This window comes from Vombatus ursinus, unplaced genomic scaffold, assembly GCF_900497805.2.
Source record: "Vombatus ursinus unplaced genomic scaffold, bare-nosed wombat genome assembly UNPS02014784.1, whole genome shotgun sequence".
NCBI lineage: Eukaryota > Metazoa > Chordata > Mammalia > Diprotodontia > Vombatidae > Vombatus > Vombatus ursinus.
In genome coordinates, this window is record NW_020954562.1 from 8,164,914 (window position 1) to 8,237,002 (window position 72,089).

The following is a 72,089-nucleotide window of genomic DNA, read 5'->3' on the forward strand; positions in this document are numbered from 1 at the left end:
TGAGAAAACTGAGGCTCAGAAATAAAGGCACTTGTCCATGGTCCCATGGTCCTCCTGACTCCAAGTACTCTTTCCATTACACAATGCTGTCATAGCAATGTTACCATTTCTTTTCCATTTCTGATGTTTGTTGACCTTCCTTCCAGTTTCATTTATAAATTTTCCTAGGAAGACCAGGCATAGTTGGGTCTCGGGCCAAAATTTCTGTAGAAATTTTTACCACTTTTCATTCTTTTATGAAGTATACTACTGATAACCTTACACCATCCAACTCTGAAAGGTTTTGCCAATGAGCCTACATTCTAAAAAGGCTGTGCTGAGGGGGAGGCCCATTAACTGGGGAATGCCTGAACAAGTTTTAGTATTTGAATGTGATGGAATATTACTGTGCTATAAGAAATGATGAAGGGGATGGTTGCACAAAACCTGGGAAGACTTATATGAGGTAATGCAAAGTGAAATGATAGAATCAGGAGAAAAATGTATGCAGTAACAATAATACTGTAATGATGATCAACTGCAAGACTTAGCTACTCTGATCCATACAATGGTCCATGACAATTCCAAAGGATTCATGATAAAAAATGCTATCCATCTCCAGAGAACTGTTAAACTCCTGAGTACTGATTGAAGCATATTTTTTTTCACTTTATTTTTCTTGCTCCACCCCCCCACACACACATCATGGTTTAATACTGAAATGTTTTGCATGACTTCACACGTAAAATGGGTATCATATTGCTTGCCTTCTCGATGGGTGATGGAGAGGCTAAAGAGAGAGAGAGAATTTGGAACTGAAATTTTAAAAAAATTAATGTTAAAATTTTAAAAATGGCAAGGGGATGGTTTCAGAGAAACCTGGGAAGACTTGTATGAACTGATACAAAGTTAAGTGAGCAGAACCAGGAGAACCATTTATACAACATGATAAAGATAATTTTTAAAGACTTAATTGAAATCAATACAATGAATTACATTATGCAATGAAACATGCTATCCACCTCCAGAGAGCAAATCAAAGCATGTTTTCTTTGTTTTTGTTTCTTTTGGGTTTTCTGGATATGGCTAATGAGGGAATTTGTTTTTCATTACTGTACATATTTGTGAGGGCTTTGTTTTGCTTGCCTTCTCTATGGGTGAGTGAGGGGGAAAAGAATTTGGAACTGAAATAGCATTAAAATTTTTTTAAAAAATTAAACTTGTATTACTTTTGGCTCTCATGCCTTTCATCAAGAAGAATAAATTTGTTTGACGGCTGTGGTGGTTTGTTGGTAAACTGTTTTGAACTCATTATAAAAATTGCTCTCTACTACTTATACTCATGTAGCAAATGTTAATAAATAGAGTAAATGTCTTTCTACTTCCTATTTTTCATCCTCAGTAGCTTATCTGAATAGGTCAAGTTGTAACTGCTATAATGACACACCTAATCTTTGCATCTTTATCATTTCTTCTAATTTGGTATTGATTTTGACCTTCATTCTAACAGGTTTGACTATACAGAGACAGTTAAGAAAGCGATTTCCACATGAGTAAACTAGTTGCTTTTTGCCTGCTAAAACACAGTAAATTTCATTTTTGATGTTTGGGGTTTACCATGTCCAGCCTTCTGCATTATGGGTCTCCTTTTGAGATAATCATGTTATATAGACATGAGCTTTATGAATAGCTTACAAGTCTTTGGCATCTTTCATTTCTTAATGCTAAGCCATATTTTCCAACTTTCTATTATCCTCTACCATATACAACTTTGCATCAAGGTAAACAAGTACTATAATAAACTTTAGCTTGAAGTTCTCAAGTTGTCGAAGTACTTCTCTACTTCTACTTTGTAGAATTTTTATACTTCATCCTCTGCAGCACATGCAATTATCTTTATGGTTATCTTTTTGCTTATGCTCATCTTTGAGCATTGCAAGGTAACATGACCTAATGTTCCATGAAATGATGCTTCTCTTTACTAGGGGCATTATCAAGCTAATTTCATCTGCCTAAGAAGGATCTGTAAGTCACACTTCCATCAAACTACAACTTCCTCCTATATTCTGGTTTAGTGAATTGTAAAAAATATCAATATTGATAAAGTTCATTTCCTTTACACATATGTCCATTTGCTGGCTGTTGGACAAGGATTTTATATGTAAAGTTCCTAGTGTTAAAATGACTACAGACTGTTTTAAGACTGCTTTTTAGCCTTCTTTTCCTTTTTCTACCACTGCCACCATCACTACAGAAATGAAAAATGAACATGTGCACAATAACTGAACAAACTGTAATATATCAATTTAACAGACCACAGCACTGTGAGGAATTACAATATAAGGAAACGAGAGAAACATAAGATCTACATGGTGTGATTCAGAATAAAGGAACAAAATACGTGACTATTAATGATATAAATAACTTAAAAGGCAGTAAAACTGGTCAAATACAGCAGATGATACTGGAACTATTCTACCAAAGCCAAAGCACACATATATAACTGGAAAATTAAAGTGAAATATACTATGAGTTGTTATCATATCATTTGAATTTTGCTTAACATGTTTATGGGAAATCAGCTTTGTAAGAGTACTTCAGTAAAGATGCTTTGTAAGAAGCATCAGGGTAGGTTGAATTAAAACCATTTTTTTAAGAAGCAGACCAGACAAGACTGAAGGCCATTTTGCATTTTATTTTGTTTCATAGGTTGCCAGACCAAGAAATAGATCATCCAGTGGCCAACCTCTTGAGTGATGCAAGCCATATTTCAACGGACTGGTCCTCAAATAATAGACAATAGACATTGCTGGGACCACCTTCACAGCCTTCATTGCCTAAAAAGCCATCTCCAAAACATGAGACACCGAGGTAGAACTTTTGTGGCAGTATCTTACCAGAAATCTGTGGATGGTTTAACTCCCCCAGAGCCAACAGAGAACATTGTAACTCCCAACCCATATTCGTAATTTCTCATGCAATCCATATGAAGATAATCTACACATATGTCAAGGATTACCTTTGTTGAAAATTGAAGAGTCAGGTCTGTACAAATTTCTATAGCAGCCACAAAGGTGACTGAAAGTTATCAAGACTGTAAGATCCTCAGAAGACCTGAGCTCAAAGCTTACCTCCAACACTTTCTAGCTGTGGGACCCAGGAGGAGCCACTTAATCTCTGTCTGCTTCAGTTTCCTCATCTATAAAAATGGGGATAATGTAAACATTTACTTCACAGGAGTGACTCAAGTGAGATAACACATGCAGTGCTGTGGAAAACCTTAAAATGCTATATAAATGCTATCTATTATTATAAAAAAAAAGAATGTAAGATCCGGTGTGCTTACTATATAAGTTTATGTAAGAATCCTTGGTAAACAATACCACAGTTAACTTTGTTCAACAATCATCTCTAGTGTTGCCAAGTAAAGTACAAAACAGGAAAATAAGCTGGCCAAACCTGTTACTATTACAGAAGATGACCAACACAGACTCCAAATGGACAACAACATCCTTAGAGATGATGAGGTCTTCCAGATGTTTCATTTTGCAGGTGAAATTTTAGAATTCTTGGTCTTGATGTGATAAACAATAGATATGCCTCAGTGACATTTACAGTAACTCAAAAGAGACTGGCAGAAATCATACAGGAAAAGCCAAGCACATGAAGAATGCCTCTTGTCCAGACTGAAATGCAGTTACGGGATAGTCCATCAATACATATGTCTTGGATGTGGAATACAGCTGGATGATGAGTTAGGACCCAAATTGAAGGGAGCAGATTGGATCGCCTTTGAGAAATTGCACAATGTTTTTGACCCTAAGTTGCTCCCTGCAACAAAAACCCATCTTCGTAACACCAATATTTTCCTGGGATGCTAAATATTAAGATTGTGCTGACCTCACTGTTGTATGGAAATCTGGAGAGCATACCAGCACCATGCCAGAAAATTGGACCACTTCCATTCGAATTGTCTTAGGAAGGTTCTGAAGATTACATGGCAAGATAAGGTACTGGACACCAGGGTCCTTTCTTGAGCTCAATTGCCACGCATTCAAACTCTACTACAGAGAGCGCAACTCTGATAGGCTGGCCACATAGCTCAAATGTCAAACACACATCTTCCTAAAAGATTATTTTATAGAGAACTCACACAAGGCAGCACTCAGAGAGGTCAGAAGAAGCAGTACAAGGACACTTTCCAGTTCTCTCTGAAGAACTTTTGTATCAGTTATGAGACATTGGAGATGGTTGGCAAAGGACCACCCAACATGGCATGCCCGCATCAAAGAAGGCTCTGTGTTCTATAAGCAAAGCAGAATTGCAGTAGCACAAAAGAAATGTGAGATGCACAAAGTGACAGACATTTCCAACCCAAACATTCAAATAGACTATTTGTTCCTGACCTGTGGTAGAGCTTTCCAAGCTCATATTGAACTGATCAGCCAGTGGAAGACACTGTACCTTGACCCCCAACATCATGATATCATCAGTCTTCTTCGAGTGTGAAAGACGAACAAGAACACATTCATGTTAAACCATCCACTTCAAGCAATGGCTCTATCTTTTTATCATTCTTGCTTCGAACCTACATAAATCCTTTTCCCACATGTCAATCATGTCTGAATCGATTTTTTTTTCAGACCAATATACCCCAGTTCCTTCCATTGCTTTTTAGGTATCTGTTTTTCAGGAGTTCATAGACTCATTCAAGTCTATGATTAAATTATGTTCAGTACATTCTTATGTATTTTTGACATTGATTTACTGTAAGTTTTAGGAGAAAGAAAGTGGCTAAATGTATAATGCCTTCTCTAGAAGTCAGAGATTTTAAAATTAAATCCTTCTATCAACTTGCTTGGTATTTTACCTCTTCCTTTATAAACTGAAAAATGCAGAAACAATTCCAATTGAGTGCTTTTCATTTACTTGGGACCTGGTTTCCCCTCAAAGATTTACTTCCCCAAATGGATCTGGCTTGAATTATAATAATTAAAATTACTTTGACTCTTCTCACACACCAACTTTCAGAAATAGGTTGAAAGACAGTAAGGAAACCAATGGGAGAGTTATAAATTGCTACAGATACTTAGAGCTTCAAAGAGAAGATGGCAATTGAACTTGACTTGCAATGATTCACTTTACTTGTTTAGAAAAGCTCTTTATTAAAAAAGATAAATGATAACCTAAGTCTCCTTGATGTCTAATAGATTTAAAAATCATAAAGGATAAAGATGCTTCAAAATGTTAATGGTTTTGTTGTTGTTGTTTATAAATAGAGATAAATGATGATGTTTTATACGTCTTTGTAGGTTTTAGATAAAATCAATCTTAGGAGAAAAATGCTGATAAATGTGATTCACACAAATTGATCTCTAGTAAAACTGAACAGTAAAAATGAAGAAATAATTTCCTTTGATCCTAACAAGGTTTACTAATTAGGCAAGACCATAATAAGACCCAATTGCCAGAAAGCAAGGCAGTAGCAATACCTTATAATAATGTTACCCTATAATCCAAGAGCTTTTACATAAAAAGTTTTATTTCTGTGTATTTTCTAAAAACATATTAGATGGGCCATTACAATGAATGATTTTTTAAATCAGTTTTATGAAATACAAACCCACTATTGATTAAAGCTATAACAATCTAATTGCCTGACTGCAGGCCTTTTACTGTTTCACTGTGATGCTAATGTTGCTTTTGTGGTGCTGAATGTTGAGGACAACCTCTTGTCCAATTTCAACTGGGATGGGATTATCTAATACAACTGCAGCTTGTTTCCAGTGTGAGGTTTCACTTGATGTATCCAGACTAATCTCTTCATCAAGATACACATGATACCAGAATGGAATGGCAGTCACTTGTCCAGATTTACAAATCTGCACCTAAAAATATAAAATTTTTAAAAAATATATAATAGTTTAAGAAATGAAAAGTCCTAATATATAATTCTCAGGATATCAAAAAATAATTTTGAATTGGTACACTTTGATTTTTTGTTAGTTATCAACCTAAAAATACAAAAGTCACTGAAGTGCTTACAGTTTTAATGCAAGTTAAAAGAATGAAAAATGAACTAAGCCAGGGTTATGGCTAGCTAAGAAAGGCAATCAACTAGAGGGAACCAGAGAGTGACTGCAATAAAGGCAAAGTTTTTGCACATTTTTTAAAATTAATACACATTTTTAATGCAAGAAAATCCTCTCTTCATGGCATACTAAGAATTTATTTTGTATAATTCTCACAGGTCACAATGAAATTTCAAAGCCTCCAGTGGACAAGTGAACAATAAACATACTACGGAGCCACTTCCAAAATTAATTAGGATGGGGTAGGGCTGGGAGAAGGGAGTATAATTTTCAGACCTTACCTAATGTGTACAAATGTCTCTAACAAAGAAATAAATATGCAGAATCATTCATTAAGATTAATATCAATGTAAATTTGCTATGTTCATAATTATATTTTCTATTAGGCTTTTAACAGAAGAAGGGAAGATGATAAGGGGGGCTGAATTTCCCTCTCTCACCTGGGCCAGAAGTGTGGTAGCTCTTCACAGGCCCAATCCCAATGCTGATCAGTAAGGATGCTTTAATCTGCTCCATTTTTCTGACCTGGCTAGGTTTGCCCCTCCCTAAACAGCCTGGTGGCCCTCCATGCCTGGAGCATCAGTGGTCTTAGCAAGGATATCTAATTAGCCCAACTCCAGCTCAAGAACTGAGTTCAAGTGACCCACCAGCCTCAGCCTCCTCTAGTAGCAAAGATTAGAGTTATATGCCACCATACTCAGCAAAACGTACATCTTTTTTTTCCCCCCACAGAAAACAATACTACCTGATAGAGATGTTTTTCAAGAAATTATTCTGCAAAGCAACCAAACCTGGAAAATGAATTCAAGTTTCTGAACAAAACAAGCAATGACTACTTAGTTATTTTGTCCTTACCTTCACTTCTCTGTTAGAATTGTTCAAATATGGATTCATCAAATCTAATCTTAGCAGTTCAGCTGGCTTGCTTAAAGGAATACAGGGCAAAGTGGAAAGGTCCAAAAATACTCGTACAGGAACCTATAGAAAGAATATTGAAATTACAAGAAATGAACATAATTACTTTCAATTATGAGGAAGATTCACGATTACCTTAAAGAAACTTAAACACCTGGATAAAAGCAAGGGGTATAACTTTGGCAATTAACAGCACCAAAACTTGGTATCCATAAACTGCTTGTTTAGTATACATATTTTAGAGAATGCCAACTTCGTAATTAGAAGGCCAAGCGTATAATTTTATGTCAGCAAGAGATATTGCCAAATGTTCATTTATCAATTAAACATCCTTTAGGAGGTAAAAATCAATAGGTGGCTGTGACTATTCTAAGCCTATTCCTTTAAAAAAAATTTAGTAGCCTTGGAAATCTGCTTTTTATTGTCCCAGGTTTCCTTTTCAATCCAAACAGTTTCCTAAGTCCGCTAAGAGAATGAAGAAAAGGAACAGAAGGGTCAAAAAGGACATTTCCTATCAATTTACCCCCTATGTAACCCTTAGTCAAGTAACTTACATTTATTTCCCAAAGGGAATATTAATATTAACCTATTGCAAAATTAAGTATCAGACTGTAAATTTCTGGTGCCTTTTTAAGTAGTATTAAGATTGGGAGGTGGGACTTACTAGTTTGGCTTGAAGAAATAGTTTATCATTTCTCTAGAAGTACTTTAGCTACCATAACCTCCTCCCTTTTCACTCACCTGTGGAGCCCCATCAACAACAATGTAGCAAACATTTATTAGGAATCCACTATAGTAAGTGTTCCATGAGATGCAAAGATAAGGAATACACTGGTCCTGCCTCCATGGAGCTTAGAATGTAGTATGAAGAGTACAAAGTATGTCAAATAACTACATACCATCAGAACTAATCCTCAGATTCAAATGAAGAGCCAAGTTCTGACCCAAAGACCTCCCTAACCTAACCTCCTTCCTTCTCCTTCAGGGAGACTCATAAAGAAAGCATCCTGGCCCTTCCTTCTCAACTACACTTTTCCAAGTTCACTTAGTTGTACCACAAGGAATCCTCCCTCCTCCCACGGAGCAGCAGCCTCTTTCACCATTCTCCCCTTTCCTGTTAACCCTTGCTCAGTTATCCCAAGGGAATCATTTAACTTCCTTCACTTTATTCTTTTTTATAAAGCTGGAAAAGATGGTGGTTAACGAAGGTTAAGAGTGATGCTAGTGATAGACACCTATAACAAGAAAAAGGAAAGCCAGGCATTTTGCAGTGGGCATTAGATAACAGTAAAGAACAAGAATGCCATCAATTTAAAAAAAAAAACAAAAACAAAAAACAAAAAAAAACCCTTGAGTGTCCTGAACAGGTTCTTGGAGTCAAAGTCTGCATCTTCTTTTTTCTCATATTCCTGATTAAGCATGTTTTTTCCTCAATTATTAATAATGTGATAGCATTATCTTCTATAATTTTTCACTGTAGATATATATATACATATATACATATTTTAGCTAAAATATTACTTTTAGTGGCTGATATGGAACTCTTATGATCTTTTTTAAAAAATAGTTATTTTTTTCCAATTACATGTAAAGACAATTATTAACATTCATCTGTAACAAATTGTGAGTTCTAAATTTTCTCCCTTCCTTCCCTCTGCCCTTCCTAAAAAGGGGGTAAGAATTTTAAATAGCTTATATATGTGCAACCATGTAAAACATATTTCCATTTTAGTCATACTGTGAAAGGAGATCAAAAGGAAAAAAAATGAAAAAGATAAAGTAAATGAAAATAGTGTGCTTCGATCTGCATTCAGACTCCATACTTTCTCTAGATGTGAACTTCATGAATCCTTTGGAATTGTCTTGGATCGTTGTATTGCTGAGAATAGCTAAGTTATCCACAGCTGATCATCACACAATGTTGCTATTAGTATGTACAATGTTCTGATTCTGCTCACTTCACTCAGCATCAGTTCATGTAAGTCTTTCCAGGTTTTTCTGAAATCCTCCTGCTCATCATTTTTTATATTACAATAAGTATTCCATTATATTCATATACCACAATTTGTTCAGTCATTCCTCAATTGATGGCATCCCCTCACTTTTCAATTCTTTGCCACCACAAAAAGAGCTGCTATAAATATTTTTTAAGCATATAGGTCCTTTTCCCATTTTTATGAACTCTTTGGAATACAGACCTAGTAGTGGTATTGATGGATTAAAACGTATGCACAATTTGATTGTCCTTTGGGCATAGTTCCAAATTGCTCTCCAGAATGGTTGCATCAGTTCATATCTCCAGCAACAGTGCATTACTGTCCCAATTTTCCCACATCCTCTCCAATATTTATCATTTCCCTTTCCTGTCATATTAGATAATCTGATAGGTGGGAGGTGAGCTGTTTTAATTTGCATTTCTCTGATCAATAAGGATTTAGAGCATTTTTCCATATGACTAGAGATAGCTTTGATTTCTTTGTCTGAAAACTGTCCGTTCATATCCATTGACCATTTATCATTTGGGGAATGACTTATATTCTTACAATTTTGACTCAATTCTCTATATATCTGAGATATGAAGCCTTTATCAGAGAAACTTGCTGTAAAAATTATTTCTCAGCTTTGTTTGCCTTCTAATTTTGGTTACATTAGTTTTGTTTGTGTAAAACTTTTTAAATTTAATATAATCAAAATTATCCATTTTAAATCCTGTAATGCTCTCGATCTCTTGTTTAGTCATACATTCTTCCCTAATCCATTGATCTCACAGGCAAACTATTCCTTGTTCTCCTAATGTGCTTATGTTATCACCCTTTATGTCTAAATCATGTACCCATTTTAACTTTATCTTGGTATACAGTGTAATATTCTGGTCTATACCCAGCTTCTGCCATATTGTTTTCCAGTTTTCCCAGCAGTTCTTGTCACATGGTAAATTCTTCTCCCAGAAGCTGGAGTCTTTGGATTTAGCATTTACTACTTTGTCTTGTATACCTAATCTATTCCACTGATACACTACTTTGCTTCTTAATCAGTACCAGTTTTGATGACAGCTGCTTTATAATATATTTTGAGATCTGGTACAGCTAGGCCACTTTTCTTGGCGTTTTTTTTTTCATTAATTCTCTTGATATTCTTTACCTTTTTGTTCTTTCAGATGAATTTTGTTATGATTTTTTCTAGTTCTACAAAACAGTTTTTTGGTAGTTTGACTAGTATGGCACTGAATAAATTAATTTAGGTAGGATTGTAATTTTTATTATATTGGCTTGGCCTACCCATGAGCAACTGATATTTTTCCAATTGTTTAGATCTGACTTTGTGTGAAAAGTGTTTTGTAATTGTGTTCATATAGTTCCTGGGTTTGTCTTGGCACATAGACTCCGAAGTATTTTATGTTGTCTACAGTTATTTTAAGTGGAATTTCTCTTTCTATCTCTTGTTGCTGGGCTTTGTTGGTAACATATAGAAATACTGATGATTTATGTAGGTCTATTTTATATCCTGCAATTTTGCTGAAGTTGTTAATCATTTCAAGTAGTTTTCTAGTTGACTCCCTAGGATTCTCTAAGTATAGCATAATATCATCTTTAAAGATTGATAGTTTTGTTTCCTCATTACCTCTTCTAATTCTTTCCATTTCTTTTTCTTCTTTTATTGCTACAGGTAACATTTCTGGTACAATATCGAATAACAGTGGTGATGTTCCTTTCTTTCTTTTTTTTTTTTAAGGCAATTGGGGTTAAGTGACTTGCCCAGGGTCACACAGCTAGTACGTGTCAAGTGTTTGGTCTGAGGCCGGACTTGAACTCAGGTCCTCCTGACTCCAGACCTGGTGCTCTATCCACTATGCCACCTAGCTGCCCCTTGAATGACAGTGGTGATGAAGAGCATCGTTGCTTCACTCCTGATCTCACAAGGAAGGCTCTAGCTTGTCCCCATTACACATAATGCTTCCTGATGGTTCAAAATAGATACTACTTATCATTTTAAGGAAAGCTCCATTTATTTCTAAGCTCTCCATTGTTTTTAAGAATGGGTGTCAAAAGCCTTTTCTTTTTTCTTTTCTTTTTTTTTTTTTAAAGGCAATTGGGGTTAAGTGACTTGCCCAGGGTCACACAGCTAGTAAGTGTCAAGTGTTTGGTCTGAGGCCGGATTTGGACTCAGGTCCTCCTGACTTCAGGGCCAGTGCTCTATCCACTGCGCCACCTAGCTGCCCCCAAAAGTCTTTTCTGCATCTACTGAGATAATCATATGATTTCTATAGATTTTGTTATGGATGTGGTCAATTATGCTGACAGTTTTCCTACTACTGAACCAACCCTGCATTCCTGGTATAAATCCCACCTGATCAAAGTGTATGATCCTGGTTATATATTTCTATGATCTCCTTGCTAGTATTTTATTTCAAATTTTTGCATCAACATTCATTAGGGAAATTGGTCTATAGTTTTCTTTCTTTGTTTCGGCTCTTCCTGATTTGGTATCAGCATCATATTTGTGTTGTAAAAGGAATTTGGTAGGACTGCACATATTTTCCTAAATAGTTTATATAGTACTGGAATTAATTGTTCGTTAAATGTTTGGTAGCATTCACCTGTGAATCCATCTGGCTTTGGGAATTTTTTCTTTAGAGAGTTCATTGATAGCTTGTTCAATTTCTTTTTCTAAAATGCAGTTAAGTATTCTATTTCCTCTTCTGTTAATCTGGGCAACTTATATTTTTGTAAATAATCGTCTATTTTACTTAGACTGTCAGATTTATTGGCATACAATTGGGCAAAATAGCTTTTAATTATTGTTTTAATTTCCTCTTCATTGGTGGTGAATTCTCTCTTAATTTCTGATACTGGTAATTTGGTTTTCTTTTTTAAAATCAAATTAACCGTGGTTCATCTGTTTTATTGTTTTGTTTTGTTTTCATAAAATCAGCTCTTAGTTTCATTTTATTTTCTTTCAATTTTATTAATCTCTCCTTTGATTCTTTAGGATTTCCAATATGGTATTTAATTCGGGATTTTTAATTTGTTCTTTTTCTAGCTTTCTTAGTTGCATGCTTAATTCACTGATCTGCTCTTTCTGTATTTTACTGAGGTAAATGTTTAGAGATACACATTTTCCCATAAGTACTGCTTTGGCTGCATCTCATAAATTTTGATATGTTGTCTCATTATTGCCATTCTCTGATGAAAATACTGTTTCTATGATTTGTGGTTTGAGCCACTCATTCTTCAGGATTACATTATTTAGTTTCCAATTAATTTTTAATCTATCTCTCCATGGCCCTTTACTAAATGTAATTTTTACTACATCATGATCTGAAATGGAAGCATTTAATATTTCTGCCTTTCAGCATTTGATTGTGAGATTTTTATGCCCTAATACATGGTCAATTTTTGTGTAGGTGCCAAGTACCGCTAAAGAAAAGGTATATTCCTTTCTATCCCCATTAAATTTTCTCCAAAGGTCTATCTTATCTAACTTTTCTAAAATTCTATTCCTCTCCTTAACTTCTTCCTTGTTTCTTTTGTGTTAGATTTATCTAGTTCTGAGAAGGTGAAGTTGAGGTCCCCCACGAGTATAGTTTTACTGTCTATTTCCTCCTGTAACTCCATTTAACTTCTCCTTTAGAAATCTGGATGCTACACCATTTAGTGCATACATGTTTAGTATTGCTATTACTTCATTGTCTATGGTACATTTTAGCAAGATGTAGTTTCCTTCCTTGTCTCTTTTAATTAGATCTGTTTTTGCTTTTGCTTTGTCTGAGATCATGATTGCTACCCCTGCTCTTTTTACTTCAGCCGAAGCATAATATATTCTGCTCCAGCCTTTTACCTTTACTCTGTGTGTGTCTCTCTGCCTCAAATGTGTTTCTTGTAAACAACATACTGCAGGATTCTGGTTTTAAATCTACTCTGCTACGCGCTTCCATTTTATAGGTGAGTTCATGCCATTCACACTCACAGTTACGATTACTCTATCTTTCCCTCCATCCTATTTTTCCCATTTATACATTTCTCTCTGTCTCCTTTCACCCTGTCCCTCCTCACCAATGTTTTGCTTCTGACCACCACCTTCACTCAATGTGCCCTCCCTTCCATTAGTGCCCTTTCCTCTTTTCTTGTCCCTTGCCTCTCCTACTTCCCTATATGGTAAGATAAATTTCTATAACCACCTGTGTATGTTATTTCCTCTTTGAGCCAAATCTGATGAGAGTAAGATTCAGGCAATGTTTCTTTGTTTCGGCTCTTCCCTTTTCCCCCTCCTCTGTCACAGGTCTTTCACGCCTCTTCCTGTGATATAATTTACCCCATTCGGCCTATTCCTTCCTTCTTCTCCCAGTGCAATCCTCTTTCTCACCCTTTAACTTTTTTAATATCCTATCAAAGTCAACTTATACCTACACCCTCTATATATACTCCTACCTGCTCTAATAAAGATATAGTTCTTAAATTATAAGTATCATCGTCCCATGTAGGAATGTAAACAGTTTAATCTTATTCAGTAACATGTTTTTTTTTTCTTTCCTATTAACCTTTTTATGCTTCTCTTGAGTTTTGTATTCGAAAATGGAATTCTCTATTTGTCTCTGGTCTTTTCATCAGGAATGTTTGGAAGTCCTCTATTTCACTGAATGTCCATTTTTTCCCCCCTGAAAGATTATGCTCAATTTTATTTGATAGTTGATTCTTGGTGGTAATCCAAGCTCCTCTGCCTTCTGGAACATCATATTCTAAGCTCTCCAATTCATTAATATGGAAGTTGCTAAATCCTATGTAATCCTGACTGTGACTCTTCAATATTTGAATTGATTTTTCTGGATGCTTGCAGTATTTTCTCCTTAACCTGAAAATTCTGGAATTTGGCTATAATATTCCTGGGAGTTTTCATTTTGGGATCTCTTTCAGTTATTATTTTACCCTTCGGTTGTAGGATATCAGGATAGTTTTCCTTGATAATTTCTTCAAAAATTATGTATGGGCTCTTTCTTTGATCATGGCTTTCAGGTAGTTTAATAGTTCTTAAATTATCTCTCCTAGATCTATTTTCCAGGTCAGTTGTTTTTCCAGTGAGGTATTTTACATTTTCTTCTATTTTTTAACTCTTTTGGTTTTGTTTGATTGATTCCTGATGTTTCACAGAGTCAGTAGCTTCCACTCACTCAATTCTAATTTTTAAGGAATTATTTTCTTCAGTTTTTGTACCTCCTTTTCCATTTGGCCAATTCTACTTTTTTTTTTTTTTTAGTGAGGCAATCGGGGTTAAGTGACTTGCCCGAGCTCACACAGCTAGTACGTGTCAAGCCAATTCTACTTTTTAAAGGAATTGTTTTCTTTTTCTAAGCTGCTGGCTCTTTTTTCATGATTCCCTATGTATGTTTAACCAACTAAGTAAATTAATCTGCACCATTTCATAATCATTTCATAGTTTGAAAAATCATGTAAAAAAACCTGTAGAACCTGAGTTAATGACATAGAACCTCGAGTAAACAGTTGTTTGTTGTTTTTTCCTGAAATAATGCTATCACAGGAACCCCAGATGTTCTACACTCAAAAACTGATTTCTGAAACCTTTGGAAAAAAGATAAAAGCTTCAGAAATTACTTTAAAATGCCTTACATGTGGTCACTGTATTTTAATGGACTTGAAGCTAGGAATCTCACAAAATCTCTAGGTACAACATCACTGTTGAAAGCAAGATTAGAAAACTAAGTTTACTACTGCACTCTCCTTGCTCCTTCTTCTCATTCTTGTCCAAATACCAACAAAAATTCTCCTTCCTGTAGGAAGCATGCTGTTTCCCTAAAACAGATGATCAGTAGAGTGCCTAAATGGTTTCCAAGGTATTCTGATGTTGATAACTGGAAGCTGACAGTATCTTTATTTCTAGAATCCTGGTTTATAAGAAACCTAGGTTTTAAAATTTTTAAAAATAGTAACAAGAAACCTACCTGGAACTGGTTAATGAAAGGTGCTATATTCAATCCAAGAGTTGGCTCAGTCCCTTGAACAGCATTCTCTTCAACCAGTGTCTGTGATTCCACAAGCATCCCCAACATTAGTACATACTGAGGAAAAATTTTGCCTCCAGATTGTAATAAACATCTGTAAAAGGTAGAAATTTTTAAAGAAAATTTGAACTACGACATATATTTCTAAATACCACAAGGAAGCATAAACATGTGAACTTAAAAGCTGTTTGCTTTTCAAAGTTGAAAAAAATAGTACACATCAATACTATCTATTTATATTAAAAAACAGATACGAAGATTATCACCAGATAATTGTAGCCTGCCTGCATTCTACAGGACCATCAACTGCATAAACTTAGTACCTAGTAATGGAAAGTATTGAGATCTTGTTCAATAAACTCCGGACAAATGACCAGGATATTCCAACCAGTACTAGGGACAATGTGCCCCAAATTGTGGGGATAATGAATTTGGACCAGGTGGGTTTGGGGGGTGGAGGGGTGCCAGCCCAAGTTTGCTAGACCCACCCACAAGGATGAAAGAGGGTTATATGATTGGAACAGGTAAAAAAACTTAAGTCGAGAGTAGAAACTGAGGAAATGTAAACTTACTAAATGCTAGAAGAAATAATGAGAATAATATATATTCATTTCTTTAATTTGGAATTACCTAATTTAGATGGGAATATCCTTCAATCTCTCCAAATTAAGGAGGTTTTACTCTTTTTAGAAATTAGTATTATTCTAGTCTCTTACATACTAAATTTCTGCTGAAAGAAAAATTGTCAGTGACCAAAATCTATGACTAATGAGTTCCAGAAGACTTAAAAACAAACAAAAAAAAATTTTAAAGAACATTTATAAACAGTCTAACAGAACTATCACCTCATTGCTATTGGCTAGTAGACCATCCCAAAATACTCATTTCACTATTTGTATAATACAATAGCATGGAGGTCATTCTGGGTTTCCTAAAGCTATGCCAGCTGGCAGGTCCTTCACCAGGCTAAAAAGACTTCAAGTATAGGCTCAGCCAAAGCCTGTGTGTCTCTGTGAACTACAGAGAAGTTTAGCAAGGTTTTGGTGACACTCATTATCAGAATCTCAACTACTGGGTAATGAATTTTATTTATGCTACGACAACTCATGAAGGCCACTGGTAAGAGAAAACCAGACTGATGAAATCACATATTTAATTATTTTAAGTATAGTACAATGGCAGAAAGAAGATGCTCCTAATTTTACATCATTATGGACTGATCAAGTTTTATATATGCAGTAGTAAGGTTGATGATGGTTCTTGGAATGAAGATGGTAATTTGATAAAAAAAAAAAAAACCAGCTTGTATAAAAGTCTTTAAAAAAAATTTTTTTTTCTAAACCAAGGAAGTCTAGGCAAGGAAACGGAACCCTGACGAAATCTACTAAATTAAGAAAAGGAAAGTGATGGATACAGAGAACTATGGAAAGATTTGTGTGAACTAGGGGGAACAACTTGTACCATGACTACAACATTGTAAACCACAACAACAGGTTGACTTACAAACTCTGATCAATGCAATGACCAACCATGACTCCAGAAGATAGTTGATGATGAAGCATGCTACCCAACTCTTAACAGAGAGATGATGGATAAGCGGGGCAAAATAAGATATACATTTTTAGACAAGGCCAACTGGGGATCTGTTTTGCTTGACTAGGATTATTTGTCACAAAGGAAGGTTTTGGTAGTTTTGTCTTTTTAGTAAATAGTGAAATAGTGAGGAGGAATGTAAGAAAGGGGGACAAGTGATAATGGTGTTAAAAAAATTTTTTTCAAATTACAAAAAGAAGTTAAAAGTTAAAATAAAATTAAAATCTTGTCCCCCACCCCAATCTGTCTTTACATATATAGAAGAAGATTGGATAAGTTTTCATTTCCATTAATATTCTCAAGTTTTTTACATATAAAAAGTCACATCTCATTTAACAGATATATTTACCTAGATGTGGGGAATCTGGGGCCTCAAGGCCACATGTGGCCCTCTATGTCCTCAAGTGCAGCCCTTTGACTAAATCCAAACTTCCCCACCTCTGGAGTCCCAGGCAAGGGTCCCCTTAAACAACTAGACTGGGATAGGTCTGACTAGAATATGTCAACTCAAAATTTACCTACCAATCATCAGATAAAAGAAAATATTTAGGTAAATTTGAAATATCTATGTTAATTATTGCTAAGAGGATGTTACTTCAACTCTACTAAGGAATTTTGTTTCTAATGACTACATTGTTTTTCATCAAAATGTCCAATTTCAGGGGACTTTGAAGCTCTCTTTCTGATACTATGAAAGAAGCTGTCCTCACAGACAGCTTAACATTTTATTTTATGAGGTCTCTTTCAAAATGTGTTGACTTTGCTTACTAAATCAAAGATGCGCTGTTCATAAAATTCCCAGATTCTAAAAATGCAGAACTGGGAGATCAAACAAAATACACCTTAAGAAAACTGACACAAGTGCCAAGAAATTTGCTTTGAGCAGTTTCACTCTATAAATACTTTAATTCTCAGTTAAGTAGAAACATTTATTAAACCACAATATTACATTTCCCTAAATAGGCATTTTCATGCCAATATAGCTATGTTAATTTTTTTTTTTTGGCTAGGCAATGGGGTTAAGTGACTTGCCTAGGGTCACACAGCTAGTTAAGTATTATGTGTCTGAGGCTGGATTTGAACTCAGGTCTTCCTGACTCCAGGGCCGGTGCTCTAACCACTGTGCCACCTAGCTGCCCCTACATATGTTAATTTTCAATGATTAATCCTCCTGGCCCCTTACAAAACTGAGAATCTCACCTTCTTACTCATTAAATAAACACAAGCAAAAGATGCCTTCCACCTGGGCATTTTTCTGAACTGAGCTGACAAAAGTTCTTAATCTTTAGGTAGGTAACACTCAAGATGTAATTTTAATACCCTGACAAATCACTGGCACAGCCAAGCCAATTCAGTGGAAGAACTGTCTGATTTCTTAAAATAGGACAAGTATAATACGATATGCTAAAACGTCACTAAATAGATCAGAACAAATACAATTATCTGCTAAAATGTAATGATTCATTTTACTGGAAAAAAAAACAATCTAGTTTTTCTTGAGAGTACAGACAGCATTGAAATAGACTATCCTCAAAGCTTCCTGTTTTTTACCTACATCCAAAGATACAGTTTATATTTGCCACAAGAGGGTGCCATTCCACGAATTTGAAAAAACATACACTAGGTTAAAGAAAGCATGAAAAGAGAATGACCCACTTAAATATGCTGTAAGAAGAAAGAGAATTGTAAATCAACTAATCCACAAACAACTGGCTAAATCTGCTGTCAAAAACTGAATTGCCAGAAGGGTCTCCATAAAAAACTCTGAGCACTAAAACAAAAAATTGATGAAGAACTAGTTCATATGTCTAGCCACAATCCTATCCAGGTAGTAGACAGAAAATTCTTAAAATGTATACTCTATATTATTTCCAAGTTAAAATATTCCAGAAGCCATTCATGGTCTCAATGTTGTACTAAGCCAAGTAATGTTCTTTAGCTACGTTCAGATGATAAAAATTTTAAAAAACTTTCATGTCTGTTTAGTTTTGCTGGCATTAAGAGTGTTTTGTTGCTGCTCATACCGCAGCTGTTGCCAGACTCCTCAAAGGAATCCTCTGCAAGGCCAAATGGTGCTTCAGAGCCATCTGTGCCTTTGATGGTGAAAATATGTTCCTACTCCAATTCTAGCCATAAATGGCCAAAGTTCGAAACGGAGAAACTCTTTTATGGAAGTAGAGGGAGGTTGGATTTGTACCATCTCTTCTCCCTAAATATGTGCCATTCTTCCCCCTTCCCTTTTTCAGAAGGCTTAAATATAGCAACACAGAATCTTAAGTGCGCAAAGTTTTCATGACACTGCACACAAAATCCATGAGAAGATAAGAAGGCATGGGAGGACAGGCCCAGCAAGTAATCAGGACACTCAGAAAAGAATGCAATGGACAATGGATATGAAAGGTACCTCGGAAGACAGCTGGTTCTGAACTACCTTGTTTCTCATACATTCATTCCCTTTTATCTGTTTTCTCCCACATGCCAAACTCTGATCTCTATAAAATCTTTATGAGAATGATCTATACACATATCAAGGGTATTCTGGGTGAAAATATGAGAAGTGAATAAAAGAAGGCTTTTTACAATTTTCTACAACAGACTACATTTTCAGACACACTGGTCTGAATGTAATGAAGGCAAGATCCCACTGTGTTTATTTTATGAAAAAGTTATTTTTCCTAAGTCGAATCTTAAATGTTCTCTACCAAGTGTCTCCTAGGTGTACCTTAAGATCATACAAGATTTCCTAACAGATACACTCAGAGAAATTACTTTTATTCAACTGTGCCCTGATCTTCAATATCAAGCAAGGCATCAAACAGGAGGATGTAAACTTGCTAAAAGATGTTTGCCACGGTAACAGAGAATACCCTGTGCGGAGTCCAAATGGAAGAGGGGTTCCACAGAGGTAGTTAGGTCCTCCACATGCTTCTATTTGCCATGTGGATTGCTGCAACATACAACATACAATACTACCAGAACAATGAGATCCACAACCTTTCAAAAGAGATGGAGCTAACAATGCACAAAAGGAAACAAAAACAGATGAAGATATTTATCATTCATACAGTGATATGCAGTTAGACTGCAACCCATTTAGGCCGTCCAGTGTGACTACTTATACATCTTATACAGGCACTAACAATTAGCTAAGCCCATTAACTGAACAGGCAAAAGAAAGCAGTTGGGTCGAACTTGCAAAACTGCACAGCATTCTCAACAATTACAAGCTGCTCCCTTTGTAACACTGTTACTCTTCCAATGATACTTCATAGCAACAAATCATGCAATATCACATGCTCAAGGATTGAAACTGTGAGTGACCCAAAGAGCAGTGAAGGAACATATACTGAATCGTATCGACAATGATGATGTAGATATGCATGTAAAATACGGCACAGAAGTACCTTCAAGGAAAGGTCTGATCAGAAGAGGAAGAGCGTCAGTTGTGCAAAAAGAGCAAGAGATAAGAGACAGCCAGCCAAGTGCTGCATTTTTACCCAGAGAATTTGAGAAGACTTGGAGGAAGGCCTCCACCACTTTTGGTACATCTTCTATGTAGATTGACATAAAAGGACAAGAATCACATAGAATGAAAAGCGTGGATGTGCTGTGACCTGTATGTATTACTAGAAAAAATACCCAATCAATGGAATCCTGAATCTACTAAATTAATGAAATATCTTGTTTCATGACTATTACTGGTTCATCTTTTTTATTAAGGTACAACTTTCAAACAATAATCTGTGAACACTCATTCAATCTGACAAGTATTTAGTGAGCATGTAAGATATTCAAAACTGTGAGAAGCATCTTTGGGAACTACACTCAAGGAGCAGTTATGGGAAATAAGACAGGTAACTGAAAGTTAAAATATGGCAAGTGATAAGGAGAACTAAAAACCCCATACCATGACAGTTCAGAGAAGAATACTCAAAATTTGGTCCTTACTTAAGGAAAACATTAACTTTACTAACATCTGGTAGATTAAATTTATTTTCTCTATAGTAGTTCCCTATACCCTCTCAGGCCCAGAAGCAAATATTATTTACTCAAAACCCTGCACTGAAAAATTTACGAGGTAAAAAACAAGGGGCAGCTAGGTGGAGCTGTGGATAAGAGCTCTGGCCTTGTCAAGACGACCTGAGTTCAAATCCAGCTTCAAACACTTGGCACTTACTAGCTGTATGACCCTGGGCAAGTCACTGATTGCCTCACCAAAAGCAAAAAAACAACAAACATATCTGCAATTAGCAAAGAAAGCCATTAAGTTGTATACTTATCTACTGTAGCCAACCACACAAATTATACTTCCTTTTAGTATGATCAATCACCCACAAAGGACAATTTCCTAGCTTATAATCCTCCCTCTATCCCCATTCTCACCTCCAAAATATCTAACCTGTAGAAATTCCTTTCCATCATTTCTTAATATATCTTATTATATTACTTAATGTAAGACATGCCTAAAAAGTGAAAATACTGACTAATAAACATACCAGAACTTATATATTTCAATAAATATTACACTGGCAAAGTAGTCAACTTGGATACCACACTTATAACAATAACAGTATTATTCACAAACATTTTGGGAGCTACCTTCAATGCTAAGTTTGTGGGGCTACCAAAAAAAAATCAGTCTCATTACATTCAAACTTGCTAATAAAGAATACTAGAAACTCAAATTTGTATTTATGGAGATTTACAGTTAACAAAGCTCTCTTAACCAAACTACCTAGTTTGACTATCTGTTTTCACCAGTCTTGGCTCTTAATGACTTTTGGCTAGTTCCAGAAATCAAGCCCACCCTCAGAACTTGGAAATTTGCCACAACCAACAATCCTCAATCACAAGACTGTGTTACAGTCTTCTGAAGGCAATTACAAAAGGGGAGTTCCAAAATGTCTCACAGCGTAAGTGGAGTAAGTGTATGGCTTGGTAATGCAACTATACTGAAGCGTACAATATGTTTTGGTGTTTTTTCTGGCACTTTCACCATTTGTTTCTTCCTTCAATTCATCTGTCTTTTACTAATCAAGGTCATTTTTCCGACCTGTACTCTACATTTCCTGCAAGAGTTCCAATTGACTTATGAAATCCTTAAATTTTTAACATATTTTCCCTACTATACCTTGTCCGAAAGAATTCCCCCAACTTAAGTATTCCTGTTCTTTCAAATCCAACTAAAAGAACTGTAAGACCTAAAGGTTTACTCAACTTTCTACTTTCAATGCCAGAAAGAAAAGCCAAGCTTCCTTTAAATGATAATCCCCACCCACCCCTAAAGCAGATCATGGTCAGAACTGAGTAGGCTGAAGACCTTGTACTGGAGCCTAGCAAAGAGGGATTTTCACCCCTTAATATAACTTTAAGTGGGTTTTTTTGCACATCTAAAGTATAGAAAAAATTAAATCATTCCTACACACTATGAACTTTGAACCTACATTCTAATTTTGTCACTAGAGACTATCCATTTGCTGTTCTCTCTATGGACTGCCCCATCTACCAGTAAGAAGTTTCCTTCAAAACAGCATTCCTGCTTAATAAAAAACATTACAAAAGATAAGAACCCTATTAAGGAGAATAACATGAATAAGAGTTTGTGATTTTCCATGCACACAAAACATTAAGTGTCATTTTCATAGTTGACAAAAGTGCTCTGTTAGTTGTTAAGCATCACGGGTGCAGACAAACATTTTCTCAGGAAAACTTTCATATTGTACTCTACCTGGATATTGCTGCCTTTTCCATCATCTCTTGTTGAATAAGGCCAGACGTCTCAATGACATCCAAGATGATAATACTCCAGAGTTTGTCTGATTTTGGTCTCTGCAGAACTGCACAGTCATCTTCCACACATCTCAACCAAAATTCGAGTGTGTCTCTAGGAAAGTGGTTGGCTTCAGAAATGAGATCAAGAGTGAGACGGTGCTGTTCTTTTTCCACAGAACTGTATGGCTTTACTGGCCCCAGTGTCCCAGCAATTATGGGCAGAATGGAAAAGCCCTCAGACACATCTAACACATAGAAAGGGTCAGGGGCGATATGTAGGGAATTTCTATCTTGCGAATTTCCAGAGTTCATTTCACCACCAATACCTTCAACATCCATCTGTTTATTTGGGGTCAATGCTGTCAGCACTTTGCTCATGGCAGCTTTAAATCCTTCATGATAGGGAACATTGTTAAGCAAAGCTATTTCTGTGGATTCCAATGTGCATATCTGCCTGATTTCATCTGGTTTACTGGTTTGAAGGCTAGCCAGGGCACTACAGAGTTCGGCCTCACTGCGTAAAACAAGAGACTCTTCCTCATTTTTGTTGGAACCTCTCTCAACATCCGTTCCATGATCAGCATTTAAAATATGAATATTCTGGATTCTTAGGTAACAGTCCTGGCAGGAAACTTCCATCATCACATGGTCTCCAGGCTTCACAAAATAATCTTCAATAGGGTTGGGAGTTGGGGGGGGGAGGGTGGAGAGAGAGAGAAATACAATAATAATTAATTCAAATAAAAAAGTCTATGTGGGGTTGAGTGAATTTTGGAAATAAAATTAGAAGACATTAAGCATTGTTATATTACTTTAAAGAAGAATAAAACATACATCTACCTTCAAAGGGCTTATAATTTACCTGGGAAATGAGCTTTATAAACTGTAAAGTACTAAACATATGAGATTTTAATGATTAAACAGGAAGATATAGAAAAGTTAAATAATAAGAGTAGAAGAGATTAGGTGTCTGGAAGTTTCTTGGAACCTGCTCTGGACCTTCAATTCAACAAACATTAAGTATCTACTATATACAAGGCACTGTAGCAGGCACTAACAAAAGAAAAAAAAATAGCCTCTGACCTCAAAGAGTTTACATTCCACTGGAAGGGTACAACAGGTAGATGGATAAATAAATATTAAATATCTACAAAGCATATGAATATGTATACATACAAAGTAACTTCGAGAGGGAACAAAAAGTCTTCTGCAGGATGTGAAGCCTAAACTGTGCTCTGAGGGAAGCCAAGTCTTCGATGAAGCTGAGGGGAGGAGGTAGGGCTTCCTGGATGTGGGGAACTAATTGTAAAAGAGCAGAAGAAAGAGATGGAATGCCAGGAATGGAGAACTGCAAGCAAGATAATTTGACTAAGACAAAAAGCTTGTGACTTAGAACTGGAAAGGTGGGAGCTATACTGCACTACGGAGGGCTTAAAGCCAAGCTATCCAAGAGCCAACAGGCAGCCACTAAAGATTCTTTAGTAGAAGAAATGCAGAAATAGATGATTTCAGGGAGACATGAAAAAATTCTATGAACTAATGCAAAGTGAAGTGAATAGAAACAAAAAAACCAATTTATGTGATAACATCAATCTTATTAAAATGAACAACTGTGAGGATTTTTATAAACTAATGAAGAATGAAATAAGCAGAACCAGGAAAACATTTCATCTGACAATAATACTAAAAACAAACAACTATAAAAGCTGTAAGAACTATGATCGATACCATGATCATTCCTGATTCCAGCCTTTGGAGCAAGATGGAGAAGGAGAGGGGAACCAATGCCTGCCCCTTTAGTCACTAAACAGAGGCTTCTTTTTTTTTTATGAAATAGTTTTTATTTCAAAGTTTGTTCATACCAGAAGAACAAATATTCAAAATAAAGTTAATTTTTTCATTTGACATTTCAGTGAGCAAAAAGCTTGATTACAACCTATCTCAGTTATACCCCTAGTTACCTTGTGAATGATAACGGAGGTTTTATTACCCTTTAGACACACACATAGGACAGGCCTTTTCTGATTCAGTTTGGTCCTCACTTTTCATCTTAAAAGTAGACTAATAAATTTTATGCCGAGGAAATATCTGGCAACAGAGCAACATATTCCTATGTTAATTATTTTTAAAAATTGTTTGAGTGATCCTAATTAAGAATCAGGATGCTAATTGTCATTAATGAAATCAATGAACAACCATTAAGTGCCTACTATGTGCCAGGCAGCATATAATTTCTTTTTTCTTGAGATTAGTTTTTCCAGTTTACTTGCAGGGACATGTTTTTTGCTAGGTGGAATTACAGTAATTTTGATAAAAATTCTAGTCATTGTTTAAAGTCTTATGTACAAGTGGGGAAAAAAATCCCAAGAGATTTTTATTTAGAATATTCAGAAGAGCCTCTGCAAGTAATGAAAATTGTGTATCAGCAGTGATAATACATACTTTCTCTCACCTTTAAGGTTTAGACATTTAGCACTTAAGACAAATAATATTTCCTCATGGCTGAAGAAGAAAAGAGCACAAGACTTGGAATCAGAAGACCAACATTCAAATTTTTGGCAAACTACTTTGTTAGTCTGAGCCTCAGCTACCTCATCTAGAAAATATTAGTATCGCCATTTTCTAGATGGGGTAGCTGATAATATGCATAAAAAACATTGTCCATTAGCAAAGGTGATTACAGCACAGAGTTAATGAGTCACAACTCCAGTCAATGACACTTCTAATCCAAACCTCTTGAAAATCTGAGCCCTTGGTCATGAATTTGACCATGTGATGACTGTGCAGATGATTCCACTCAACCTATTAACATGTGGCTAGCAGCCATTGAATCAGTAGCATATTCATATATGAAAACAGCACTTACCTAAATGTGGTTCAGAATTTGCTATAAATCACTCAAAATTGTCCATCATTTACTATACTCACTCTGGAGAAGCAGGAAGACCTAATCACTTTCTGAGGAAATTTTCAGTCCCTAGAGTCTACCCTATTCTTTTCCCACTAAAAAGCTTGTTACTAGGTGACAAGGCAGATGACGCTCAGAGTCAGATTGTCTGGAAAGAATTCAGGAGGCAGAGGTTCTCCTAATCAAGAGGGCTTTATTGACACAAAAGCAGCAGGCTAGTCCCTAGGAGCACTAGGGACTTTTGAAAAAAGACATAGGCATGCTTTTATATCCAAGTTTTGGGCACTCAGCTAGGCTTAGGGGTATGCTCCTACTTGGGCAGTTAACCACAGAGAAGGATGTCAGGAAGGGGGAATCAGGTGTGTTGGGTATTTTACAAAACAGTTGAGAGATGTGGTCACATAACAGAGAACTTAACCTGCACCATTCAAGGATGTGGGCACAAAAATAGGAGTTAGTCATATACACAGAAAATAACAAGGTTTTCTTGTCAACAGAGAGAGCCCCCTGATACTGGACAGATTTAGATTTAGGCAAGGCTCTCATTATTGCTTGGCAGAAGTCAGCTTCCATCACTTGGTACTTGTTTTGAGAAATATTGAGACATATAATAAAAATGCCGATACTATCTAAATTAATTTGTAGACTAAACCAATCAAACTACCAAGACGACACTTCAGAGAGCTATAAAAGAAATAACAAATGATTCACTTGGAGGAATAAAAGGTCTAGCATCTTTAAATTAGAATGTAAGCTCCTGAGGGCAGGAACTTCTTACTTTTTTTGTTCCAAAATGCCTAGCATAATACTTGGCTCATGATAAAACCTATAAATACTTGCTTGTTGAGTAACCAGAATATCGGAGGAAAATAACAAAAAAGAATGACTTCAAATTATACTACAAAACAATAACCATCAAAACTATTTGGTACTGGTTAGAAAAGCAGATGAATAGAACAAACACCCTTCCCAAACCCTACAGAGCTGAATATGACAGGGAAATGAATAAGTTAATACATATAATATTCCATATCAAGGTTAAGGTACTGAACTTTGAAAGACAGGTATGTAACTGATGATATATATTTATGTAGAATCAAAATGAGAGAGCCAGAAGGGACTTCTTTTGAAATGATGGATGATTTGAGATGAAGGATAAGATTCTAGGAGACCACAGGTTGGAGGAGTGAGAGTCTCACTCAAACAAGAAGTCCCCTTCCTCAAATTAGAACCATGAACATGAACTAAATCATTGATACCTTTTTTCTCCACTCAGTTGTTTTGGGCCACAACTCCATTTATCTGACAAGTATTTATTAAGTATCTACTATATAGTTAGAAATGGGGCCACATGGGTGGACGGAGAGATAGAGATCCTTTCCTCAAAGAGCTTATATGGGAGGAGGAGGGGTGGAACTGCACCATTGGACAAGCCTGAAAGGTAGGTTGGAGCCAAGGATCTAAATGCCAAACAGAAAAGTTTATTTCTCCTCCTAGAGCATAGATTCTTAACCAGAGTCCACAGATACCCAAAAGGTCTGTGTATAGATTTCAGGATATCCTTCCAGAAAAAAAACAAAACAAACAAAACCTTTAACTGAGATTTACTAATTTCTTCAATTATAATTTTTAAAAAACAATAACAAATCATTATTCTATGGAGTCTATAGGTTTCAACAGACTGCCAAAGTGCTCCATAACACAAACAAAAGATTAAGAATCTTTGTCCTAGAGGAATGGTCCCTTAGCAGGGGGAAGGGTAAAGTGGATAGGGAAGAATAAACTAGAAAACCTAGGTGATGAAAAGAAAAAATATTAATAAAAAAAGTTTAAGTTTAAAAATTTAGGTAAAAAATATCAAAGTTCCATGCTGTTCATTATTTACTGAATTTATTATAACACTTTATTTATTAATAATTCTTCAGACAGCATATTAATTCAAGAAAGATTAATTTATTCTTAAATGTTTTACAGTAAAAATACTGGGAATGGACATTAGTCCAGAAGAATTTAATTTGTTCTTAAATATCTTTATTGTGTAAACAATAGGAAATATCAATTAACAATTTGTAAGAAGAAAAAGGATATTAGTAAAAATGAAATAAACTCATATAAAAACTGAATTTCCACAAATCTTTGCAGTTTTGTAGAATTATTATTGCCAAAACTTTAAGGGGATCATCTTTTCACTGGGGAAATTTCTAAGAAACAAGGCAAGAAGCAGTTAGATGGTGTAGTGGATATAGCACTGGCCCTGGGGTCTGGAGGACCTGAGTTCAAATCAGGCCTCAGATACTTACTAGCTGTGTGACCTTGGGCAAATCACTTACCCCAAAATGCCTCACAAAAAAAAAAAGAAGATTTCTGGTAAAGAAAATAAAAGCAACTTCTATAAAGAATTTTTACTCTGGCTCTTAAAGTGTCCTTTCCCTAAGACCGAAAAGATCAGGAAAATAAAAATAGAAAAAGGAGCCTATTTAATATAATTTATCAATTTATCCTTTACTAAGATCAAGGTCTTCAGCCGAATCCAATTTCCCTCTTTTGTCCTCCTCCAAACCTTAAAACTTCTCTATGTCTTTACCTATTACATTTTTTTTTACCTTTATCTTTATTTTTCTCCAGTGTCAAAATGTGTGTGTACGTGAGGGTGGGGTGGAGGAAATCTTCTTACCAAAGCCCTCTTGCACTTCTGTTCTTGATCATACCTCCTTCTCCTCTAGCATTCTCCCTCAATCATTCCCATCTCCAATCTCTAGTCTTATAATTATGTTCAGATCTCTCTTATTTTTCCCCAAAACCTTTCCTTAACTTGTCATAATTAAAAGGGGAAAAAAAAACTAGGGGAAAGGTAGGCAAACTGCAGAAGTGAAGAAAGAGAGGCTATGGGAAAAGAGTAGCATCAATGCAATTTATGCAATACTACCACCAAGGGCAAAGAACTGAATTAAAAGAAGAAAGTTAACAAAAGGATTTTTAAAGTAATATTAAAGAAACAAATGGAGGAAAATAAAAGTCTAAAACTCACAGATTTACATGTGAACAGACTAAACAATCCAAAAAAACAAAAGAGAAGGCAGAAGCTCACCATCAGTAGTAAACAAGAAGCACATCTAAAAAGCAAGACATAGATCTTCCTATCTTTGAGGATGACTCTATCTTCTAAGCTACATTCCCTCTCACCAAAGCACATGCGTTCCTTAATTTATGGATCTTAGTCCACTGAGTCAGAGCTTTTCAATTTCACTTTTAGAGTTAAGCTCTCAATTCGGGTGCGTCAACAATCAGTTAATTATTTATTACACCAAGAGTCCTACGAGGTAAAATATTTCATAGACACCAAAGGGTGTAAACTAAACTGATAAGAGGAGGCAGCTAGAGACTCAGTGTATGTGTCCTTGATTTCCATTCAGTTTCTAACAGTCAACTAGATCAGTGAATTCTCCCCCACAAATGATAATGGAAATGGAAACTACGATTTTCCAATCCCACTAAACTAAAGTTCAAGTGACTCAGCAAGATGGCAAAGAAAAAGCACCAGTGTAATGAAATGTACTAACACAGAGCATGTTGGGATCCTAGGATCATGATCACAGGAACAATAATTTGGACTGAAAAGGAGCTCAGAGTTCAGACTGTCCAACTCCTTCTTTGTCTCACAGGTGAAGACACCCAGGCCAAGAGAAGGGGAAGTGACATGCCTAAGGTCACATTAAGTGACAGAAGTAGGATCTGAACCCAGATCTTCTTACTCTAAACTGAGTGCACAACACTGTTTCTCAAAATCTTCCATTTGATTACAGTCCTTTAAACAAGTTCCATCAATACCAAAGTATAAGTAAGTATATGCCCACTGTGTGTGGGGGGCGGGGCGCGGAGTGGGGGGAGGACCACGCAGCCGAGGGGGGTCACAGAGCCAGCAGGTTTCAGACAGGACTTAAACCCAGATCTTCCTATCTTTGCAGCTAATTCCTTATCTCCTAGTTGGCCCTCGCCCAAATTTATGCTGTCCCTAAAATGAAAACTTGTTGAAAGCCACAGTGTTTAAACTTTACTTTTAGAGTACGTGTGAAAATAAAATTATATAAACTCCTGAAAGGTAAAATAAAATTCCCTCTCCTGAGTGAGGTTACATTAAACTATAACTTCCTCTTCCCACCCCTCCCTTCCCCTCCACCATCACCAAAGGAGCAGGACTAAAGCAAACCCATCATAAAGCAAACTAAACACACACCTGGGAGGTTCTGCACAGGGTAGACAGCTTGTTCCCAACATGTCTCTTCATGAGGACTTGTTGATAAACTGTGTTCATCATCAAGCTGAAGCACAAACCAAACTATGATGGCATCTAGCACTCCTTCCTGTATGACAGGAACACTTATCTGATGAGGCTTTTTGGTTGCAAGGCTTTTTAGTTCCTAATCAAGAAAAGGAATAAAGAAGCTATGAGTTTTAATAGTACATAAATACACAGAAGTTTACATATATACATACAGTATATAACTAAGTCCACTCAAGTATGATTTGAATATTTCACTATCTTCACAATCAATTTCTCAGCATGTCTTGATGAAGCATTAAATTCTCCAAATTAAAAGGTGCTTTAATTCAGTATATGCAAACACAAACAGGATCAAGGATTCTGCCGACATGGAGAACTCCCAGTGCTGGAACATTTCCCCCCAACATCCATCACAACCCATTCATACATAGAGTTTAAGACTTGCCCACCATCATATAGCTACTAATGTCTCAGAATCTGAAAGCAAAGCTCCCTAATTAAGGTCAGCACTCTCATCTACTACATTATGATGCCTCACCAAAACACAACATAATGCAAAAGAAAGAACACTAGATTAGGAATCAAGAGACCTGGGTTCTCAGTCTTAGGTTTCCATTGTTCTATACACTATTTTTAGCCTACAGTGAGGTAACATCAGAAGAAATCACTAAAATAATGGCCATGATTTATGTGCAGAATATAAATCAATGAGTAAATAAACAGAAAAAAACATATATATAAATATGTAGAGAGAGGCTTATCCTTAGTTATGGAACTCAGAATATACATGTTTTCTAGAGTAAGAGGAAATAGGAAATGAGAAAAATTGATATAATAATCAGAACATATCTTTCTCATCTCTACCCTTAAACCACGATCAAATATGCATCAAATGTGGTGATGTTTAATCACAAAATTATTTAAATGGATCAAATTTTAAAAGACCACACTATATATTTATTATGTGATAGTCTCTAGAACTTTAGATAACATAAAATTTTAGTGACTATATAGTAAATTTTTAAATAGCAATAATAATCTAATAACCCAAAGAGCTGTTTACCTGAAGATTATTGAAATCTACTCTCATAGTTTCAAAGGACTCTGTAAGAGGTAAATAGCCCCCAGGAACTCGACTTATTTTTTCAGTTGTATAAGGTTCAGCTGTTTCTTCAGAATCTACAGAAGAATATGCGAGACTCTGAAATTTCACAGATGCTGGTAAATGAACACCAGCAACATCCTGAACACCCAGCCTGGTGAGGAGGGGAAAAAAAAAGGCAAGACTTATATTATTGTAAACCACTAGGCAAATCTAGAACTAAGTCTTAAACAACAATAACAACTGTTGAACACCATTTCCAGTGTTCCTTGGCAACACCGTAGTCATCTGATATACAGACAATGAGTTACAGAAATCTATCTTGCCCTACAGAAAAATAGAAGGGAAAGGGGATAAGAGAAGGGGGGCGGGGGTGATAGAAGGGAGGGCAGATTAGGGGAAGGAGTACTCAGAATGCATGCCGTCTTGGGGTGGGGGGAGGGGTGAGATGGGGAGAAAATTTGGAATTCAAAATCTTGTGGAAATAAAGGTTGAAAACTAAAAATAAATAAATTAATAAATGTTTAATATAAAAAAAATAGACATCTTATATCAGACCTTAAATTATATTGGAAGGTGAGTGCATTGTTGAAGTGTAAAAAGGATAACATGGATTATTTTAAATTAAAAATTTCTTGTTTAAATAAAACCTATGTAACCAAGAACAGAAGGAATGCAGAAAATTGGGCTTTATTAACAAGGCAAAATTAAGCTTATATAAAACTACCATAGGCAAATCCTACCTAACATCATTAGTTGGTGCCACGAAAACCCAATGTTAGGCAAAATGACTTTATCAGAGGCAGTTTGTACCAAGGGTAAATGTTATAAACATGCCATTGGTCAAATGATCTTATAATACTTCACAATGGAATTTGACTGTAATGTACCATATGGATCCCCATATAGAACATACATTTTCCCACCGCACTCATGTAGTTTGCCCTTTCTCATCCCTAGTACAAGACTAGCCTAATTCCTTTTCTGGTCACACACGTCCTTAATGATTTATTTTATGCAATCTCCTGATGCCTGGTCACTGGTGGCAACATGCTTGAGTCTTTTCATTGCCCTTCAGGTTAGCTTTGATTCTGCTGCTTCCAAAATAAGGATGGTCCATATGCTGTAGCATAAAGCATCAATAAGGGAATACTGGTTTTTAAAAATGGGATTTCACGGCAACATATAATCTGGGATCACTGAAAAGCACTGTCAAATTTCCTTAATGCAATGCAGCTTGATTTCTTTCTCTTATTTAATTTTGTCTCATACACATATACTTTGGTTATAAATGACAGATTAACAGTAACTCAATAGGTTTCTCATACAGCTAAAGTTCCTAGATTTAAAAGTGGAAGGACTTTAGAGGTCCTTTAGTCCACATCCCCTCCCATTTACAGATGAAAAAATTGAGGCTAGAGAGGCTAAATGACCTGACCAACGTAACACAGGTAGTAAGCAGAAAGATGAGATGTGAACAGCTTCAATTCCTCTAATGTCCAATCCGGCACTTCTGGGGAAAAGTTTTTTTCATTTACTTTTTTTTTTCCAGAGTGGATGGTTAAGCCATTTCTATTATATTACCATGGAAACCTGATATGGAAATCCCAGGACTTAATGTATATAATACAATGAACGAGTATTTAGAGAACCTCACTCTTGATAGGAAATCATTCTTTTATTTGAACTATGAACAGGGAATTTTCCACATTGCTAAATGTGTATGCATGTACATGCGCATGTATGTACGCGTGTATGTGTGCATGCTGGATGTCGTGTTATGTATGTAGTTGCAACTGTCCCAGTCTTGCATGATTTTAATGTCTGTGTGAGATAAATATTCTTGAGGAGAGATTTTGTCTTAATTTTATTAAGTCAAAATCTTATGAAACAGAGTAATAAACATAAAAAGTAAGACTTATTTTCCCTACATGATTCAATTTTGTGACTATAAAAAGGTATCATTTGTGAAAGCATTTGTAAAAACCTTCTTCCTTTACATGTGTTCATTAAGGATACTCTGGATGTATGCACAGCCCATTCTCATAAAACACTGAGAGAAATGAGAAAGCAGGAATACAGACCAATCATTTTTGATGCCTCCCTAATCATAGCATTGGATCTGGAGTTAGAAGATCAAATCCTGTTCTGACATTTACCATGTGTGTGGCCTTGGGTAAGTCACTTCCCCTCAGAGCCTGAGCATCTATACAAAGAGGGAGCTGTGCCAGATGATCTGTAAGGGCCATCCCGGCTACTTCTTCCCTTTTTAAGGTACCTTGAAAATCTATCCCGAGTGGCTATAAAAACTGTGGTGTTTTCAGCAGACTTTTTCCTTATGTCAGATCCAGATCCTCTTCTATACTTCTTTTTTTGTTTTGTTTTTTTGCTAGGCAATGGAGTTAAGTGACTTGCCTAGGGTCACACAGCTAGTTAAGTTTCAAGTGTCTGAGGCCACATTTGAACTCAGGTCCTCCTGACTCCAGGGCTAGTGCTCTATCCACTGAGCCACCTAGCTGCCTCTCTCTTCCACACTTCTCAAGAACCACTGTTACTTCCTCAGACTAGGTAACTGAGGTACTAATTCTAAAAATGTGGGGTGCTCCACTACTGTTTATGATTAAAATATATCAATAAAGAAACGCTGGCAGATGTGTTGTGTTTGGCATGCTAGGAATACATTTCACTTTTATCCCCTCCTAGCTTCTTTCAAGAATCAGCTCCAATGTCACCTCCTAGATCAGACCAATCTAGATCCAGCCAGGTGCTAGCCCCATTCTGAAAATTACTCTGTATTTACTTTGTGTATATCTATCTTGTATTTACTTGTGTACAAGTTGTTTTCCCCAACAGAACATAAGCTTTTTGAGGTCAGGGTCTATTTTTCTTTGGTATTAGTATCCCCAGCAGCTGGAATGCAGTTGGCATTTAATAAAGGCTTGTTGAATGAACAAATCTACAATGCCCTCAAGCTGATCTGTCTCAGCTAAACTTTACATGAAGCTCTCCGCAGGATCATTTTCTCAACTACTTTTCAAAGTGCTGTGATGTGACACTGCCTAGTCTTTCATTCCCACCCTCCACCCCCATAACATTTTGCAAAAGTTTGTTCTCTAAATTGAAATTGCCTTGGTTTCCCACTTTTCTCCATTTGACAGAAAGATTCAACATTTGTCGCTAAGGCAGCTGTGGACTCTTTCAGCTTTTTCATGTTTGACACTGGTTAAACTTCTCTAAGAAATAGCGTCTTCACTTTTATCCATTTTCCACTTTTTTTTCCAGAGGTGACAGCTTGTTTCAGTACAATGTCCTTTCACACCTCCTGTTTTGGTTTTTTTTTTTCTATTTTGACAACCTTTGCTCTTTGCCAGACAGTCAAATCTGAAATAACTATTGAATTATTAACCAACTATATGCTACATATTGGAAGAAAAATGCAATTTGTGTGTTGCTTTTTGGTGCTTACTACATCCAGCATCTTCAGATTCTAATCTTGAAAAGGAAGTATTCATATTATGCAAGCATAACTCTTCAAAGTAGTATATAAGCCTTTGGTTTCTTCCATTTCTTAGTCTAGAACCACACATATCATATTAACAAAACTACCATGAAAAGACCATATACCAAACACACACAAAATTAACACAAAGGGATTGAGTTGTGTTCATTTTTTTAAAAATTTTGACTTTTACAGTGAAAATCTGCTAAGAGGCTAACTAAGACAGCTGAGGCAACCTGCACAATGTTACACAAGCAGCAAGTGACTGAAGGAGTAAAATGAATGTAGAATGTAAAATGAAAATGTAGAATGAAGGAGTAAAACCAGGGTTTACTGATTCCCAAGACTGTAGATACACTAACTACTACAGCTTCATCTATGAAAAGAAAGAAAACAAAGCCAAAACTCACACGAGAACTTCACCCAGTGTAGGGGGCCTTCTTGCCCTACAACATCCCTCCAGCCCCTTTCTCCTATGGGTAAGTTTCTTTTGGGTTCTCCATTTTAGGGAAGGACCTAAGCTGGCCATCCTTCATTCCTCTCTAGGCTCTGCTTCCAATTCTCCAGACTTTGCCTTCGTTAACGCCTTCCTCTCTCCTATCCCACCCTCCCCTTTTTCAGCTCCCAAGTGTGTTGTCTTCCTGAGCTAGAATGTAAGCTCCTTGAAGGCAGAGAATGGCTTCCTTTTTGCTTGTATTTGCATCCTTTATCCCTTAGCACAGTGCTTAGCACATAATAATAAATGCTTATTGCCTGCCTGCCAAACACAGTAGAACTTCAGACAACGTTGGAACAAAACACGGAGAAAATCCATGTCTTCAAAAGTCTTAATTTTGCTCTATCCTGATAAATGATAAGGATTTTATCTAAGATACTAGTCTTCATTTTAGATGCTTAGTTGACTATTTATCTTTGTTGAAGTTACTTATCATAATTTTATTTTATTTATTTTTTTTTTTAGTGAGGCAATCGGGGTTACGTGACTTGCCCAAGGTCACACAGCTAGTATGTGTCAAGCGTTTGGTCTAAGGCCGGATTTGAACTCAGGTCCTCCTGACTTCAGGGCCGATGCTCTATCCACTGAGCCACCTAGCTGCCCCCTATTTATCATAATTTAAAAAAAAAATCTTGGGTAAAGCAAACATGGAAACTAGAAGTTCACATAACAATCATATTCATTGGCACAGGGAATTATCAATATTTAAAGTATATTTTTACATGACTCATTTTTTTTCCTCTATCAACTCAAAAAAGCATTCACCTGTGATGTCTTCGTATCTCTGTACACTGTACTGCCATCCCAAATACAATTGCACCTGCAGGTATGACTTGTCCATATTCTTCACAATTACCATCTTTACCTTTAGGCTGAGAATGTAAATAAAAATTTTAGTCTATGAATACATACTAGAACAAAATATCATTAGTTTATCTTCAATTGTGAATACGTAATTTTATTACTCAAGATGAATATTGCAATGAATTCTCAATCTTTCATTAAACATTTTCAATCCAAATTATACCAGTCTATCAATAAAACTTGGTCAAATTTTTTATAGAATGTACAATTTTGGGTTCATACTATTCTATTCATAACCTCTAGGACCTAGACTCTAGGTAATCATCATTTAAACTACACTCTCCATCTACAGCTCTGGTTGGGAACATGATACCCCTCCCAGCAAAAGCTGATCATATCTAATCTCATCACCACACTGCTAACTCCAACCTTGGCTACCATCTTCCTCAACCTCTTCTCCCCTCAGATTGGAGAGTTGAAGAGTGGAATCCTAAATTCTGCTCAAAGCTGACCTTCATAATGGGCAGAAACTGGACTACCAGATCATTCCACTTTGCATCTGCCTCCCTGTCCGAAACAAAATGCCCCCTGCCCCATGCCGGGTACCCTTTGATGTTCCCCATTACCTCCTTTACCACTTTCCAGCTTCCTTTTGTATGCTGTCTTCTCCCATTAGATTGTAAGCTCCTAGAGACTGTCTTTCTTTTTCTTATTTGTATTCCCAGCACTCAGTACAGTGCCTGTCACTTAATAAAGGTTTATTGAATTGAACTGAATTGAAACCACATCCAAAGCTGAGAGGGTAGAAGACCTCTGAAAGATGAATACAATTCTGGCAATTGCAACAGATGTTACCAGGACAAGGGTGTCTAAACAGTATACTGGGATCTGAAGTCTTCCTTGATCAATCTCAAAGTGATACCAAGCATGCCTTCCTCTCCAGTATGCTGAGATTCTCAGTAGGGAAGGGAGTTAAGTTCTGAAGTCCCCACATTTCTTGCCTTTATCCCCCTCTTCTTACTACTCCATGGCCTGGCGTGATCCCAAGACTTTAGGAAAATAAACAACTATTTCTCTTCATAATAAAGTTAGATATCTTTGGTTTAGGATCACTGACTATGATCCTAACTCTCAAGACTATCACATGACTGTCACACCACATAAAAGACAGTGAAGTATCGTCTTTCCGAATTAGGAGCCAAAAAGCCCAAACCATTTCAGTCCTGGATCATCCATTCAATAGCTTTGTGACCTTTGGTATGTCACAACCTTTCTGGAGGACATCTGTTTCCTTATCAAACAGGGATGACATCATTCTCATTGCCTAATTTACAGAATTATTAGAAAGAACAAATGAGTTAATCCCCATGTGAACATATTGTAACTAAAAAGAACTATAAGTTTAAGCTATTGTTATTTTTATTCATAAACTAAAAATCCACATACCTCATGGAACAAAGGGTCTCTGAACAAGGGTTCACTGAGGTTAAAGCACATACAAACATACAAGTACTGGGTTTGGATTTGTAAGGACTTTTTCAGACTTATTTTTTCTTAATTTTAAAACCATATTGAATTATATGATGTACATGTATACACACACAGATAAAATGTTAGTTTATGCTTTGTAATTAATAAAACTATTAACAGGCAACCAAGTCATTCTAGTTTGTAATAACAAAGTCTTGGTCTTAGATAGAAAATAAAATTAAGCATATGAAGTAAATACTCATGCTTAGCAAAGTAAATGCTAATACTTAAAAGAGCACAGCACAAGGGTATAAGATTATCTTAACAACTAGATTTACTGAAAATCTGAATATATATCTAATAACCTTCAAGAATATGAGCTATTAGGACCATAAATACTTTAATAAAACAGGGAAAAACTAGATCAAAATGGTTAAAACGTCAGAATGAAACAGAAATAACCTCTCCCTCTAGTTGATAATTTCACTTTTTTTTTTAATTATAAAGAATTTACCAGAGGCAGAAAGGATAGGACACTGTTATATCAGATATATCTGAAACAATCAGTTGTCCTTTAAGGTGAAAGTAGGGAACTCATAGACCCAAAACATTTTAGAACCTTAGTTTAATTTAATTTAATTTTGCTCTGGCCCAGAAAATCAATTTCTTTGAAGGCAATTTATTTTAGTTATCTCAGTCAAGCCAAATCTCGAAAGGTCTAAGAACAAAGAATAGTTGAATTAAATAGTGGTTAACCAACTAATTATACTTTCATAGGATGGCGACCACACTCTGAAGACTGTTGCTCATGTGACAAGAATAGTTTTCTAGCAATTTAACATCCATTACAATATTCTTTGACTCTCCCTTGTCTCTCTTAAGAGCTACCTATATATGGTTTGCTTTCCCTCACTGTGGGTACAACGACTGTAGCATGTGGCTACAAAAACTCTTTATCCCCTTTCCTTTATCACTCTTTACATCCTTTCCTACTCCTTTAATTGGTATAAATATGGAATCAAAGCACGCTTTGTAATATTTACTTGTATTTGAAAATAATTTCATGTTCCTTGTTCATAATTTTAATATGAAGTTTGACTTTTTACATCTCTCTTCCCACTTCATCTTTCTGTCCAGCCCTACAAAAGAAAATTAGATATGCTGCTTTGCCTCTATGTGATCCTCATGGGAAGAAGGTTTCTCTCTATCTACATCTGAAGATCATAGTTTGAGACTACTGCTCATGTGATCAACATTCTTGATCACACTGCCAGTGACCAAACACCAAGTCTAAACACCCTTAGCTGATATATTCTAGAGGACATTATAATACTTTTTTTCTGTAATTTCAAAAGGGAAACAATATGGTTATTTCAACCAATGCATTTAAATAACTCCCTTCATGCATACAAATGGATCTGAACAAAATTTTCCACCCTAACATCCTTCATGGTAGAGAAATAACAATTGTGAACAACACAGATACACTCTTTCTCTTGTGCAGAAACCCATTATTCTTGCCAAGGCCCAAACCACATAAAAATGAAGTTAAATTCATTTAAACTAGCCTCAGTACTAGTAAATTGAGAAGATGCCCATCAACTGGGGAATGGCTGAACAAGTTGTGGTATATGAATGTAATGGAATACAACTGTGCTATTAGAAACAATGAGCAGGTTAACTTCAGAAAAACCTGGAAAGACTTGTATGGTCTGATGCTGAGTGAAGTGAGCAGAACCAGGAGAACATTGTACACAATAACAGCTACATTGTGCGATGACTACTATTGATAGACTTAACCCTTCTCAGCAACACAAGGATCTAAGACATCTCCAAAGGCCTCATGATAGAAAATGCTATCCACATCCAAAGAAAGAACTATGGAATTTGAATGCAGATCAAAGCACACTATTTGCTATTTTTTTCTTCTGTTGTATTTTGTTTCCTCTTTCTGGTGGTTCCTCCTATTAGTTCTAATTCTTACTTACAACATCACTAATGTGAAAATGTTTAATAGGAATGTATATGTACAGCCTATATCAAATTGTGCGCTGTCTTGGGGAGGGAAGTGGGGAGGAAAGAGGAGAAAAATTTTAAACTCAAAAGCTTATGGAAGTGATTGTTGATAAATCAAAATAAACTGATTTAAAAAAAAAAAAAACCTAGCCTCAAAACTTCTATACCTCTGAGATCTCACTGAGCACTTCTTCCAAAAGTATACCTCACAACCTATCCATTGACCTACAGTAGCAGCTCTCAAACCTCTGGGTCTCAGTACTCCTTTATACTTGTAAAAATTTTTGAGAACCCCCCCCCAAGAGCTCTTGTTTATGTAGATTATATCTATTGATATTTACTACATTTGAAATTAAAACATCTTAATGTTTTGTGAAAATAGTTTTCACCTTGTAGATGCCCTGAAAGGGTCTCAGAGACCCCTCCAGTTTCCCCAGACCACACTCTGGGAACCACTGATTCACAGCATTAAAACTAACACCAAAAAAGTACCCACAACTCTTTAAAAATTGATGCAGAATATACAACGTACTGAAGTATGGGAATATCTTGCATAATATTGCCCTGACTGATGCTGTTTCATATCATCAGCATCATTAACACATTATAATCAAACTCCATATTGTCACAACTTCACTTAGTCAGTCAACTAAGATGGCTATCAGATAGCTGTTCACTATCACTCCTATGTAAATTACCAAGTGATTGTGAATGATTAATGTTCCATATATGGCATTGTTCCTATGAGACTAACTTCTCCCTATTAATAGTTTTTTCCCTAATGTATTGCTCTTTTAGAACTACTTAAAGGTCAGGCAATGTATGCCTATAATGGATTTTAATAAGCAATGCTACCATAATTTAAATATTCCCTTTGTTTACATATGTGTATGTGTGTGTGTATATATACACATACATACATACATATACATACTACATATAAAATATATATATATAAAATGTATAAAACACATAACGGATCAAGGGTATAAGATGGCATTTTTCTAGCTATTCCAAAACACAATGAAAGATAATGGTGTCATTAATATAACTAAACATAAATTAATGATTATAAAAACATACTAACTGTTCAGTCAATCAACAAGCATTTTATTAACTGCCTACTATGTGCCAGGCACTGTGAGAGATTCTGGAGACTTTTATACAAAATGTTTTTAAATTATGGTGTTCCCTCATTCAAGTTTTTAGGATTAATTACTTACTCTTACACAAGCCTTTTTTAAAATGTGGAATCCCTACATTTATCTGTGTGCTTACATATGGATATATATGTAAAAAATATATACATACAAAGATACATACATATATACAAATAAACACTTAAAATAGTATTTTGAAGTACCTATCCACTTTAAGTTTTAACATAACAATGTGAACACAATAAGAAAATGATAATTTGAATTTTAAATTAAATTTTTAAATATTCTCACCATACGTTAGAAAAATCTAAACATGTCTACATACAAATACACATACATATATAAAATGTATATATATCTTTATGTAAGTAAATCATTTCTAACCTATTCAAGAATTTTCATGCTGCTTACCTTTGGTTGCAAAAGTAAATGTTCCCACGCATGAATCAAGCTCTCCACAATTCCTTCTCCAAACAAACCTGCATCGACAGTTTCTGTTACAACTAGGGAAACTCTATAGAATGATTTTTTAAAGATACATGTAAGTTTTTTAAATGATACATTTAAAAACATGTGTACTTATCTGTCTTAAATTAAGTACCATTACTGCTACAAATTAAGAATGAATTTTTGTTTAAAAATTGTGTAATTTTTTATAATTAAAGCACTCTAAAGTTCAGTTAAATCCTTTAAAATATGATTCCAAAATTGCATTAATGACAGAGAATGTATGCCCCATTCCCAAATAAGCATTTTCATGCTGATAGTACAACTAAGAAATCTATCACCACCCATTTTCCCATGTAATTATCCAATTTAGTACTATAACTTGAAAAAATCACATTGACATATTATTATTACTACACTGACCAGAATTTCTTAAATCCTTGAGAAATGTGATAAGTTGTATTCCTAGATAGACATTTTTCTGAAACTCAGAATAATTATGATAGCTATTTATAATAGCACTTTAAAATTCATAGAGCAACAAGGATCTTGTGAGGCAGGTAATGACATTTTTATTATTCCATTTTATAAATGAAACTGGCTCAAAGAGGGTGACAGTCATACAGTCAGTAATGGCCAGTGCTAAGATTCAAATAAGTATATTTATATTTACAGATGTACATGTTGTTTCTCCCAAGAGAATAAAAGTTCTTTCAGAGCCAGGGTCATTACATGTTTTATCGTCGTATCTCCAGTACCTGGGCACAGGGTCTGACACACAGAAGACACTTAATAAATGTATGTTGGTTGACTCAATGGTTTTATTGTACCTTTCCAATCTTACTTCACATTACTCTCGTTGGTACACACTAAAATATAGCCCCACTGGCCTTCTTTCTGTTCCTCATGCTAGGACCAGTAATCGTCACCCCTCCCTCTCAGAGGCCCCTTCAAGGCTTGGCTCCAGCACCACCTTCTACACAAATTTTTTCCTGATGACCCAGCAGCCTAGTGCATGATTTTAAAATCACCTTGCATCAATTGTGTAAATACTGATGTACATGTTATCTCATTTTTCTTTGTATTCCCAATGCCTAACACAGTGCCTGACAAATAGGTGGCATTTAATAAATGCCTGCGAACTGACTGATCACATGCCCCAAAGCAACAAGAATTAGCATTTCATAGGATATTGGGCAATTGAGTATTGAAGTGTTTATAACAAGTATTTACAAAAATGCTACTTGAAAATAGTTGCAGCTTATGTACCAATATCTGTTGCAGAGAATGAAGAGTTAGAAAAATCTATGAAGAAATTGCAAAGGCCTTCCAAATTAAATCAACATGTACTGTGACATTTAGTTACTTTACTGCAAAGGTAGGAATAGGTTAAAGATTATAAGAAAGATACTGGAAAACACAGGACAAGAATATGGGATGAAAGAGGGAACCATTCCACAATTGATAGTGGTCAAAGGACGTGACAGGAAGTTTTTTCAAAGAAACTGAAGCTATCATTAGCCATATGAATTTTCCCCCCAACTCACTAATAATTATAGAAATGCAAATCAAAGCAATTCCAAGGTTCCACCTCACATTCTCAGATTGGCAATGATGTCAAAATTGAAAAATTAAAAATGTTGGAGAAGCAGTGGGTAAACAAGCACATTAATGCACTTTTATACAGCCATTCAGGAAAGAAATCTGAAACGTCCCCAAATCACTAAACTATGCATACCCTTCAGCCTAGTGACACCACTACTAGGCCTATACTCCGAAGAGATGAAAGAGAAAAATGACACACATACAGACAGAAAGACACATATATACATACACACACACACACACACACACACAGAGCAGCTACTTTGCTAGTAAGAAAAAAATGAAATTAAGGAGATGCCCATCAATTAAGGAATAGTCCCACCCTGATCAACAAGTTGCTTATATATCTGTCACTTCAAGTGACCTGTAAGAACACAGGGCTAGAAGTGGAAAAGACCTTAGAGGGTATAGGATCCAACACCCTCATTTTATGGAAGAGGAAACTGAGGGTCAAAGCAGTTAAATGACTTGCCCAGTCACACAGCTAGTGACTAAAGTTAGATCTGAACTCAGGTCTCCCTGATTCCAGGCCCGGTGCCCTATCTACTACACCAGTGGTTTTCAAACTTTTTGGTTTCAGGACTTGTTCGAACTCTTAAAAATTACTGAAGACCCACCCCCACTCCCAAAGATCTTTTGCTTATATCCATTATAGCTATCGACATTTACCATATTGGAAACTACAATGTCTTTATATTGTTATGAAAACTGTTTTGACCTCAAAGACCCCTAAAAAGGGAATCCTGGAGCCTCAGGTGTCCCCAGGCCACTCTTTGAAAACTTCTGCACTGCACCATGTTACCTCTCACGTCTATAGACTTTTTTAAAAGAGCATTAAAAGAGAAAGACAGCTAGGCGGCACAGTGGATTGGAAGACTCATCTTCCTGAATTCAAAGCTGGTTTTGGACGTTAACTAGCTATGTGACCCTGGGCAAGTCACTCAACCCTGTTTGCCTTAGTTTCCACATCTGTAAAAGGAGTGGGGAAGAAAATGGCAAACCACTTTAGTACCTTTACCAAGAAACCCCCAAACTGGGTCACAAGGAGTTGGACACTACTGGACAACAACAACAAAAAGAGAAATAATATCCACACACACACAGAGGGAATGATTAAGGGTCTGAGAGGAAACATGATCTAGTGGAGATAGGGACTATCTTAAAGACCTGGGTTTAAGTCCTGCCTCTGACACATACAAGCTGAGTGACCACAGGTAAGTCATTTGAGTGTTCCACTATACTCTCTATGGCTGTAAGTTACAGATGAGTTGATCTGAATTATTGGTGGAGGCAATTTTCAAACTGGGAATTATCTCAACAGATATTTTGTACATGTTTTGCACAATAGAATTAAGCTTCTTGAAGGCAGGAGCTATTTCCTAATTGTTTTTGTCTCCCCAGCACCAAGTCCAGTTCCTGGCATGTACCAGACACTAAAACTATTTTCACAAGTTAACTTTTAAAAATCAGATAGTGACTTAAAAGGTGGTATAGAACACACATGACAATACCTTTCAGGAATGTGCTTAGGAACTTCTATATCCAGAGACTTCATATGTAATAGTTTGATCCCTGTTTCCATCTTGTTTGCTGCCACTATGTCACGAGAGATCTCATACATGGTCTTAGAGAGTTCACAGGCATAGACCCGGTGTGCACCAGCATTTTTAGCAAACATGCTGTAGGGGAAAAAAAATCCATCAGAAAAAAAAATCAAGCAACAAAAATTCCTGTTTACTTTTCAAAATAAGGGAGTTACACTATTTAAGAAGAGGACATGACTGCTTCTCCTTAAATTTAGGCTCACTTTATAAACTTGGCTTTATTTTGTATTTTTTAAATTAACATAATTAAAATCTCTGGCCATCAATGCTAATAATTAACCAGGTCAGTTTGAAACCACAAAAGTCAGGGCAACTATATATCAGAGATAATAACTAGGTAACACAAAAGAAATGTCCTTAAGATGGTAATTCCAAAATTTCAAAGCGGTTAACAGTATTTTTCTAAAGAAAAAATAGATCGCATTCTTGATGGAACATAAAGTTGAAAAGATAGTAAGAATCTACATGTATTATTGCAATGATGACAAACCTTAGTATTCCAGTTCCTGCTCCAATATCCAGAACAGTTTTGCATCCCAAGCGAACAACCTTCTGGATTGCTGAATGGTAAGTCATATTCCTCTTGATGTCATTAAGCATGATAAAGTGCCAGCGTTCCACCAGCCAGTTTGCAACACGATAAAAATTTTCCTTTGCATCACTGTAGTCAGGATTTAGCTTTACCGCTTTGTGGAAATAGCCAGCTGCTTCATCTCTAAAGCCCATTCTACCAATAAAAAAAAAGATGAACAGAAAGTATCTAGTTATCTGCTTTTAGCTCTACACCCACCTCCCTCTCTGTATCTGGAAATCCTCCTCCACTCCATTCTAAATCCTCCCGTTCAAGGCCTACCTCCTTCACAAAACTTTCCCTGGCTACTACAAGCCCTAGCAATCCATCCCTTTGCCAATTCTTCAAACTGTATTTAAACTTATACCAAATGATTTAAATTAAATTTTATACTGTTATTTATTGCTATTTCACATGTTAATCTTGTCTCCACAAGTAGTTAGTCATTAATATCAGGGGTGACATCATGGTCTCTCATGTTATCCTCAGTACCTAAGCACAATTCTAAGAAAACGGTATTGTACAAATGAGTAATCAATACTCACTGACTGACAAGGCAATCAACATGAATAACATCCCCAAACAGCCATGATTAGCCTGTTGAATTGGAAATGATCCCCTTCTCAATAATTTCACATGTCTCTGCTTCAGTTAACCTTACTGATAACTAAATCATCACTTAGTTTTCTGATGTAGCTGAAAAGTTAATTTGGGAAGAAATAAAAGGAACCTCAGAGCTGTAAAAACCAATGTTAAGTTTACGGTAAACTACAATAGTATAGCTTTTGGGGAAAAATAACTTGTTAAATTGTGCCACAGAATTATGGAACTTTTGACAAAACTAGGGGGATTCTTAACCTGCAGTTGATAAACTTGAAAAAAAAATTTTATAACTATTTCAATATAGTTGGTTTTTGTTTTAATACTATGAATTTCATTTTATGCATTTAAAAACACTGTTCTGAGGAATCATTCACCAGACTGCCAAAAAGAGTCCATGCCACACAAAAAAGGTCAAGAAAGCCTAATGTACTCCAATGTACAGAATTTTTTACAGAAAAAGACACTGACATTCAAAAAGTCACACTGATTTACTCATGTAGTACAATAGTGTCTTAAATCCAGGTTTTCTGCCTCCAAGTACAGGAGAATGCCACAGACACTTCTTTTTAAATTAAATCCACCCAAACTCTGCTTGACAACTAGAGACTTCCTTTAAATAATACTACTTGCATGTGAGTAAACGAAATATTTCTAAACTGCCTTAAAATGCATTTCCCTTCATACCTTCTTTGCACTATTAACTTCCTGGCTTAATAAATCCTTTTCTCCTGGAAAGAAGGTAAAGCAAACTTCAGCCAAGATCATCATCAATTACTATAAATTCTAAATTAGTGAAGCATAAATGGATTTTTTTAAAAAACAAAACAAAACAACAATAACAAAAAAGAGCCACGATAAAATTCTTAAAACCACTTCAATTTTTATGGTGTCTGTGCCAGTTCACACTAACAAAAACTGACCTACTGGGAGTCTGTGCTTCTAGTTTTCAAAGATTAATTAATCTTGGAATTTAATAGTCAGAATCATGAGATTATACCACCATTACATGTTTACAATCTAGAATATGTTTAAAATAAACTTTAAATAAAGTCAGAAAGGCACAAATATAATTTTAAATGAATTTAAAATGAATCCAATTTGTTTAAATTATATCTATTTAAATTTTAAATAATTCAATCTCATTTAAATGGAAAACTATTCCAACTGCTATAGGGGAAGACATTGTTTATTGGTGCATATATTATTTACTCAGTTGCTTATTTCTGCCAACAATTTACATTTTTACTTAATGGTTTGTTCCTAATAACAGATCTTACTAACCCTTTGTACTCTCCTCTCAATCTTTGTGTTATCAGCTAGCTCTCTACACTAAGAAGGAAGTACTCTTTAACAATCTCTCTCCCACCCTACTCCCAAAATAACCAAACATCAACATGTTTTGCCATATCTGTCCATTTTAAGAGTACCTTAAACTGAACCTCAACAGTTGTATATGTAGTTCAACAGGAAGAACACTGGCCTAGGAATCCAAAGCAAGCTATGTGACTTCACTAAACAATTCAACTACCTAAACCTAAATAGTTTTTTCAGCTGTTAACATGAGGGTCTTCATTTAAAGGATTATTACTAAGGTCCCTTCTAGGTCTAAGAGTCTATGATTTTAACATTCACTTAAAAAAAAGGTTTCCTACAAATGTTAAATATACAGAAAAGAAGTCCAGAAAGGATCACAGAAAAAAAGGAAATTTTGCCACTATCCTATTAAAGTCAATATATGCATCCTTCAGGGTTTCAATCAGTCAATTAATCAGTATTTATAAAGCATCTACTTTGAGCCAGGAACTGTGCTAAGCCCTGGCAGTACACAAAGAGATTTGTTTTAATAACTGGTTAATAGAAATTTAGTTACATGTAATAATTACTAACAATTTTTTTCCTATTTGTTTTAATTCTTATTTACTTTTGCTTGGTTCCTGTTTATATATTTGAATGCTTAAACCTGGCAATGGAAGTTAAAATAACTCATTCTTAATATAAAAAGATTTCTTCTCATACCTTAATATATCTGACTAAATAATATAGATTCTACTTTTTGAAGCTATAATTTTAAAGTCAGTAATTGTTTTATATATATTTTAGTAGTTACACCCAAAAACAGTAATAGATTTTATGTTATCTACAAATATCTGCAAATTACAATACAAAATAACAATATCATTATTAGTCAAATGACTCATAACAGTGGGTAAAAGTATTCTTAATACTATGGGCAATGTGATAGAATGGGGAATTAGCTTTCTTTTCTAGATCAGGAATTATATTGACAGTCATTAAAGAAGGATGACTTCATTTCATTAATTTTGGCTGCATTTACTAGAATAGCAATAGAAAGTACATATGACTTTAAAAATTAAAGATAAAATTTTAATTTGTTTTTTTCTAAGCTAGTAGTTATTTTAAGAGAAAATAGGTATAGGAAATATAGATAATTATAGGACAAAAATATATCATAAAAAATAAGGAAGCACTTTTATTTTGAAAAATATTTTTATAATAAAGATTATTTTGTATAATATGAGAATTTCTATTTAAAATCTTTTACCATTCAATCAATTAATATTTATTAGGTGTTAATATACTGATATTAGTAAATTTGGATTATAAAGATTTACTTACAGGCAAATATATGCAAAATATCCTCCTATTGCTAATGAACAAAAAACTAACTTTTTCTCTCATGTGGAATGGAAAAACTCCCATTCAACCCATAAAACCTAAGTATCAGCCTGACAGAAATGATGTTCTTCTTGGCCAGGGAAAAAAGGTTATTTCCCCATAAAGAAACATTAGTTACTAATGTAATTTTTTTTCCTTCAGAATAAATGGTTCAATTTACTTAACATTTCAACAGTGATAAAGCTTCCACATTCTCAACTACAACTACCACCTTTAACCCTAACTATGTCTCACTTTCTAGTCAAAGTCATAACCTGGCTCCTTCCTACCTTCCCAGTATCCTCACACTCAACTCCTCTCTAAAAAGTTCTATGAGCCAGTGAAATTGGCCTCCTTGCTATTCACTTAACAAGACACTCCATCTCCGGATTCCAGGCATTTTCAAAGGCAGTCTTCCATACCTGGAATGCTCTCCTCTGCCTTCTTTCAAGTCTCAGCCAAAAGTCCACCTTCTGCAAGAACCCTTTCCTAATCCTCCTTAATGCTAGTGGTTTCTTGCTACCCTGTACTCTGTGTATTTCCCTAGATATTTTATATGTATATAGTTGTTTGCCATGTTGTCTCTCCTGATAAGAATGTGAGCTCCTTGAAGCAAAGGGCTATTCTGTATCCCCAGCAGTTAGCACAGGGCCTGGCACATATTTAAGTGCATAAAGTTTCTTCACTGAACAGCAGAAATGGACCTAAAACATAAATCAGCATTATTCCCCAAAATGGAATTAGAACCATAATTGCGCCATGAAAGAAGGTCTCTGTGTTCAAATAGCATAATATTAATATTAATCCCAAAGCACATACACACACATAACACACACTGGGGGAAGGGGCAAGGGAAATAAGATTCAAGAAAAAAACTAAAAGTAAAAGGTAAAAATACAACGGAGTTTAAGGGGCCTCGTTTAAAAAAGAAAAAGAAGAAACATCTCAACAAGCTGCTGTTGTTCAGTTGTTTTCAGTCGTGTCGGACTCTTCATGACCCCACTTGGGGTTTTCTTGACAAAGATAATGGAGTAGTTTGCCATTTCCTTCTCTAATTCATTTTACAGACGAGGTAAACAGGATTAAATGACTTACCTAGGGTAACACAGCTACTAAGTGTCTGAGCCCATATTTTGAATTCTGAAAACTGAGTCTTCCTGAATTCAGGCCAATCACTCTATCTACTATCCTACCAAGTACAGTTATCCAAAAATGGAATGTGCTTCCTGGAGAGATGGAGGAAGGTACCCCTTCCTTGGAAGTCTTCAAGCATTGTGGGGTAAGTTATAGAGGCAATTCCATCATATGGGTTGGACTAGATGGGAGCTGTGATTCCTTCCTACTCTAGTTATGCAATTCTGAGGAATGCAGTCTCTGGGTCCTCTTCCCTCTTCCATTCCCCACCAAAAGAATCAAGAAATTAACTTCCCACACTTCCATGCCCCCAAGTACTCTCAAATCTTTCAAATTCAAAAGTAGTAAGTTAACCTTTTTTTTTCTAACTCCTGGACCAAACGTTAAAGGTCTCAGTAAAACCACAAAAATGGAAAAGCAGGAATCACTATGCTCTACCCAAAGCATTCTCTCCTTCAGTTGTTTTGACATTAATAACCTGACACAACTTCTATACATCTAAACAAAGCCAAGCTTTTGAAATGACAAACCTGAACAAATGTTCCCCTATACTGTTACAAATCACTTCATCATCAGGAAAAAGTTCCAAGGCCTGCTCATAGCAACCAAATAAGTCTTGTACTCGATTCAGAGAATCCAGTTCTTCTGCCCACTTGAGGAGGGTATACTGAAAGGTTTCCTTTTCAAAAGAGGAAAAATATTCATCAGTAAAACAAAGACCATGTATAGTGTCAAATCCAGATTTCAGAGAATTCAAATATATTTAATGAAAGCACTATCTTAAATTCCACTCCCTCAAAAAGCTCCTTACAACTACATGGAAATATGATTCAGTTCTCTAACTTCAGTTATGAATGTACACCCCACACAGATTACAACAGAAACTGGAAAATTGCACAGAGGTACAAGTGTCACATATCTATTCACAGATTTAGAGCTCAAAGAAACTGTGAAGGTCATCTAATCCAACCCCCTCATTTTACAGAGGAGGAATTAAGACTCAGAGACAGTAAGTGATTACCCAAGGTCACACAGGTAGTAAATTAGTACCAGAATTTGTTACAGTTAGATACCAAACATAAATATTAACTATTGTCTGCACAGAAAAGACTATTCTAAATAATTTTGTTATTCTGTACTTGGCAAAAAACAGTATCACTTGCTCGTCTTGTTTGAAATAAGCATATTCAGGCAAAATACATTCACACATTGGACGTGACTCAAATTGTGTATCTTATTCTACATGTAATGTTCATCACTTCTCTTTCAAAAGGCAAGTAAAGTAGCCTGCATCACCATCAGCCCTCCAGGATAGGGTTGTTACTGATCAGTGTTCTGAAATTCAAAGTAGTTTTTCTTTACAACATTAATAATTACTATACAAATTATTTTCCTAGTGCTGTTCACATAACTCTGCATTGGCTTATACCAGTCTTTCAGTGTTTCTCTAAATCCATCCGTTCTATAATTTCTTATAGTAAAAGTAATATTCCATTATATTCATATACTATAATTTGTTTAGTCACTCCTCAATTCATGGGTAATCCTTTATTTTCCAGTCAAGACTACCAATTAATTCATTAATTCATTAATGAATTAATGAATAATAACTGAAATACTTCCGTTGCCTTCACATAATCATTTGTATTTTAAGACACAGAAAATGACTTTGCATGTTTGGTATTTATCTGTGTACGAATTTTCCCCAAGCAAAATGTAATCAACTTGAGAACAGGGCCTCTCATTTTTGTCTTCGTACCTCTATTGCCTGGCACATAGTAGGCACTTAATAAATGCTTGTTTGAATTGAACTGAAAGTTCTTCCCTGTGCCTTACCATAGCATACAAATTCTAGAAGGCTAAGCCACCAGAGCTCAAAAGGTCTTCCAAGATGGAAAAGCTTTCAGGGCAAACCTAGCAAAGGACCGTGTACCTCATCTTAAGACCAACCTAGCTAAGTTGCAAGGGCCTTTCCTGGAGGTTGGGGACCATATGGTTAAAGTTTCCTGCCACAAAAGTGCCCACATCTTGGAGATGACAGTTCTGTTTAATTACTAAAAAAGTGTTAAATGTTTTAATCAAGACTAAACCTTACTTATAACTTTAATTTGTATGTCATACAAAGACATTTGCTTTAACATTCACGATGATGCACCAAATTTATTTTTAGGGAGAAATTTCTCAGTGTTTTTACCATGCTTTGTCTCATCTACTCAAGGTGAATTTTTCACTGTAGGTGTGGGAAAAAAAATGAACATGTATATATCTTATTGAACCAGATCTTATTAATTGGATTTTTTTTGGCTTTTTTTAAAGTATGAAGTAGGGGACAGTTCACTCTTTGATGTGAATTCTCACAAAAAATAGTTTATGAGGCAGATCCATATTTTGCTTAACTATCTGCTATTTTTAGCTATTAGCTATTGTTGTAGCACCTGCAATATAGCACATGCAATATAACTGTTCAAATATGCTTTTTTTTTTTTTAGTAATCATCTTGTAGTAGAGCAGAGTCTTGGCTTTCAGTCTTGCTTCAGATACACATTGGCTGTGTTAACGGTCATCTGTGTTTTATATCCCTACTAGACTTAAACTTCATAAGGGAAAGAACTACGTTTTTGCACAAGACTGAAGGGGCTATGACAGGTACACGAGCCTATACAAAGTTAACTGGGGGAGAGGGTGTATGCATTATAGATATGGGCGACTACTCCAGTAAAGGCAAAGTGGGAGGTGTAACTAGTAGTCAATAGCCTAACTTAAGTGGAACTATTATGGGAGCGTTGTTTCTGAGCTGAGAAGGACCTTGGATTGCCTAATACAATCCTCTAAGGAAACTGAGGGCCCGGGAAGTGACGTGACTTGTCCAAGGTCCCAGAGCTGGGATCTGCACACCACGGCGTCATTTTAAAGGCACTAAGGCAGAGAACTCCAGTTCAAATCCCGGTTTGCCACTTGCTTCGGGCACATCACCTCGGTGCCTCCTCAGTCCCCCTGCAAACGCAGAGGACCGGACTCGTGAGACCCCGAGGGCAGGAAGCAGCGCCGACCCGGAGCCCGGGAGCCCCGCAGCCCGGGCCGCGGCGCTCACCTTGACGTCGTCCCGCAGCTCGGGCGCCAGGCTGAGCACCAGCAGGTAGTGCGCGTAGGCCGTGCCGAAGTCCCGGCCGGCCACGCAGTGCTGCGCGCTCTGCAGCGAGCGGGACACCAGCTCGGCCCTGCCGGCCTCCTGCCCGCCCCGGCCCCCGCCCCGCGAGCGCGGCATGCTCGGAATCCGACGGCGACGAGAAAGTCGGGGTCAAGGTCAAGGCTGTCCTGGTCCTCCGCGGAGACCTTTCGACTTCCGGGTGGGGCGGCTGGCCCTCCTCTAGCCCAGAAGAAAGGGACACCGCGAGCTAAGCACGGAAAACGGAAAACACAAAAACAAGGAACTTCCGGCGTCAGCGCCAATGCCCGCCCCTCTGACGTAATACGCACGCTACGCTCCCACGGCTCGGAGAGGTGCTTCCTAGCTCCGGCTCCCCACTTCTCAAATAGCCAACGTCGTTAGGAGGGCCGCGCTTGCGCGTTGCTCATGCCTCCGCCACGGCCCCTTTACCCAGCTCCTCTCCCCTACTTCCAGTGCGCAGGCTCCGCTCAAGAGTCTGGCCGGTTTCTTGAGTCTTTTCTTCTTTCCCCCAGCCCACACCTTTTACCGGCTTAGGAACCTCCTCACTGCGCATGCGTCCCTCAAGTGCTTAGGTGTGGCACGTGCCTCTGCCTCCTTACCGCGCCCCTCTGCCTTTACTGGTCTAGAAGCCCAAGTGTCTTGGAATCTTGGAGGGAAAGTGGCACGCGCTCTTTGGCTCCTTTTGAGGCACTAGTAGGGCGTGAATATGTATATGGATATGTCTTTAAAGGTCTTTTCAGTAAAGCCCAGAGAGGGGCAGGGACCAGACCCAAGCTCACACAGAACTGGGATTGGAACCTGGGATGCTGAAGCCCAGTACTCTTCTCCCAATGCTGTGTTGCTGCTCTTAGAAGGAATCGAGGGTGAGTCAGAAAACACCGGGAGCAAGGGAGAGGAGAAAGGCGATTGGTTAGAACAGAGGGCAGGACTGCTGGTGCCAGCTTTTATGGTTCCGAGAAATCTGATTGCAAAATTTTTATTTTGAGCATTTACACCTAGGAATTGGGGAAAAGCTATATATCAGGGCATGATGTATTGCTTTGTCTATTATCTAGGTTTAAGGTGATAAGGAAAATATTAATAATGGAAATTGAACTTAAAAGTGTGTTAGGTGCATATTTTCCAGAGAGCTGGTAGTTAAACATTTATCGACACACTGCCCTAGAGATCCATCTGTGTGCTGAGAGGTCATTTATGTGATAGGCATTGCCCCAGGAAAGTTTTGCAAATTTGAGTTTGGGACCTGAAAGAAAAGGTCACTGGTTAAACAAAGGACGGTATATAACTGTAGTGGATTACTATTTTACTCTAAGAAATGATCAAGGAGACAGTTTCATAGGAACTTGGGAGGCCTTGTATAAACTGATGAAAAATGAGCAGAAACAGGAGAACACTTCATACATTATAAGGACAATTTAAAAAACTTGTAAGAGTTCCTGAAATTCTTAGCCTATACCCTGAAGAGATCAAAGAAAGGTAAATGGCAAATACTGAGAAAAATATGCATAAAATATGTTTTTGAGATAACAAACAATTGGAAACAAAAGAGTTGCCCATCAATAGGGGAATAGCTGAACAATTTATGATATACAATTATGATGGAATACTATTGTACTGTAAGAAATAATAAAGGAGATGGTTTCAGAGAAACCTGGGAAAACTTCTATAAACTGATAGAAAGTGAAATGAGCAGAACCAGGAAAACAATGTATATAACAACATCATAAAGATAATTTTGAAAGACATAGGAACTCTGACTAATGCAGTGACCAACCATGATTTCAGAAGACTTATGTGGAAACATATTACCTTATCTCCTGACAAAGCAGTGATGCTGTCAGATTACAGGAATAGGGAAAGATGTGATAAAGAAAACATAATCAAAACAGTACTTTAAAAAAATAGTAATAAAGTTGGTCAAGCAAATTATAATCACTGGAGACATCCCAGGGACACCTGTGCCTTTCTTATCTCTATAGAATCTTCATAATAATGCTATATACACATACATTCCAGGGAATCCTTGAAGAAAATTTGAGAAAGAAACAGGCAGTCTTTTACAAACAATATGGTAGAGGACATTTTTATGGCCACAAGATTGAAAGGCACAGAGGATTCAAGATTCCACTTTGCCTACATGTTGACTATTTAAAAGCATTTAATTCTATAGACCAAAATATAGATTTAAAGGATGATTTTGTGCAAATAATTTTAAATCTTTAGGCCTCAGTTACCTCATCTTGGGAGCATATTTTCTGAGATTCACCCAGAAAATTTATGAATCTTAAGTATAAAACATTCTTTGCAGAAATGGACCTAAATAATTGGAGAAACAGTCATTGCTCATGTGTAAGTTGAACCTATAGAATAGTATGACATTGCTACCTAAATTAATTTACTTTTTCTGTGCTGCACCAATCCAATCCCCAAATAACATTTTATAGAACTAGAGAAAAGAACTTTTAAAAACTGTACTACAAAGCAGCAATTATAAAAAAGTTTATTACTAGTTTTAAAAAATTGGTCGACCAGAAGATTAGGTATACCACAGACAAAAGCAAAGAAACACAGTAGCATCATGTTTGATAAATCTAAAGACCTAAGTTACTGGGGAAAGGACTCACTTATTTGACAAAAACTATTAGGAAAAGTTGACAGCAATCTGGTGGAAATTAGGTTTAGATCAACATCTTACACCATATACCTTCAAATGGTAACATGACTTAGAATTAAAAAATAACAAGCAAATTATCATATTATGATATATGTTCATGATGTATCATAAAGGAAGATATTACTTTGTCTTAGTTCCAAAACGTATAGGAAACTGATTTAAATTTATAAGAACAACAGCTATTCCCCAGTTGATAAAGTCAAGGACTATGAACAAGCAGTTTTCTGAGCAAGAAATCCAATCTTTCAATATCCATTTGAAAAAAAAGTTCCAAATCACTATTAAGTAGAAAAATGCAAATTAAAGCAACATATCTCTCAGACTGGCAAAATTGACAAAAATGGAAAATAACAAATGTTAGAGAGGCCGTGGGGAAACTGACACATTAACACACTGTTGGTGGAGCTGTGAATTGATCTAACCATTCAGGAAAGCAATTTAGAACTATGCCCCAAAACTGTGTATGATGCCCAACAATACCACTACTCTGTATCTGTGGTGTGCTGGTATAGGGGAATTACCTTGACCTTTCTGTGATTCTATAACTGGAGACTTAAGAACTCTAATCAACATAGATCACAATTCCAGAGGACCCATGATGCTCACTTTTTCTAGGTGATAGACTCATGGTATAAGTTAAGAAATATTTTTGGACATGAACAATGCAGGAATTTGTTTTGCTTGCCTATCTATATTTATTCCAACTGTGTGGGACAGAGACCGCTACTCAAATTCAAGACAAAGACTTAATTACCTTGAAAGCAGAAAGGAGTTTATTGTTTTCTCATGAGAAAGGGTACCACCCCTCCTCGGACCAGGGAGGACCAATACCAGTACCCATCGCCCTAATGGCGTGTATCGATACAAGTACAAGTTGGTTACAGAAAGCAAGGCTTATTTATATCCTAACTGGAGTTCCTCCTCCCAAAACCCCCTTCCCCTTTATCCCATTGGCTGGGCTTCAGGGGGCACAATCTATTCACAGAAATTATCCCAGCAACAGAGTACACAAGTTTGCCCAGAGACAAGAAAAGGTGGAAGTCTTGCAGTTCAGGTTGGGGTGAGGGCTATTCTATTCTTTCTGCTAAGTGCTTAAGAACAGGTTCATGAGGGGATTTTGACAAGGTCAGAAGGGAATGTTTCAACAATACAATTAGAAGGCCATCTACAACAGGTGCCTCCCAATTTCTCTCCTCCCACTCTCTTACTATCTGGCTTCTGACCTTATCTCTTTCCAAATGACCAGTGATCTCCTAATTGCTGCCCTTTATGAGAACTATTAACAAAAACTATTAACCCTTTGAGGAGGCTTCATGTCTGAGAGATCATCATCTCTCACACAACGATTTTTGTTTTGTTTTCCTTTTTTTTTATTGGAGGCAAGGGGAAATGAGAGAGAGAGATCAGACTTTTAATTAAAAATACTTTTTAATTTTTAAAAAGGGAAAAAATAGATCCTGTGCTCAAGGAATTTACATTCTAATGGGGCGATCACATGTAGATAATTAGGTAAACATGAGATGCATTGTAAAGGAAGGCAATCTGAGAGGGGAAAGGACTAGCAACTAGAAAAAATAGGAAAGACCTGTATGAAATGAGAATTAAACTGGGTCTTGAAGGAAGCCAGTGGAACTAAGAGGAAGAGATGTAGGATCAGAATATTCTGAGTATGGCAGACAGCCAGTGCAGTTACAGAGAAAGGAAATAATGCGTTATGGTCAGGGAATTGCAAACAGGCCACTGGGATCATAGAGGGATTAAAGCAGGGGTGGATCGTGTTTTACAAAACAAATCCTTACATTAAGGGGATTTGTTCTGTGAAGTTTGGATTCAGTTAAAGGGCCACACTTGAGGACCTAGAGGGCCACATATGGCCTTGAGGATGCAGGTTTCCCATCCCTGGATTAAGGTGTAAGAAAACAGGAAAGGTAGGAAGAGGCCAGGTGATAAAAAGCTTTAAATGTAAGAAAAAAAAAAAAACCAGAGTTTATATTGGATTCTAGAAGTAACAGGGAGCCACTGGATATCACTAAGCAGGGATGAAGCACAGGCAGATCTATGCTTTAGAAAAATTGCCTTGATGTTTTGCATGACTGCACATGTATAACCTTTATCAAGTTGCTTGCCTTCTCAATGATAGGGGAGGGAAGAGAGAATGAGAAAGAGTTTGGAATTCAAAATTGTAAAAAAAAAAAATCTGAAGGTTAAAAATTATTTTTACATGTAAGTGGGAAAAAAATAAAATATTAAAATTCAAAAGAAAAAGAAAAAAAATTACCTCAGCAGCTAGGTGGAGAATGAATTGGAGTAGAGAGATATTTGGTTAAGGAGATTAATTAGAAGGCTATCAGACATCAAGAAATGATGAAGATGTATACAAGACATGTTATGAAGATTGAAATAACAAGATTTTGCAGTAGATTGAGGCTATGGGTGAATGAGAGTGAGGAATCACCTAAGTGATTGAGGATGGTGATACCTGACTGCCCAGAGTTGCCTGAGGATCAAAGGTCAGATAATAAACACTTAATAAATGTTTGCCATTTGAATGTGTGAAAAGTATTTTGAAAACCTTAAGGCTGCCATACAAACATAGCTATGCTTATGGTATATATCTTAGTGAAATAGTTTGTAATCATTCACTTTCTAGATATGATTAAGAACAATTTAGTGTTAATAACCATGAATTTACCTTTTGGTCTAGATTCAGCTAAATAGTGGGAAGTAAAGCAACAAGAGTATTAGCTCATCTTTCTCAGGCAGCTAGTTGAGGCCATGGATAGATTATTAGACCTGGAGTCAGGAAAACTTGAGTTCACACCTTTCCTCAGACACTTACTAGCTATGTGGCCCTAGGCAAATCACTTAACTTTTGTCTGCCTCAGTTTCCTCATCTGTAAAATGAGGATAATAGTAGCACCTAGTTAACAGGGTAGGGGGATTAAATGAGATAACACACACAAAGCATTATGTAAAATCTAGCTATTATTAATATTATATCTCTATAGTACTTTAAGATTTACAAAGCATTTTCCAAACAAGACCTTAGTGAGATCAGTAGTAATTAATAGGGCATGAAAACCCGTGGTGAGAGGAAGAGACCAAATTAGACTGCTCAAGTTCAAATTTTTCATCAGCTCAATATTTATGTGCCAGCTGCCCTATTTTTTCCTTGCCTGGAGAAAACACGATTATGCTGTTTACTTACTACTCCTCTGATTTAAGAAGATGAGTATTCTCAAGGAAAATTATGTTCACAACAATCAGAATTGACAGGAACAAAATGAGAGCACTGTGATTTAAACATCATGCAAGTGTAGGAGGCAGCAACATAAATGCAGTGCAGGAATTCAGGATAATTCAACCCTAAACTTGCAGTATTGCTAAGTAAAGGGTCAGGGTAATCCACACAACACTAGGGCTAGCTGCCAGAGACCTGAAGGGAGTTAAATGGAATCTATTTTAGATCATTCCCTTCCCTTCCCTGGATCCCTGCCTTGTTGTGGCAGAGGAGCTTGCATCTCTTAATGAAATTATGAACTATGCCATTCAGGGTTATCCAAGGTGGACAGGTCTTAGTGGGAAACTTCTGACAAAAGGTGATCCACTGGATAAGGAAATGACAAACCACTCCATTATCTTTGCCAAGAAAACCCCCATGGACAATACTAAACTGATAAAAAAAAAAGATGACATTATAAGATGAGCCACTTTGGTCAGAAGTGTCCAATACACTACTGGTGAAGAGTGTAGGACAGCTACAAGTAGATCCAGTACTAATGAAGCAGTTGGGCCAAAGCCAAAAGGAAGCTTATCTGTAAATACCTCTGTTGAATGAAGGAAAGTTCAATGCTGGATGTGGTCAAACAGGAGATGGAAGGATTAAACATCAATATCTTGGGTGTCAGTGAACTTAAATGGATGGGATTGAGTGAATTTAATTTAGATGGTCATCACATATACAAGAATCCCTTAGAAGATATAGAGTAGTCCTCGTAATCAATAAAAGGGTAAGAAAAGCAGTACTGTGGTACATTCTCAAAAATGACAAAAATGATATCCATTCAATCCCAGGCAAACCATTCAGTATCACAGTAATAGAAGTCTGTCCACCAACTGCTGGTGCCGAAGAGGCCAAAGTCAATCAGTTGTATGAAGACCTACAACATATTCTAGAAATAATACCAAAAAAAGATTTCACATTCATCGTAGGGGACTGGAATGCTGAAATAGGAAATCAGAAGATAATTGGAATCACAGGCAAGTTTGGCCTTGGAGTACAAAATGAAGCAGGGCAGAGACTAATAAAGTTTTGTCAAGATAACTTGTTGGTCATAACCCTTTTTTTCAACAACCCAAAAGACAACTGTATACATGGACACCACCAAATGGTCAGTATTGAAATCAGATTGATTTTAAACTTTGCAGTCAAAGGTGGAGAAGCTCTAAACAGTCAATTAAAACAAAACCTGAAGCTGAGTGTGGCTCAGATCACGTGCTTCTTATTGCAAAATTCAGACTTAATTTGAAGAAAGTAGGGAAAACTATCAGACCATATAAGTGTGACCTAAATAACATCCCTTATGAATGAAGTGGAGGTGATGAATAGATTTAAGGGATTAGTTAGAGTGCCTGAAGAGCTATGGACAGAGGTTTACAACATTGTATAGGAGGCAGCAACAAAAAACATTCCAAAGAAAAAGAAGAGCAGCAAAGAGAAATGGCTATCTGATGAAGCTTTACAAATAGCTTAGGAAAGAAGGAGAGCCAAAGGGAAAGATATACCCAACTGAATCCAGAATTCCAGAGAATCACAGGGAGAGATAAGAAGGTTTTCTTAAAAGAACAAAGCAAAGAAACAGGAGAGGACAATGGAATGAGAAGACGAGATCTCTTCAAGAAAATGAGAGATATGGAGGGAAAATTTCATGCAGAAATGGGCATGATAAAAGAAAAAAGTGATAGGGATTTAATAGAAGTAGAAGAGATTAAGAAGAAATGGCAAGAACATACAGAAGAACTGTGCAAGAAAGATCTGAACATCACCAATAACCTCAATGGAGTCAGACATTCTGAAGAATGAAGTCAAGTGGGCTTTAGGAGGCATTGCTAACAAAAAGGCTAATGGAGATGATGGAATTCCAGCTGAGCTATTTAGTACACTAAAAGATGATGCTGTTAAAGTGCTGTGCTGAATATGCCAGCAACTTTGGAAAATATAACGGTGGCCACTTGATTGGAAAAGATTAGTTTACATCCCAGTCCTAAAGAAGGGCAATGCTAAGGAATTGTGCTCATTTCACATGTCAACAAGGTTATGCTTAAGACTCTACAAGCTAGGCTTCAGCAATATTTGAACCAAGAATTACCAGAAGAGAGTCTGGTTTTTAAAGAGGCAGAGGAATTAGAGACCAAATTGCCAACATTTTCTGAATTATGAAGAAAGCAGAGGAATTCCAGAAAAACATCTACTTCTATTTTATTGACTACACTTAAGCCTTTTAGTGTGTGTGGATCACAACAAAATGTGGCAAGTTCTCAAAGAGATGAGAGTACCAGATCATCTTACTTGTCACCTGAGGAATCTCTATTCAGGTCAACAAGCAACAATTAAAACTGAACATAGAACAACTGATTGGTTTGAAATTGAGAAAGAAGTACAACAAGACTCAATATTGTCATTTATTTAGTTTAAATGCAGAGTATATCTTATGCAATGCTAGGCAAGATGAATCAAAAGCTGGAATTAAGTTTGCCAGGAGAAATATCAACAATCTCAAATATGCAGACCATACCATTCTAATGGCAGAAAGAGAAGAATTAAGAAGCCTCTTAATGAGGGTGAAAGAGGAGAGTATAAAAACTGGCTTGAAGTTTAGCATAAAAAAAACTAAGATCTTGGCACCTGGTCCCATCCCTTCCTGGCAAATAGAGGGAGAAGAAATAGAAACACTATCCAGTTTTATATTCTTGGGCTCAAAGATCATTGCAGACAATAACTTCAGCCATGAAATTAAAAGATGCTTGTTCTTTGGAAGGAAGGCTACGACAAGTCTGGACAGCGTTCTAAAAAATAGAGACAACCCCTTGCCAACAAAGGTCCAGATAGTCAAAGCTATGGTTTTTCCAGTAGCTATGTGGCTATGAGAGTTGGACTATAAGGAAATCTGAGTGCCACAGAATTGATGCTTTTGAATTGTGGTGCTGGAGAAGACTTTTGAGAGTCCCTCAGACAGCAAATCAGTCAATACTTAAGAAAATTAATTTATGCTATTTATTGGAAGGTCAGATACTGAAACTGAAGCTTAAATACTTTGGCCACATAATGAGAAGACAGGACTCATTGGAAAAGACCCTGATATTGGGAAAGATTGAAGGCAGAAGGAAAAGGGGAGGGCAGAGGATGAGATGGATAGATAGTATTATGAAATAAATGAAGATGAACTTGGACAGATTTTGAGAGATAGTGGAGGCTAGAAGGGCCTGGTGTGCTATGGTCCATGGAGTCATGAAGAATCAGATAAAACTAAAGGACAAGGCATTTTAGTCCAAGCAGCAAGTAAGCCTGGGGGAGTTCCTGCTTAAAGGGAACCAAATAACATCCTCAAGACATATTTTATCAGAGGAACTCAGGCTGTGTTGGCTAGGTGTGGCTATGATGCACAAAAGAACTCAAATACTCCTTAGATAGTGGACTGACTCACACAAGTATTGTTAACACTCTATTAAGGTCAGAGGCCACCTTGAATCAATAATTCAGCATAATTTCATAAAATTTTCAGTCAAAAACGGAGATTAGTAAGGAAAGCTCACAGCTCTGGAAAATGAAGGCCAGAATCTGTATGGATACAGCAAGTAGCAGCTTCAGTTAGGGAGACATTTCAGCTGAGATGCAACCCTAGGACTATGAGTTGCCCAGGAGGCACAAGTTTTATTTTCCATATTTCACTGGTAATAGTATCTGTGAGAAGGAATACTCCTGTGTATAAGGGATGGGTGGGTGAGGGAGAGAAGTCCCTTGTTATTTAACTTGCTGAAAGCCAACATGGTATAGTGGATATATTGCCTTGATATATAGCCTTGGAGTCAAGAAAACTTGGGTTCAGGTCCTTTCTCTAGCTGTGTCACCAAGGACAAGTCACTTAACCTCCAAGGCAACTCTCTAAAATATAGATGAGTTGGGAATTTCCATACCAGTAGTTCTTAACATTAATGAAATCACAAGTCCAGATTAAAACAATTTTTTTAACCTTGCTATCCTATTTCATTAAATGTCTTTGCTTCGAATTAGTTGGTTGGTCTGGGTAAAAGGGAAATCACAGATGAAGGCTTGGGTGCTACCATTTTAAATAGATGCTAACCCAGAAAGTAACCCTGGATTAAGTGTCTACCTTATTACCCTATAAAGTGTCTATTATATCCATAGCAAAAATATTAAGAGGCAGCATGTCATAGTGAATAGAACACCAGCCTTGGAGTCAGAAAGACCTGTCTTCAAGTCTACTTCTATTGAAAGAGCCATTTGACTTCTCAATACTCTACGCAATTCTCTAAGACTTGAAGTTGCTAAACAATCTTAGTAGAGGGAGCTTCCTCATTGGAGGGTAATCTATAGCAATTAAATCATTGGTCCAGGCCCAATCCCTGACCTACCGTATGTTCTGGGTTAATACAAAGATGAACAAGACATAGTATAGTAACTCCCCTCAAGGTGCTTCTGTCATACACTTACAATACCCATGTAAGAAATGTCTTCATGAGTGAGATAGATTGTCAAAACACCTACTCTTTTAAGGGCATGTAACCCTGTGCCACCAAATCCTAAATTGAGCCAGTTCTGGACTGATCCCCTTAAGGGGGCTTAGTTCTGAACTGTAACTCCCAAGCAATGCATGTCACCAGCTTGTGAGAGAAATTAAAACATGGACACACAACCTAAATCATTTGTCTTTTTTAAAACAAACTCTGTTTTGGGGTTAACAATTAAATGGTGCTGTGACTCAGATTTGGAGTGGGATTTGGGGGATCTTCACCCCAACAGCACAGGGACTAGGTACCCACAGACTTCTTTTTCCTCCTGAAGTCCTAGCCCTGAAGGATGGGTAAGTCTTATCCCCAAAATCCCTACTCCCTATCTATCAGACTCCCTATATTAGGTTACAGTCCGTTTTTCTCTCCAAGCAACTCTGGGAGCAAGGGCCTCAAGACAGGTCTCTGAAAGTATATCCTCTGTAATTTGGCTATGGGTCAGTCAGAGTAAATTGGCATGTGATAAATTGTATTGTAATCTGAATTAGTTGAAAACATAATTCTGAATTTTGACCAGTCTAATTCTAATTCTAAATTGGTTCATCTTAAAAACAAACTAAGCCTAAAACGCCAACAAAAAAATGAGATTCATGCATACTGTCTTGTCAAGCTGTTTGTGTCTCTGTGTGTTTGTAAAATGTGCCATGTTCATGCTGGAAGACTTAATATGCAGCCGAAAAACTTCTAAGGAACTTCTAAGATCTGTAATTAGAGAGAACATTGGGGAAGAACTCTCACCTTAGGCTTTCAGTGAGAGATTGACTCTTTTTTGGGGGGGGGGGGGGGCAGTTCCCAGCCAAGTTGGGATACAAGAGTAAAGTTAGATAATAAATAGTGGAATTGAAAAGCAGGGTGAGATTCTCCCAGAAGTTACTTGAGAGGTAGTATCAGTTAGCAGCAGCAAGCAGCCCTGTACTGATAAGGGTCTGCAACAGGCGCTGCAAAAGATAACCAGGGCAGAGAGAGAGAAGGCTGAGAGTTTGGATTCAAGTTTGATTAGATCCTAAAGCTGAAGTTTGTACTTTATGTTTAAGTTAAATCTAGAGAACAGTCTTTGCATTCCTCCCACCAATGTATCTGATATCAGGGCAATGTGTTTAAAACTGCAAAAATAAGGATTTTTCTGTGTTTTTTAGCCATCACTTTAGGATTTCGGTGATTTGTTTAAAATGCATATTAACATTATAAAAGCTGTTTGTGAAGGGTGTGGGAGAAATACAGTTCTCTTGATTTGTAAATTGGAAGGGGTTAACTCCCTCTAGATTCTAAAAGGTGAAGACAAGCAGGACAAGTTGGGGTAAGTATGGTTTTTAATTTGGAGTGTAAAGAAAAGTGGAGGTAGTCTGAGTAATGGGTTTGAAAGATTAGGAAAGAAATAAAGGTTTGAGCAAAAATATGAAGGGTAGAGAAAAAAATGGTTTAGGGATAGAGGGGGCTGGGCAACAGCAAGTCCCTGTGCTCTAAGTGGCACCCCTATCCTTGTCTGAGTGCCTTTGTGCCGGCTTCAGATAGTTTGGGCATGTTGAGAAGGTGGAAGGAAGGCTGATTTTGTTTTAAGTAGAAAGATTGAAAATGAAAATTTATAGCTTGATTTGAAAACTAATAGACAAAGTTATGGAGGGTTAGAAGGAATTATGTCCACCCATCTTTCAGGATAAATCTATAGGAAGGCCTTACTAAATCTAACACTATATAAAAATTAGCTATGGTAAAGATATTGGTTATTGTGATTTGAGATTATTATATAAAAGTAAAACTTATATGCATTTCCTAGTCCACATGTCTTTGTTTAAGGGAATGTATGAATTTATAGATATTATTTCCTTTTAAAGTGCTAAGAGTATTGGATTTAAAAAAAATAAAATGGTTATCATTAGCAATAATGTAAGGTTTAAATCAAAATTTGTCCTAAAGGAATAAGAACAGCATCTGAGAGTGCTCTTCCTATCGGAATTAAGCACAAAAGGATATTGTCATTTGGCATTAAGAAATTTGTTCTATTTGCTTTGGTTTACTGTTCTGTAAGGGGATAATAATGGAACCCACTTTCCAGAGATGTTGTGAGGATCACATGACACACTGCTTGGCATAGGACAAATGCTATCTGTATGTTAACTGTTTAAATGTAATTGTTTAAATTATGGTCACCTGATTGGTAATTAATTGATTTTGTTTCAAGTTTAAATGCTTGATAATTGTTTATGGTATTGTTATATTTCTAAATTTCCTTATGCTGTGTAATTTGGTAATGATTGTATCACCTATGGTGTTAGAAAAGCAATTTCTCTTATAATCTAGAGGTTGTTAGATTAAAAATTGTACTGTCAGAGAGAAAAAAAATGAATAGGTCAGGAAGCTGTTAGTCATTCTTTCTTACCCTGTATTGTAATATTTTGAGATACTATAATTTAAAAAATCATAAACTTCCAAGTTTTGTCTATATTTTAAAAGGGAAGTTTCAGCTAAAATTATTCGGCTCTCATGTATGAGATTTGTGAGATTGTCAACCGAGCTATTTGGAGAATTTAGTTTGTTATAGTAACATCAGGATAAATTGTGAGCTGTTTTTTTTTTAATTAATCAATTAATTTTTAGTTTTCAGTGTTTACTTTCATAAGATTTTGAGTTCCAAATTTTCTCCCCATCTTTCCTCTTCCCCCACCACAAGATGACATGCAATTTGATATAGGCTCTACATATACATTCATATTGAACCTATTTTCCTATTAGTTATATTGTAAAGAAGAATTAGAACCAATGGGAGAAACCACTAGAGAGAAGAAACAAACAAAAAAAGAAAAAAGAGAGAGAGCAAATAATATGCTTTGACCTGCATTCAGACTCCATAGTTGTTTTTAAGAAAGGGAAAACTTTTATGAAGAAATGTTTTGCAAAATCTTTGTGTGATTTTTAGGAGGCATACTAAATTTCCATTTGCAAGCTAATTTGTTGGAGTAATAATTTGATGTTGATGACAATTATGTCCAAACCTACTGTGAATCTCGAGTTTCATTCCTAGGTTTGTTGTGTCCTTGGACTGGCCTTAATGGGCGCTTTCTGAGAAACAGTGTCAGAGTCAGCAGCTCAAATTAGAGGTCTAAGGCTAGTGATTAATACTGAATCAATTACTGTAATGAGTTGTAAGTAGGGAAGATCTTGCTGTTTTGATCTGAATTCATTCCATGGCCTAAACATGAGTTTAAATTAATGTTTGAGGGGCACGTAGGTGGCACCGTAGATAGAGCACCAGCCCTGAAGTCGGGAGGACCTGAGTTCAAACCCGACCTGAGACCAAACACTTGACACTTACTAGCTGTGTGACCCTGGGCAAGGCACTTAACCCCAATTGTCTAAAAAAAAAAAAAATAAACGTTTGAACTTATCATATGTGTATGATTCAATTCCTGAAGTGTCTCATTCCTTCAGATTGAATATGGTCAGAGAAAAATAAATAAGTTTGAGAAGCATGCAAATCCATGAAGACTAGTAGTTTATGAACTATCTTGTGTTATCTTAATGGGAAATTTAATTTTATGTTGTTATTTAATCAGGTACCAGAACATGTGTAGGAATGTATGCAAACTGCTTAAGACTCACCTTAAAGATGTTCCCAACCAATGTGAGAGGATAGTCACATCTGAAATCTGATTATTGGAACTTGCTATTCAATACCTTATGGGATTGTTAACTGACTGTTCTGAATCAGTTATCAAGCAATGCTATTGAGCCACTGATCCATGATACCACCAACTCTGTCGGGTCCATGAACTGCATCTGTCAACTGCAGAGGGTGTTCTCATGGGAAAAATGGGGAGAAGGACTATGCTGCATAAGCTGAGGTAGGATTCTCCTGACTCAATTTCCCCACTATGACACCTGGCAGACTTTAAGCCTGGTCCAGTGCAGTGGGCCATGTGCATCACTTTTGCCTGGAATTAGCATGAAGTTAGGGAATATTGTTCCCTTACTATAGTTATGTGTCTATTCTTTTATGGCAAATTTCTATAATCAAAAAGTTTTGCAAGCGTTATTAAATCTGTTAAATAATAGATTTATACTGGAACATCTGGAGTTATTATAGTAAGATGCAAGTATAAGATTGAGTTATTTGGCCTAGAATATTAGCCCAAACAACTAACTAATTAAGTATTTAGCCTGGACGTCTGTCACCAGTATATATTCCTGTATAAGTTAGGGTCCTTTAATTTCTCTTAAATGGTATGGGGATAATTAGGCCAAGGACTTATGTAACCAGGATATTATTCTGTTACTTAGTTAATATCCTACCTGTCTCAGTTTTGTTACAATTAGTTAATGTTAAAAGAAGAATGGTGTGGTCTATCTTATAAATGCCTAAAAAGAAGCATCCACTTTAATTAAGGGTTATTTATTTGAACATGACCAGAAGTTGGAATTGTTTTATTACTTGGTATATATTGTTTTAAAATTGATCACTCAATGTATTTATGTATGTAATGGAGTCTGTTATTAATTCCTTAGTGGAATCTCATCCTCCTGATGGAGGAATGAATAATGAGTAATGCAAAGTATAAAAAAAACTGGGTTCTAATTTTTTTGTTTCTTTTTTTAAAATTTGAGTTTCTTAGATACATCAACTTGAAAATTGACCAAGGTTCCCAATTTTTAATTTTATAATAATAGAGACATAAAGGTTGAATTTGACCTGGTTATTGGCAAGGTAATTTAAAATTGTGTCAAGATCAATTTTGTAGGAGATTTTAACAAAGAAAGATCTCTCTGCAAGGAGTCTTGAGGGGATGGTCTGCTGGAGCCTGCTTGAACCTCACTCTGACTAGAGGACTTCATTGGATAGTGTCCCGACCACTGGCTGGCTGTGTGAGATGGGACTTCTGAGCCTTAAATGGACAGTTTTATTCATTGTTTACCCTTTCCCTTTGCCACTGCTCCCTTGGCTTTGTCAATACATCAATCAATGTCTTCCCTTTTCTCCCTACCTTCTCATATTCCCAAAATCCTTGATGAAGTGTTGATCATATCAGTTAGTGCTTCATTGAGAAGGCTATGCCTCTCCTTAGAATCAGATGGGGTAATGTGAAAAATGATTTCTAGACTCAGAGCTCCACCCCACCAGCCCCCTTCTGAAAAGTTCTGCAGAGGGACATTACTGATAATTACTTATAATGAGATTGCATTGAAAACTGCCCAGGTTTGGGTGGAGAGAGATTCTTCTGCCTAGACAGCCCAAGACTGGTATGGTGGGGTTGGGGGAGGGTCAGGGATGTCTGATAAAACAGGCATTTCCTCTGTCCAGAGGTAGAATGATGGCAGGATGATATCAGCCCCTGTTGGAAGGGTATTTTACCAGGATTAAGTGACCTGAGTCAGGTACTCAAAGACCCTCATCTTAATATAGCCTACCTCCCAGTGTGTTGATCAATCAGAGGTGTTTGGCACCCCTTGAGAACACCTACTCTTCAAAGGGCATAATAATCCTATACCCCCAAATCCCAGGGGACCTAGTTCTAGACTGTAACTCCCATGCAATGCATGTTGCCAGCTTGTGAGAGAAATTAAAACTTGGACACACAACCTAAATCATTTGACTTTCTTAAAACAAACTGTTTTGGGATTAACAATGTATTATACATAGAAAGAATATTCAAAATATATAAAAAATCAATACATAAATACAAGATAATTCTTTTAAGGAGGAAGACACTAGCAGCAGGGGAGAGTATTAGGAAAGGCCTCATATGGAAGGTGGTCTTTTACCTGAGATTTGAAGGCAACTAAGTATTCTAAGAGGTGGAGCTGAGAAGTGAAATTCTAGACATTGTGAAAATGTATGAGGAGCAACAATAAGGACATTTTGGCTGAACTATAGAGTTTGTGAAAGAAGAAAACAATTTTATTTATCACCTTTTTTTTTTTTTTGCTTTTTGGTGAGGCAATTGAGGTTAAGTGACTTGCTCAGGGTCACACAGCTAGGGATTGTTATGTGTCTGAGGTGACATTTGAACTCAGGTCCTCCTGACTCCAGGGCCAGTGCTCTATCCACTGTACCACCTAGCTGCCCCTGAAAACAAGCATTTATTAAAGCACCTACTATATGCCAGGCACTATGCTAAGCACTTTACAAATATTATCTCATTTGATCCTCACAACAACCCTGGGAAGTAGGTGCTGTTATTAGTCCCATTTTACCGATGAGGAAACTGAGGCAGACAGATTAAGTGACTTACCCAGGGCCATGCAACTGGCAAGTGGCTGAGGCCAGATTTGAACTCAGATCTTCCTGACTCCAGAACTTCCTGACTCCAGAACTTCCTGACTGCCATTGTGCCCCCTACTGGTTTTCTTTATGATTATATTTAATTTTAAATTTTCTTGATGTTAAATTGGGTTTTCTTATGTTTAAATTTAAGCTTGTAATACCTTGTTTGTTAAAATAATCATGCAATCTTTCCAATTGAAAAATATGCTATATTTCTAATTATAATAAGTTTTCTCACTTAATTTTCCCTTCTCATCGCTTCTTAATTTTGAGAAGGAAATATAACACTTTTCCTCAGTGGACTACAACTATCAGCAGCAACAATACTCAACTTTTTAGCATCTCACTTAAATTCTGTCTATGTTTACTCATTTGTGTTAGCTGGAAGGCTGTTTGCATCTCCTGCTGTTCTTTGTAAAGCAAAACAAAACAAAATGTGATGTGCTACTCATGGGGCTTTCACAAACAATGGAAAACCTTATTGCCACTGTCAGCTAGAAGGATTACTCTTCTTCCTTGACATCTTTTAAATCCCTGGTAATGATGCATTTGACCTGTTTTCCTATAGGTAACAAAGGCTAAGTGGAATATTCTATTGTACACTAGCTGTTCCAGGGAAAGAGTTTGTTTTTTCTCTTTGTTAGAGGAAAGAAAGCAGATTCTAAACAGATTAGGTGCCCATACAAGTTTGAGCTAATTACTGGGGGGAAAACAAATACTAGCCTGATTGATCTACACAGTAAGTACTGTCTAACAATCCTTAGACTGAGGCAGCCAGCTAGTCAAGCCGGCTTCTGCTTTTTCTCTCCCCTCCTAGGGCTGGCAGAAGCTAGACTTGAGCCAGCTGGAATTTCTGCCCTCTCTCCTGGTTTGACTTGAAAACCTATAGTGGATGGAGCAATTCATAGTTTAGCTGCTCCCACCCATTGTGACCAGGCTGTTCCCCTGCTTTCTCTGTTGGGTGAAGACAACTGCTCTCAGGCTGTTCTCAGTTTCCCACTTTGAGATAAGTTTACTCCACTCTGGCAAAGTACCCATTGCCCAGTCCTAGTTCTAGCTCTACATCCCATCAAGTTTCAGTGACACCTCTTAGATGTAAATTGACTGACTTGTAGGATCTCTGGTTCCACCAGCTTGTTACCCATATTTTGTGCAGTCAATAAACATTTGGCCTTCTATGTGCCAGGCACTGTGCAGATCACTCTACACTTGGGTATAGATCTCTGAGATCCTAAGTTTTTTTTTTTTTTTAGTCCTTAATTGAGATGTTTTTTCCCCTGAGAATTTCAGGCCACCTCTTTTCTTTGTCTAGTAAAGCTGCTTTTTCTTGTATCTAGCCTTGACCCTCTAAGAACTTTCTTGAATAGGATGCATTCACATGCATCTCTATTCACCAATGCTCATCTAAGGCTGCCATGGTTCTCTTGGTCCCAGTTTTGTTTCCTGTTTCTATAGGCCACTGCTCCCAGTGGTCCTTGTAATTGAGACCCAAACATCTTGTGCAGACTCTGAGAGGAGAGAATTCTCACAACCGTCTACTAGGCTAATAGAAAGAGAGGAGAGAATTCTCACAACCGTCTACTAGGCTAATAGAAATAAGAAGAGAATCCAGGAGCACCTGAATGAAGAGAAATCACGAGATGTCGTTGTGGAAACTAAAGCTAGTTGACTGGGGATGTTTTACTCCCCCTTTGTCACTAGACCCACTGGGAAGGGCTGGAGCACAGACACACTCATGTGTGCTCCATGGGATGGCCACTGCTACCCTTAGTCAGCTGTAGCATTTCACAAAGTAAATCGAAGTACTTCATAGGAATTAATCAGTTTAGCCATACTCAGGCATCTACATTTGAATTTCACAGAAAGTCTAAGAATAACATCCCACTCAATGGATTTTAAAGGTAGAGACAACTGCTCTCCACTTGCTCTCTTCTGAACATATGACTTGGGACTATGACAGCTTTCACCTTAATATCCTTCTAAGAGAGAATAGTATTTCTCTCCCTACTCTCTGGTAACTATACTGACTGCTCACACATGGCACCAAGAGCATGTGTTTGGCTTGGTAAACCTGAGACTGGTTCTCAAAGCTTCATCAACCTCTTCTGCTGTCTGTTTCTTTCTCTGAATACACATGACTGAACAGTGATTCAAAAATGGACATTTCTGGCCTTGGTGACAACTTTATGAGTCAAGAGATTGGGACTCCTGTACTCCAGTGTTGGTTGCCCAGGAAGAGGTGATCTATGAAACAGCTTCTCAGAGAAGCTGATGAACCCAAGCCATACTGTGGCTTAGCAGAAGATATAAATATTGAGATTAGTCTCAATAATGGGTGATCCTGTTTTATGTTTTTAGGTGACCAAGAAGCTTCATCAAAATGATGAAAGATTTCATCCTTACCTCTGTGAGCCAAAAAAGTCTTGGGGACAGTTTTGCCTTTTAGGGAAAGCACCCGCCTAATCTATATAGGGCTAGGGAACAAACCCTAGCAGATATTGATTATACTACACTACAATTGTTCATCTTTAAGGTAATTATACTTCAACCTTTTCTTAAGAAGCCCCTCATTGCATCCCAGAGATTTTGGTGTATTAGAGTCCTGGATTTGAAATCACCAATTATGTAATCCTGGACAAGTCACTTCCTTTCTCTGAACCTTAATTTTACCACCTATAAAATGGACACAATAATACATTCACTGGGTTCCTTATACATTGCTGTGAAGAAAGCACCTTTTAAAGCATTTTTGTAAAGCAAATGTGATCTTAGGCTTTATTGAGAGGCATACGTTGAGAACAGAAGAGGTAATATTAATTCCCTTGTACCATGCCCCAATTTAAGACAAGGGTTCTGAAAACTCTACAGCTCTGATTTAGTAATCCCTTGCTACTTTGTTTAGGTTTAGTGTGGCCTGGTTTGGGTAATTAATTTTCCCAACCACTGTTCTAAGTCAACCAATGAAATACTCTTTATTAACAGACTATGAAGCTACAACAACTCAACAGCAAAAGCATTTAATTAGCGCTTAAAGCAATATGAATTATGAGGGAATTAAATTGGAGAGTTATTGTTTGCCCTCGTACACAAATGGGTACCATCCCTGTACCAGATCCAAGGGGACCATACTTTAATTCCCACCTTCCTCCCTCCTTAATTCCCATTAATCTACAACAAAGAGGATGGAGTAGCTTAGAACTCAAGGCTTAATGATAAAAAGCTTAGGATTCAGTTCTATCTGCATCATATAATCCTGTGGTCTCCTCTGGGATAATCTGGGATCTGCTGAAACATTTCCATTTGACCCTAGTATGATAAAGCTTTTGTTGGGACTTGTGGTTTTAAGAGGACATGACCACAGCACTCCAGGTATTCCTTCTACTATCTCTCCAATCTGACTTGGGTCTACAGCTTTCTTCCCTATTTTGGCTTGTTCCCT

General features: G+C 36.6%; 1 protein-coding gene across 2 annotated transcripts; it reads right to left on the bottom strand.

Moving 5' to 3' along the window:
- Nucleotides 1-5,503: 5,503 nt before the first annotated feature.
- PRMT9 (protein arginine methyltransferase 9) lies at nucleotides 5,504-51,925 on the bottom strand. 2 transcript variants are annotated; one of them, XM_027866999.1, is made up of 12 exons: nucleotides 51,834-51,925; nucleotides 49,273-49,421; nucleotides 44,249-44,485; nucleotides 43,666-43,833; nucleotides 40,514-40,616; nucleotides 35,418-35,524; nucleotides 30,619-30,811; nucleotides 29,508-29,691; nucleotides 22,322-23,036; nucleotides 14,941-15,094; nucleotides 6,927-7,049; nucleotides 5,504-5,867 (listed from the first exon to the last, which is right to left on the bottom strand). In XM_027866999.1, exons 3-12 carry the CDS (start codon nucleotides 44,482-44,484, stop codon nucleotides 5,652-5,654), a joined length of 2,199 nt encoding a protein of 732 aa, XP_027722800.1. In that variant the 5' UTR covers nucleotide 44,485; nucleotides 49,273-49,421; nucleotides 51,834-51,925; the 3' UTR covers nucleotides 5,504-5,651. The 2 variants fall into 2 exon arrangements, with proteins under 2 accessions (XP_027722800.1, XP_027722801.1); XM_027867000.1 differs by lacking the exons at nucleotides 44,249-44,485; nucleotides 49,273-49,421; nucleotides 51,834-51,925 and having other exon boundaries at nucleotides 40,514-40,581; nucleotides 43,666-43,751.
- Between the last annotated feature and the right edge of the window lie 20,164 nt (nucleotides 51,926-72,089).

What these genes read in the sequence shown, in the direction of transcription:
- PRMT9 (XM_027866999.1), bottom strand. Translation starts at nt 44,484, where the DNA reads ATGGGCTTTAGAGATGAAGCAGCTGGCTATTTCCACAAAGCGGTAAAG. An exon ending in ATTTACTTTTGCAACCAAAG is followed by an intron (nt 35,525 to 40,513) that starts GTAAGCAGCATG and finishes TTACATTCTCAG; the next exon opens with CCTAAAGGTAAAGATGGTAA. An exon ending in GAAAAGGCAGCAATATCCAG is followed by an intron (nt 15,095 to 22,321) that starts GTAGAGTACAAT and finishes TACCTTTTACAG; the next exon opens with ATGTTTATTACAATCTGGAG.